Source organism: Pinus tabuliformis, chromosome 8 (assembly GCF_031772625.1).
Source record: "Pinus tabuliformis cultivar Carrire ecotype Pingquan chromosome 8, CPIR1, whole genome shotgun sequence".
NCBI lineage: Eukaryota > Viridiplantae > Streptophyta > Pinopsida > Pinales > Pinaceae > Pinus > Pinus tabuliformis.
The window spans coordinates 1,741,054,633-1,741,126,721 of record NC_142294.1 but is presented as its reverse complement, the minus strand read 5'-3'; the positions used below and the strand labels follow the sequence as shown (position 1 = coordinate 1,741,126,721).

Below are 72,089 nucleotides of genomic sequence, written 5' to 3'. Positions count from 1 at the left end.
CTGTCATAAGAGTACCCGTTTGAGGATGGAGAAATATGTTCCTATAAGATACGGAAATCCTTGATTTCCCTCCATAACCTTGAACCCTCAGACAGTTGTTGTCGTTCCTTCCTCAAGGTGTCTGATTCACCATTTAATTATTTATAGACATTCAAAGCACTTTGAAATAAAAACAGACAGAAAGTTTGAATTCATATTTTGCTACTTTTGTTCATCCAATTAATTACTAATAACATATGAAATTTAGTAACACTTGGTAAACAGATTCTTCTCCCACAAGAAACTAGTATAGTATGAATTTAAAGGCCAATCAAAACTGTAATATGACTCTCGTTTTAGCCTATAAACGGAAACAATTAGAAAACACACACAAGACATGTAGATCGCTGTCGAGAACCCCTACTAATGCTATTCCATTATCATTGAATAAAAAACTAATAGAAAATTTGATATGCTAAATTTTTTGTAGCATAAATAAAAGTAAAACTCTCTAATATTGATGCAGATTCGTACCCTAACCTTTCCTATTATACATATTAGTGTGTGTCTAGGTTTACAAAAATATATCTTTCTTAGATCTTGGGATCTCGATGCAAGAGATTGTGATGCAAGCACGATTTGCACTCTATTTACCTTATACAAAGATGAATTTACAAAGACTGTTAAAAATATAACAGAACTTCCTCATATAAATTTATCACCTTATACCTAAAATCAAGAGTAAGGATAAACTCATGCTATTCTAATTATAGCTGATTCATGCATCCACACTCACTACTGGAATAATAAAATTAGTAATATGCCCACAATGCATTTTTATGTTGCATCATAGTCTATTGACAATATATGATCATTATGGTGTATGAAATTTACCGTTGTATGGATAATCATGTTGTAACAAAAGGTGCCCATAATTTCCATTTGTGCTTCAACCCAGTAGAAGATGATCAAAGGAAGACTATTTAAGAGTCCCTTTCATCAAGAAAAGTGCTCTCCACTAATCCAAGTCATCTTTAACTTCCCTTTGGCCAAAGGTTTAGTCAAAATACCAAGTACTTGCTGATATGCTGGAATGTGTTGTAGAACCACAACTCCTTTATGAACTCTTTCCTCTAATAAAATACTATTTGATCTCAGTGTGTCTAGATTGATCATGAAAAACTAGATTTTTAGAGAGTTTTATACAATTTTGAATGTTACAAAAGTATCCAAAGTTTTATTTGTCAACTATGTTAGTAACTTTCCAAAACCTGTTGGCTTCAGAACTAGAAGAACTTGCAACCATATATTCTTCTTATTCTCAACTGGGTGTTGCATAATTTTGTACTTTGTTAATTGCTGAACCATGAAACCATAGATGAACTTAAACCGAAAGAGTAGCTTGAAGTGTTATTTGTGTCACGAGCACTATCTACCAGATCATAATTTTGAAAACCTTGCGATGCCACCTCTCCATCCCTAACATATCTAAGTGCAAAATGCATTCCCCCTTTCAAGTATTAGAGAATCTGTTTTGCGGCAACCCGATGAACTTGCCTAGGCTGCACCATGTGCTGAAAGTTTTGAGTGCAAAACAAATGTTTGGCCTTGTGTTAACTAAGTACAAGAGGGAACCTATCAATTCCTTGCACACAGATGTTCATCAAATATGAATTAGAATCAACAAATTACAATAGATTTACAACTACAGGGGAGTACAAGTGGGTTTGTAGTACATCATTTGAAATATCTTCAAAATTTAAATTGCATACTAGGCGAGTAGCCATGGTTTTGCAGTCCATCATTTGAAATATTCTAATAATTTTAATTACATAATTATTCTGTCCAAGGAACACTTCATCTGCACTTTGCTACACCCCTAGAGCCACCAAGTAATGTATCATGCCAAAGCCTTTGATGGCAAATTGTCTTGCCAATTTTTCCGTTGACCATTTTGTGAATCTCTTAGAACTTGCTGTGAGTTTAATATTGTCTACATATAGGACTAAAACAAGAATATTTGAATGATCAACCAAATAATAAAAATTAGAATCTACATCCGTCTTAGTGAAACCCAAATCTGAAAGTTACTCATTGATCTTGAAGTGCCATGAAAATAGTGTCTGTTTCAACCCATAAAAGCCTTCTTCAACTTGCAAATATGGATTTCAAGTCTATTCACATAAAAGCTTCTTGGTTAGTTTATTCATATACCTCCTCAGCCAACCTATTAAGAAATGTTGTCTTTACATAAATTTGATATAAAATCCAATGTAAGGTTGTTGTGAAAGACATAGTAAATCTGATAGATGTATATTTAGTGACAAGAGAAAAAGTCTCCTCAAAACTCCTTTTTAATGGGAGTACTTTCTAGCCACAAACCGAGCTTTCAATTTTTCTATGTTGTTATCTATTGCATACTTATCCCTGTAAAACAACATAGAGTCAAACACTGACTTCCCCACTATTCAAGGCATTATCTCCTACACATCATTCTTTAAGAGGAGATGTATTCCTCCATCATGGCATTTTGAATTACTTGCTTCCTTACTGCCTCTTTGCTACTAGAAAGTTTTGTTTCGATAATGGAAGACATCAGTGCAACATAACTAGGAAACGTTTTAGGAGGGTGGCTTACTTGAAAGGAAATAGTTGGAGCACCAACTTACTCTATTCCCTCTAGTAATATCTAGATTATCCATCTAGGCTTTCTTGTTGAACTTCAAGGTAAAGAGGCACCCCTTACACCTCCAAAAGCTTCCTGAACTAAATCTTTTTTTCAGGATATTTTTTATTTCAACATACCTATATTTGGGATACCAAGCTCTTCTGCCTCCATGGTCATGGTCCATCTTAACTCCAGATCTATCAAGCATCGAGATGGATTGAATATCTTTAGGTTAAAACCTAGTTTAGAGTGAAAAATAGATTTGATCCCTCCAGGTGCTTCATAGATCTGGAGTTAAGATGGATCTCGGTTGGTTACCCGAGACTTCCTTCGGATGAAGTTAAGTGGGACCTTCTAATGTGTTGTTGTATTTGATATTGACTGTACCCAAACTGCTGCATTGGAATATCTCCTAAACAAAAGTTAAAATGGAACAGTAGCCTAACAAAGAACCTGAGAAGTACCTGATCACAACTTTAGTGTGCATTTCTCAAGCATGGATCATAAAATCTGACCCTCGAAGCCTCGTGATAACTCCCTTTCACAGGTAGCAATCCTATTATCTATTCAAGGATTCTTAGAAGGTTTCAACAAACCTCTCTCATACCATTATGAATTTGTCTAACGCATTGTAAACATATTCTTCTTCTAATGGAAACTAACACTGTCTAAATTTAAAGGCTAATCAAAACTGCAATCTAAATCTCACTATAATCTATAAACACAGCTGGAATACATACATTGGAACACATAGATCAATGTTAAAATCTGTTGTTATTGCTATTCCAATACTCCTGAATAAAAATCTGCTAGAAGTCTTACTACAAAGGATTTTGTGTAAGAACCAAAACTAACTCTATTACAGATCCATACTCTCACTCTCCCTTATAAGTGACACCTAGGGTTCATAAAAATAGATATATATCTTAGATATCAAGATCTGCACTCTATCTAACTGATAAAAAATGAATTCAGAAAGACTAAAAAATAAAACAGAATTGCCTCATATAACTTTAGCAGTTTATCTTTAACATGAAGTCTAATGATAAACTTATCATATTCTATTTATGGTTGTTTCATACATGCATGCATGTGCCCTTACTACTGGAATACTAAAATTTGTGATGTTCCCTTACTGTCTATTTATTGTTGCATTCTCACCTACAAATCATTATGTTGTTTGGAATTTAACGTTGCATGGATTTGTGTAATGTTGTTGTAATAGAAGGTGCCCAAATCTACCATGTGTTCTCCAACCTAGTATAATATGATATGGTGTGCACTATCTAACAAAAATGTCACCAAACACTTGTATTTTTTAATTGCAACTGTGGGATGTTAGTTTTAAGAGTATTGTTAGGGCAATAAGCTCGATGTAGATATTTGATCCTCACCTAGATCTATTTTAAATCTGATACAATTAGAGTTATTGATAATTTGAGATAGGGAACACCTTTGGCTCTCATTTTTTGGGGTACTTTGACTATATCCATGAAAGTAATCCCCATGTTCCAGATTTGTCCATGGGAGCATGAATCAACTTTTTATATGCAGTGGTTGATGAAAAAGATTTGAAGTTTGAGAAGATTGATTTTCCTTGGAAGGCACATTGAAAAATATTTCGACATTCCTATCTTTCCAGATTCCCCATGATACTATTAGAGTAAGGCCTTTGAGGTCTTTGAGATCTAAGTTTTGCAACCACTTTTTAAAGCACTCTTCAGCATAACCTCCTTGTCCACAACCCTTTATCCTTGTCAAACCATCCATTTCAAGTCTGAATTTCCCTTCAGTAAGGATAGAATATCAGTAAGTGGCCTATGCTCTTTTCACCTCTTTTACACATAGACACATTTGCTTGGACTTGATACATTCATTCTATAAAGAAATTTCAATGTGGGTCCTCTATTTAAGATTGCCAACTGCATGTAAGTAATGAAATTTTGAAAGGTTCTGATCCATATGTGCTTCCACCATGAGAGTGTGCATTATGGTCTATACATTCTTCTTTATTCCTTATCAATGAGAAAGGAAATGTCCATCTTGGAATCCAATTTTACCTGATTGCTATTGAGGTACATTAGAAACTCCTGATTAAATAAACACTGAGGATAAATGTCGTGCTATTTATTCTACAATACTGGTTTGGTTATTTCAACCTAGGGCAGATGGGTTTTACTTTGTGATTGTTTGTGACTTTCTGGTTAATGAAGTGTGATATGTTGGCACTTCATGAAAATTATGAATGATGATATTTTCGAAGTTGCAGACTTTACACCAAAACTTATGAATATTTGGGATCTGATGTCTGGCTCATTTTCATCTATTATGTGATGATGTCTAAAATTTGTGAGGTTGTGATGCAAATTTAGATTTGGAAATATAGCCATCATATTCTTCATGAATTAATATTATTTTATTTATCTTATCTAGTGTCATCTACTACCTATATTTTTTTAATATCTCTCAAATATTTTTTATTGGAACTTGAAAGACCATCTTTGAAGATTAAGAGGCAATCTATGTCGGAAAATCTGTCAATTTGGCATTATGTAAGTGCTTTCTCTTTATCTTCTACTATTGAAAGACATTTTGTTTACTAATTTTCATCTTCAATAATTGTTTATATGTCACAATTGTTTTCGAATTTATGCCTTACGACGTTTCCTATGCAATATCTGGTGCGATTGCTAGTATATACCAGTGCAAGATATAAATCAAATGGATACTAAATGTCGATAGGAAGGAAAACACTTATTCCTTGACATATTAAAAATGTATTATTATTGTTATTATTAAAATGAATCAATATATAAGTTAAACATACATACATGTAAAAGAACAAAATTATTAAAAATAGAGTTTCGCCCCCACTTTATGATGAAGATATTTAATATTTAAATATGCTTTGTTAAAATACCATAAGGCAATAAAATAGTTGATCAATACCACATGCCAAAAAACCATAACTTATTCCATATGATACTTGTTCATATGATATTATTTTCCTTAATTAATCAATTTAATTAAAAAGGAAAAAACTCATAACTACTTTGGAGATAAATTTTACCTTTTAATTTTTAAATACTACTAAAAATATTCTATAAAAATTGAATTCCTACCACCCAACTAATAATGATCACTAATTAAATTAAAATTATGAAAATCTCATTCCAAAATAAATATAATTTAAAATTCTTCTATAAATACATTTGTATTTATCTATATATTAATAATGATTTATATATTTTCATAAAAAAATAAAATTAAAATTAAAAATTTATATACAAGTCTATATAAACATATCTATATATAAATGAGTTTCCGTGTATTTTTATCTCACTTTGATATGTATATTATATAATTGAAATTATATTGAATACTTCGCCAATATTGGCCATTAACTGTCATTAAAGTTATGCCTAATATTTTGTCTCAATATGGAGGAAGTAAAAAAAAATAAAGACACATGCATTCAACCCATGACAGTCACCTCTCCGTTGGCTAGAGGCTCCACACATAGAGAGACTTATGGATAAGAGATAAGAGTTTCCCATTCATTGGTGTACACTATAAAGTTTTTCTTTACGTTTCCTCAATGTTAGATCTCATCAAGTTTCTTAGTAACTTTATATGGTTATTGAATAATTAAGTTATTAAATTAGGTAAAATTATATGTAGTAATTTGTAATAAGTTTGAAGAAAAAATTAAAAAAAATTAAGACTTTTGTTATTTTTGTTTTTTCATAAAAATATAAGTTTTGGGGTTGAAGTATATTTAGAAAATTGTGTCAAAGGATTTAGCTGATCCAAAAGAAATTTATAATTTACAACATAAAGTTGAAGGAAATACTCCCTACGTTATCCTCTTGAGTGAAGCTAGTCTTTCACCCTTTCAAAATGTGCCTATGTTTAGGTATTTAATGTATAAGAAGAAGCTTTACAACATGGAAGCCAAGAGGTTCCCCAAATTTGTTTCTAACTATAGCCAAAAGCCCGACATTTGGCTCAAAAAAAGTTGGCATAAGGATGTCCAATCTCTCGACGAGGAGATTAGCTTGGAAAATAAAGATAATATTGAAAATACCATTACTTCCAAATTTAAAGATGAGTTGTGAGATGATAAGGAGCTAGAGGCATAATAATGCCCTACACCTTTTGGGGATAAAGAAGGAGATTATCTTGGAAAATAAGGATAATATCTAAAATACTATTACTTCCAAATTTAAGGATGAGTTGTGGGATGATAAGGAGCTAGAGGAGAAAATGAAGCTAAGGTATTATATGGAAGTCATCAACTTCATTCTTGCTAACAAGAATTACCTTTGTGTCTAGACTAGTGTTTAAAAGAAAATGAACATTGCAAGAATTCAAAACTAAATAAAAGTTTAAAGAATCTCAATTAATATCTTACCTTATTGAAGTCTAATAAACCATATTGGTAGTCTTGGACATTAATCATCATACTCATCTTTAGAATATTTTATTTAGTAATTTATTTTATAAATTATTGTATTTTAATTTAAAAATTAATTAATTAATTTTTTTATAAAATTTATATTTGTTTTTAATATTTTAATAATTTTATTCCTTAGTTGAATTGAGGCTTCTCTAATCCATATCAAGCTTATGAGAAAAAATATTTCGGTGTAAATCAAATGATAGTACATTTGTCGACGTGTTTCAAACCAACGAGTGTGGTTCATCGTGAGGACAAGTTAAAAAATCAAATCATGGCTACATCTTAAATAGGGAGATGGAGGAGTCTCTGCATCTTTTAAGAAACGCCAAATCTGACTTCAACTTCAAAACCTGCAAGCGTGCCCGTTTAAATTGATGGACCTTAGTAGTAATGGCTTTTCCATGCAGGGATTCAATAGTTGAATTGAGGATTTTGTGATCCATATCAAGTTTATGAGAAATATATTTCGGCATAAATCACATGATAGTACATTTATTGACGCGTTTCGAACCAATGAGTGTGGTTCATTGTCGGGACAAGTTGAAGAATGAGATCATGGCTACATCTTAAATAGGGAGATGGAGGAGTCTCTACATCTTTTAAGAAACGCCAGAATTGACATCAACTTTGAAACCTGCAAGCGTGCCCATTCAAATTGTTCAAATTGATGGACCTTAGTAGCAATGGATTTTCCATGCAGAAATTCAATAGTTGAATTGAGGCTTCTGTGATCCATATCAAGTTTATGAGAAAAAATATTTCGGCGTAAATTACATGATAGTACATTTGTCAACGCTTTTTGAACCAACGAGTGTGGTTCATTGTTAGGACAAGTTGAAGAATTAGATCATCGCTACATCTTAAATAGGGAGTTGGAGGAGTCTCTGCATCTTTTAAGAAACACCAGATTTGAATTCAACTTCGAAATGTGAAAGCATGCCCATTCAAATTTATGGACCTTAGTAGCAATGGCTTTTCCATACAAGGATTCAATTAAATTGAAATAATATTAAAAAATAATTTTACCCAATTAAATTGAAATTGACAATATAATTATTCTATTTAAAGGAAAATAAACTATTTACCAATTCATTTGAAGTTAAAATCATTTTGTTGAAGTAAAAATATCATATTTTACCAATATGATGTTTGAATCAAAATACATACTCTACCAATATGATTTTCATGAATAATAAATACATTAATATTAATCAATCTTGTTGTCTTCTCCTCTAATTGGATTGATTTCTATGAATAACTATTAATGTTGTTGTCTTTTCATCTAATTGAGTTGAGTTTTATGAATAACTATATATATTAATTGTTGTTAATTAGGATTGTTTTGACTAATTAGGCAGAATGGTTGTTGTAGAGTGGCAAATGTATAATGATGAGAAATGTGTCATATTTACTTGATTCTACTACTTTACTCCATTGCATCCAAAACTCATTTCTAGCCAAAGTCCTTCGACTTGAAAAACGTGTTTTTTCAAAGTCCTTCGACTTGAAAAACGTGTTTTTTTAATAAAACACATTTTTAATTTCAAGGTCCATTGCTTGATGTAAATGTATTATCTATTATCTATTGCATCCTGACCTGTTTGTAGTGTAGCGAAATCACGGTACTAAAACAAAGATTAATATTTATGGAGTTTTGGTTTATGTAAATGTATTATCTATTACCTACTTGACTCTATTGCATCCAGACCCATTTGTAGTGTAGCGAAATCACCGTTCTAAAACGTGGCTTTAATATTTTTGGAGTTTTGGTGTATGGAATTTATTTTCAAATAGTTTTTGGGTATGTAAATTACTCAAGGAATCATTTATATGTCTGTAGTGTATGAGAATAATGTAAGAATATATATACAGTATGAAAGCAAGTATCATCACCAATTCTATTGATTTAAAATTTTATTAATATATAATTTGGTGAAGAAAATTTCTCCACGTAATTCATTCAATAATTCATCAATGATAGGAATGGGAAATTTATCTGTAATAGTGAGATTTTTGAGTTCCCTATAATCCAAACACATACTCCATGATCCATCCTTCTTGTGCACCAATACTACTCGAGGAGAGAAAGAACTTTGACTAGGTTGAATTATACCATCATCTAGCATTTCTACAACCATACATTTAATTTCCCTCTTTTGGGCATAGGGATATCTGTAAGGCCTATTGTTTGGAGGAACACTTACTAGAATAAAGTGAATAGAGTTATCATAATCATGAATTGGCGGGAGGCCTTCGGGATTATCAAACAGATTTGAATGATTGTTCGAGACTTTTTGGAGATGTAGATAAATAGATGAGTTCAATGTTTGAACCTATAGTGAGCATAATTGTACAATTACACCCCGATTTTTTTCTTCAAAAGATTTGTAATACTATTAGAGTTGATTATCTTCCCTGGTTTGACTGTGATACCCATTAATTCAACTTCATTTCTTTCCTAAAAAATTCAAGAAAATTTCTTGAAAATTGGAAGTTTTTGTCCCCAAATATTGTAACCATTGGACTCCTAGTACGACATCAACACCACCCATTCGAATGGAAAGCATTAGACAATTCAATACATATTATGCCATGGTTACCCTAATATTATGGCTCTTTCTAGAGAAATTTATAGTTCCTCTGTTCGCAACCATCACTTAACAGTCTGGCATTGTATAAGGAAATCATTTCAATTACTTGGCTATCTTACAAGAAATAAAATTATGCGTAATACCCAAATTAATAAGGATTATTACCTTTTTCTTCTTGATATATTATTCTATATTTAGGGTTTTAGGAATGTTAATTCCCACCAATTCATTACAAGATATTGTCGGATTCATTTCTTCTTTTTCTGGGGTTAGTTCATGGTGTATATATACTCAATCTTTGGAACTCCTCAAAGTTCTCTGCCATTGAACCCTTTTGTTTGAGATTTATTAATTGGATAATTAAGGTATTTCTCTTTGTATCCTCATAAAGTGCAACCAATTATTCTAAAAAAAAATTCCAAGTGACAATTATTTATGCGAACAAAGCCATCAATACCACACAAATTGATTTTGTTCAAAATATAACGCTGCAATGCATACCTTTAGTGTGTTCAACACATCATATAGATCAAAGAATTGTTCCATATGTGGTATCTATGTTATCAGATCCTTGACTTAAAAATTCTTCATATCGATCTTTGGAATGTGGTTAGTCTTCAATCCAAGGTTAGCGTCTTTAAAATCTTGATTAACATTCCCTTTGTTTTAATCATGGGTTTCATGGAGTACCTTGTCACAACTAGGAAGAATTTGTTGTAGAAACTTTGTAGAATGATCCTTCAAACCTTGCATTTTTGCTTTTAAACAATCCTTTAAACCTTCCATTTCTCTTATTTTTTATTCTAAACCATCCATCTTAACATTCATCATCACTTCCAATTCATTTTTGCTTACTCTTTGAGAGCAAGAAATTATTTGCACTTGGTCCTGTAATTTTGATATATCATGTTGCATTTCTTCCTCTTCTTTATGCCTGATATTAGAGCTTCCTGGTTGCTTACTGGTTATGTCCATTTTTTTTTTTCAAACATATTGGAATGAAATAATGATATCTATGCTTCTCTATGTCATTTTAATCACTTCAAACTTATTTTTCAAACAAAGAGTGCAAATGAAAAAAAATATACACACCATTTTGCTTGATTTTGGGAGCTAGATATTGAAACTATTGTATCTATACAATTTAGGCTCTCCAAGATATGAAATTTCGTCTTGTGGTATCCATGTAAGTCTTCTTTCCAATGTCAAAATTCAGACCAAAATTTGATACTTCAAGATAAAGTTATGTCCAATCTCCCACCATGGCCTCATTATGGATGAGTTAGTAGAGTGACCTTGTAAGGAATGTCGCATGTCATTGTTCGAACCTTCGACCGTAAAAATGATAAACGAAAAACTAATTTCTATTTGATTTAATTCAAAATTTGCGAAATTCAAATCTGATGCCTATAGAAAAAGTTATGAGAATTTTCCCAAGGTCACTTGTTTGGGAGTGAATTCTAGAGTATTTAAAAACCTTAACTTCTTCACACCATATCTCAGAAACTAAAGCAAAACAAGATCTTATTTTTTTACAAGAATTTCACCAAGAGTTCTTCTCCATGTGGTCAAAATTTTAGCTTTTAAACCTTCATAGAAATAAGTTATAGTGAAACTTCTATGATGGCATGTTTGAAATAGTGAAACCCTAGGATCCAAAGCTCTGATACCAAATGTTATGCAACTAGATAAAGAAACTAAAGAAATGATAGATTAACAACTTCAAAATTACACTCTTCAAGAGGGAAACCTCCTTTACATCACGTAAATTAATAATTCTTGGATTATACAAATGAAAATACCTCGTTGGTATATATATGAGTTTAATGGGTCACAATATAATCAGAGCTTACTTAACAATAATAATGTAAGGGCATAACAATAACAATAGTGGGCTTCTATGGGTCACAACAATAAAAATATTGAGACTACATGATTACAACAATAACAATAGAAAGCTACACTAACAATAACAATAAGGGGACTACACTAGTATTATAAGGGCATCACAATAGATATGTTTATTTGCATCTAATAAATAGACGTAACAGGCCAAGAGGTTGGCCTTGGAATAATGGTAGGACAATGTCTCCTTCCACACTTCATTAAAAATGTCCTCAATTATGGCACTTTATAGAAATAATCCTCAATACATCACATCACCTTTGAGAGAGACCATAAAGGCTTCTACACTGGAGCACCACATAGGGCACTAACAATAGGTTCTCAAACTATTGAAGAAAAAATTACTTATAGAACAAAATAGGATCAAACAACTAGTGGGTAAACATTGCAATGAAATGGAATTTTATGTGGGGATTTGGAATTTGTGAGACTACAACCATATAAATATATGTCCCTCAAACAAAAAAAAAGGATAATAAATTAGCACCAAAGTGTTATCCCACTATAAGGCATTGTAACATATTGGAACTATGCATTAAAATTTAAGTTGCCTCCATCTTCATGTGTATGTCTAATATTTCATGTTTCCTACTTAAAGTAACACCGCTAGGATGACCCTTGTGTGTGATGTACATATCACATATAAGTTGGAGAGCCAAGGAATAGTTTTGGGCCAATGTGCTGAAGTACATATCCATTTTAGGCATGTGTGTTTGTTTTTATATGTTTAGAGACCAAAGAGCCTAGTTTTGTAAATATGAAATTAGATGCATATTAATGAAATAAATCATTATTATAGACTAAGTTAGACAAGAGAGTATGGGTGATAAGACTCGTTGAATGTGAAAATGGATACAAAGGTTAAGTGTTAAACGGCTTAATCGTAGTTAGCTAAGCCATTAGTAAAATAAGCCTAAGTCAAATGAGCACATTTTTTTATCCTAACTCCGTATAAAGTGACTTTATAATATGTCATGTGTTAAAAGGCGAACATGCATATAAAAGAAAAGGGTGTAAGTGTCATTGCTAAAATTCATATTACATCATTCTACCTATGGGAAGGATGAAAATCCAAGGAAGGGAAGAAGAGAGATCCTATGACATGTGATACTTTAGGAAAAATCATGGTTGGATTTGGGGGAACATGATAAATTTCCCTAGTATGAGGCTATATAGCTACCTAGAAACCTAGAGGGTACTTGGAGTTCCTGGTAAACCCATGGGGTTTTGAAATATCCATGTCGAGGTGAGATGGATACCCTAGAATGGTAACTGCACAACTAGATGGACAATGATTGCAAATAAGGGGATGCATACTAAGGTTGCATGGCTAACGGGGGATGTGAAACTATTGGTAGCAAGTTTTAGTATTGGTACTTTGGCTTGGTTATATCTACTACTAGTTATGTACTTATATTTACGTAAGTCATTGAACTTGTGGATTTAAAGCCACAACTCGGATGTGTCCTTCTACTAAGAGAATATGAGCAAGGTGGTGTATGATTAGGTGAAATGAATGAGTTATATAGTTATTTGATTCCTCTTTTCAAATATGTAATTTTAATATGTATTTAAATGGTCTCTGTTGTGACCATTTTCTTATATGTGTAATAAAATGGTCACAACAGAGACCATTTAAATACATATTAAAAATACATGTTTGAAAAGAGGCATTATACCAAAAAAATGTAGATTATATATATATATATAGATATATATATATATATATAGATATATATATATATATATATATATATATATATATATATATATATCTATATATATATATATATATATATATATATATATATATATATATATATATATATATATCTATATATATATATATATATAATCTGCTTGTTTTTGGCATTATACCTGTCCTTTGCATAAAATATTTGAATGAAAAATCTCAGTAGAATCAATGTGATATTATAGGATGAAGATAATTTCAATGTACTTTTGGTGAGTTAGAGGGAAACTTAGGGGTTTCCATATACTTTTCCACTCTAGTAAGCACCAAGATAGAAAATTATAGGACAAAGTGATATCAATGCCCAGGTTGCTACATTGGGACTTATATTGGCCGAAGTCAAAGCATACGGGTGAAATGATTGAAAAATTGTAAACTATTTGAACAAATATCCAAAAAGAGAAATGGTTACTAGAACTATACAATTGTAGGATATACCCAAGATAGGAAATATAGGGCCTTAGGTTTGAATTCTAGACTCGTAGGGGCCAAAGAAAGTATAGGGAAATTATTAGTAGTTTTGTGTATTGTTTGATAGAAAATTCTCAAAGAAAAGTGGGAATTTAGATTTTTCAAATCAATTGTTTAAACAAGTTCATAAATGTGATTTTATCTTGTGGGTTAGTCGTAACGAGGGTTCAAAGCCACTTGCTCATTAACACAGTTCATAGGTTTGAATTTTCAAGGTAGTAGAAACCTTTTGGTTTCTTCCTAATCATACCATGGATTGGCCAAAAAATCATATACATGATGTTTGGTCATCCATCCCCTCCATCCAATTATTTGTTGCATAATATGGGGGTGGGGAGGAGGGGAGGAGGTTAGAAATCAGAAGTATATGGCTCGCATATTAGAACCACTCCACCCCCCCCCCCCCCCCCTCCTTCCCCACTATTCTAAAACAATTAGGGAATCCCCATAAAGCATATTTTTCAATGCATATGGTGATTTTAGGAAGCACTATGGGGTCAAACTAATAGGGTGATGTGATAGATGAATTGGATATTAGTAAGCCAGATGATAGAGTAGACACATGGCTACACTAGGTAATGTGATAACTAATAGGATAAGTTATAGGATCATGGTATGGAAATTACATGGCTAGGTGACATGGAAGGTGACATCATCAATGCATTTTCTATTTCTCACCCTAAGCCCAAACATCTTACGCTCTTGGCCATGACATTCTCGGAGAAGGCCCTAACCTTACCTTCCTTAATATGGACCCACCTACTATCGGAGTAAGTACTACTTCAGAATGTCCCTGGCTACTCTACTGGTTAAGTATTCCTGCAGGTGGGGCATGCACATAAATAAAGGATGAATTATGCGTCTTTAACAGAAGAAACTGCTCAATCGACTGTTGCTTAATGAAAATAGACTTCTACTGGATCTAATGCTAGTTCTTCACCACCTGGTCCTAAAGCTGCCTTAGCTTATGCTTTTCCTGATGCCTTAGTGACCTTCACCTTTGCTTATGGGTCTCGATCTCGAAAGACAGAATCTCGTTCACGAACGTAAGAATCTGTATATACTGAACCATTTCAAGGTTGCGTAAGCACGCTCGACTAATAAGGACCTTTAGGTACTCGACCCCAAGGACCTTTAGGTGCTCGACTGTTAAGGACCCTTTAGGGGGCTCGACTGATAAGGATGCGTAAGCAGGCTCGATTGTTAAGGAGAGGACCCTTTAGGGGGTTCGACTATTAAGGAGAGGAGAGGAGAGGGAGAGGATGCGCAATCAGGCTCGACTTTTGAGAGGACCCTTTAGGGGGCTCGACTGATAAGGAGAGGAGAGGAGAGGGGCTGGATCGACTTTTGCTGCTTACGGCTATTGGTATGAATCTTCGGCTCGCTCTGGATCTGGATCTACTACGACTGGTGCTGCTTAAACATAATTCCCTTTTGCTGGACCTGGGGCTGAGAGCGAAGGTAAGCTAGTATAGGAAGTGACGTTGGTTGGGATTCTGCGTGATCAACTGTCTTTCTTTATAGCTACCTCTGTGCTTTATCGGGGCGGTTCCTGGCCCTAGGCATTGGATAGGTAGGTTTTCTCGTGGTTGGATGTGCTACGAGTGGATTGCTTCGGTTGGTTGGATGCACTACTGGACGGGTCCTAGGATTGGACGGGTAGGTGTGAGTTGCTAGGTTCAGATGGGTCCCTAGCATTGGATGTGTGATTTGTGGAAGCGTGTAGATGCTGCTGGGCGAGGTGCTGCCACCCTTACTTCTGCTTTCCTAGCTCTTTCTTTGTCTCGGCTACCTCTTCCCCTCAAACTCTTTAGAGATCGTGCTGCTGGTAATTATTTATATATGTAATTACGCTTTAGCAGACAATGTTGCTATTATATATGTAATTACGTTATCGAAGACCAGTTGATCCCAATTTCCTGGCTGGAAATAGGGCGTTACAACCATTTCATCATTCTCCATGTCCCTATCAGCAAGGATGCTTGTCAACCCATATGAATGAGTGAGTAAGTATGCTACTTCTCCTTCCTTTCTTACCTTCCTTCTATTTATATAAGAGAGTTAGTTTAGTTATATTATAGATTGAATAACGAGTCATTCGATCGCTAAGGTCTTTCAGCTATTCATTATATATGAAATTATCTATGATATTATTGCTTCTACCTCTTTCATTCTTGTGAATTCACGTATGTAATGCATATTATTTCATTCCTCACATGGTTTCGTACCGTTCCATCCGTCCGTTGGACCAAACCATCTCTGAGGATCTGTTTCCGTCCGTTGCTCGTTTCATTTTACTTATTGGGTGGCCCCTATCAAATAAGTAACTAAAAATTCACTAACATACCTCTCCTCTCCTTATTAGTCGAGCCCCCTAAAGGGTCCTTATCAGTCGAGTCACTAACGTACCTGGTGATGCGGTTAGTAGCGGAGAGTAGGGAGTAGGCAATAGCGGAGGCAGTAGCGGCTTTCGGATAAGCATATTGGTCCAATGCAATATCCTTCTACTCTTTCCTCTCATTATCAGTCGAGTCCCCTAAAGGGTCCTTGCACTAGGAAGCGCAAGCCCCTCCGGGACCTGTTGATCCTTCCTGATCGACCGCCAGCTCCATGACTGCCTACCTAAATGTATGTATGTGTATGAAAAATTGAAGTAGTAAAAAGGTCAAAAGGCCCGGTAGGGACTCACTATTCATATGGTGAGGAGTTACCCTATTATTATGATTCTTCAAGTATATATTTCTATAGTGAGAGATAGCGTGTAGTGTAGGTTCCCATGGAGCATCTTTCTTCTTTCACTGCCACTAGTTCTATCACTGACCGGCTATGAGACTTTTCATGGTGTCGACGGAATCATAGCCCTCGAACTCTATACCTAAACCTCTTCCTAGACAGTGACCCTAGGTCTCGACAGAAACATATACCTTTACCCTCGACCCTATACCGCTACCGAACGAACGGGTCCTACCTCACTTACGTATATGCAGCACAAGGTTACTACAGCACCTAACGTAGAGAGGTATATAGCCCTGACAGACATAGACAGAAGGTCTTTTTTTATAGCTGATCATTCGGATACTCTCTACTTGGGCTACTCTACTCGGCTAGGTTACTCTCATCGAATGGGATGTTACGCAATGATCGACAGACACTGCGAATCACACCTACCTGCTTATCGATCTATCTTTCCGCCTGCCTTCCCATCGAACTAGCACCAAAAAACCTTGCACCTTAGGATGGATCAACTCCGACATCTGGTTCACCAAACAATTTACTGACATTAATGAAAATGATCCGCCAAGCCGAGTCCCTTCACTATAAGCCTTGACGCTTGAGGCCTGGACACAGTAGATAAGCCTTGACTCACGATCCCTACTCCTTCCATTCACATCATCCCATCCCTACAATTCTACACCATCCCTAGTGATATATCCGTGCCCAATAGCAATAAGTTCTCGAATCAACCAGTTAGGGTTATTCTGTTCTGCCCACGGGGATCTACCTGTTAGCTATTAAACCAGCTGCTATCCAATAAGATACTTCCCTACTGCTCCTTCTTCTAAATATTCCAAGGTGCAAAGCCGCTTGTCCCTCCGGGGGCAAGGAAGGGAGGAAAAGGAAGAGAGGGAGGGAGGGAGAGATTGATGATACAGGTAGGTAATAGGTTCCATGCACTGTTGGAAACTACGATTGGTACGGGTGAACTGTGATACGGGTGCAAAGGTTGAGGAGGGAGAGATCAGAAAGCCGGGCAGCAAGAGAGAGAGAGACGGGCTAGATAGACGGAAAGGTCTCAAGTAGAGATAGAGGATAGGGCTTTGGTTTGAGCGTGCTGGTAGTTGCAGTCTAATAAAAGCATAGGAAGGAATTCAATTCCCCATCTCCTATAGTTGTTCGTTCAACCGGTTACCCGGCTCCTTCATTTACTGTTACCATCCTTTGTTCACTCCCACCCGATATAGTAGTCATGTGACGTACTGGATGTTTGGCCCATGCTTTCCCACTTCCCTCGGTTAAGGGCAGGTAGTGATGTGATGTTAAGATTGGCCGGGCAAGCTGGACGATTGTCAACTCTTCCAAGGCGTTCCTTTCCTTTCTTATTAAGAAGAGCTGTTGGATTGGTGCTTCCTTAAGCTGCTTGCTTGCTGGTTCATGGGTGGGGGTTTGAAGAGAAAGAATTTCTCCTTTGCATCAACGTCGTCATTCATTGAGCATTGAAAAAAGGTAAGAGCATCGTTCAAGACCTGATGACCCAACTTGTCAAGGCAATAGGAAAGAAAGAGCACTGGCTTTCAGAAGGGAAGGATGCTCACAAGCGGTTATACGTAATAAAGACCAACGGAACGGGTGCGAAGAAACTAAAGTGAAGGTTGAACAAAAGTGTGAATCCACTTGTCCCTCTAGGGGCAAGGAACTTAGGTGAATGTCGAAAACCATATAAATCGCCCTTGTAGCGCATTCTATTACCACTTCCAGTCCACCCTTGACGAGGGGCCCTGTCCTTTGACTCATCCATCATACAATCTCATACTGACTCATCCATCATACAATCTCATACACTCTGTGACTCACGCTCTTACTCTTCCTCAATAAAGAAAAGAGTGATAGAAACCCTCCTCCCATACTACCATAGATTTTCCCATTAACCTGTTCTATTCTTGCGCCTTCCCACTGCAATAGTAAACGGGTAGGTGGGACCAAGTTCAAGATCAAAGTGATAGAGAGGTCAAGTGCTTGCTATCAGGACTAACCTTCTTCTATTTAGTTAGTTAATCTCTGGTCAAATTACCTCGACTTTCCCTATATAGGGGGGCAGTTATCCTCTATTCAAGTCATTCATCCAGTTCTTTATAAGGAAGAGTTGGATTTAAGAAGAACGTAACAAATAAAGTCATAAGAATTAGGTTGAAGAAGCAAATATAACCAATCTTTCAAAACGTGCTCAATGGCTCTTATAAAGCATTCTATCGCCATTTCTAATCCACCCTCGACGTTAGTGGAAGCGTTGGCCCTGTGCCTGTGACTCACACTTTGACTTTTCAATAAGAAAAGAAAAGAGTTACGATAACCATTCTCCCTTGCTACCATTAAGTACCACATTAAGTACCAATTGAGCCTGACCCAATAAAGGTTGGTTGCTGAGCCTGCTGATCCAATGAAAGTTGTTGGTTAATTTCGTAAAAGTCAGCGGGAAAGCCGTCAAGCCCTCAAAGCAATCCATGTCCTGATGGTAATTTGCGTGCATTTTATAGCCACCTTAACCCTTCAAGGTGTTGAAGCTGTGTAGGTAGCGCGCGATACTATAAATACTAATATATATTGAATGAAATCTCAAGCTGAAGAGGAATAGTCTAGTACTCATTCAGAGCTAGTAGAGGGAGGTAATAAAGGTAGGTTAGGCAGGTAGGTAGATAGAGAGATAGATAGAGCTGGGGTATAGCTGTGTATAGCTAGATAGAAGGATAGAGCTAGATGGGGATAGAGTGAATATTAGCGGTATGAGTCTGATGGATGGTATGGGTGGTAGGGCTGGGCTAGAGGGTCTGTATGTTTAGATGGGATGGCTGGACACCAGAGGAATGGATGGACACACCAGAGAGCAGGAGCTGAACACGAGGTTAGATATTGAACACGGCTTAAAGATATACACTTACTGAGATCACTACACACAATCAACACACGTTGAGCTAGAGCTACACAGACACAGCAAGAGATATTATATATACGTGATTTCGATAATGAGCTTTGATTCTTTCAGCCTTTCTTATTCTAGCATATTTCTTCTATTTTCTTTGGTCTATAGTACAGGCGCCTCGGTTCTTCCACTATGCATAATATAAGATATAATAGGCATAAGGCATGAGATGAAATTTAGGGAGGAATATATCCAAATATGAAAGGTACTGACCGGCCTGGTATTAGAAGGCTTGGTCTCTAGCAAGGTAGGTTGGATGCATGCCTATATGACTGAGCCTGGCATGTTATTCTAAGTCAGGTTTACGCTTAGGTATGGCCTGGCTGCGCATAGTAATAGAGTTTCTATGCTTGGTTGGAAGTACGAGTGACCATTGAAAAGTCAAGGGTAAGGTGGTTTAATAGCACATGCCATCCAATTCCAATCCCATCTGCTGCTTCTAAGATAAGTTCTACCTACATGGGTGACTCACTAAAAGATTCCAGGTCTAGGGCTGGCTCCAGGTCTAGTTGGTGCAGGTAAAGAGAAACAAGGGGAGTGTTTCATGTCCCTGCCAACTTGAGTCTTTCTGGCATCTAATTCCATCATGCTCCTAGGTGAAGGCGGTATTAAGAGAGGGGTAAGGTTGAGCATCCCCATTCACTGCATCCATTCATGGCATGCCACCCCATCCCATAAGGAGCTTCAAAGCTCTAGCAACATGGGTGACTAACAAAATGCCTGCCATGCATTCAAGGTCTAGGGCTAAAGATCTACTAGTTGTGGTAGGTGAAAGAGTAAAGGCAAGGGTATGTTCCGTACAACAATGGCTTCCTGGCTGAAAGAATCCAAATGTTGGGTCTCGAGGCCTGCAAAGCCTAAGTAAAGATACAGGGCTACCGTACCAGGTCTAGTTGTTGGTGCAGGTAAAGAGAAAGGGAGTGTGTAATAGCAGTCCCAATTGAGTAATATTTCTAAAGGCAAGTATGATAAACAAAGGATATCCTGGCTGGCTTTGTCAGGGCATCCCTCAATATCCCTCCTCCTAGCATTGATAAGTCTGGTCCCATAATCCCATCCCAACGAGGCTCTAAGATGTCCCGAATGCCATCCATCTACCCAAGCCATACCCGGCAGGCAGTTTCAAGGATCAAAGCTCAAGGTCAAAACCCTATGGACTGGACTACTAAACTATCCCTCTATTGCACCATCCATACATCCATCCATCTATTCATCCAACCACCCTACTGCCATGACCATGCATACTAATCGGGGGGAGCAAAGGAAGTAGGCAACTAAGAGTATTTGGCGGCAATCCATAAAAAGGTAACTAAGTTGAAGTTCGTGGATGAATACTTCTTTCTTATCCTGGGTCGGTTGGGTCATGTGGAAAGAAGGTAAATCAGGTTTCATATTCTATATGTAATAACACAAATGACAAAATCCCATCCATTAACTAATTGCATTGGTTATTCCGGGCTCCGAAGGCACCTAGTTGGGGGCTACAAGGTCGGTTCCGGTAAATACTAAAAAGTGTATGAGATGCAATGTTCTCTCTATTAAGCGCGTCATTGGCATGGGTCGAGTCATATGTGGTATCGAAATGGCATTTCTCTTAAGGCAAGTGGCTGACTGAGAGCATGTTGGGTGATTTAATCCATTCAATTCATAATCCAGTGCTGCTAAAAAGAGAAAGTCTTGGGTTAGGGATCGATCCTCCATAACTCTATCGTCCTAGGGTTCTGGTCTAAAGCTAAATTAAGGTTGGCCAGTTTCATTCCGACCCAATAGAGGCAGTAACGATGAAGCTCTTCCATAGAATGTGACTAGGGGTAGCAGTTTCAGGGGTAAGGGGAAATATATCCTATTGTGGTACCTCCGATTCCGATTCCTAATTAAGTAAGTGGTTGTTGGGCAGCACTCCGTCGACTAGAGTAATACGTATGTAATAAGTAGTATACACATCTCAATAGAGATAGATATGTAATTACACTTACCTTTCATGTTTGTTGTAACTCTGTATGAAACATCTACAGGTTAGTTAATAGGGATCTGCTCATATCAAACTAGCTATCATATTCAATAGGATAACCCTATCATGTAAGCTATACTACTAGGCTGTTGACAAACCTAATCAATATGGAGATCACTCATTCCTGGGATTCAAACCCATTACCTTTGTTAAGCCTATAGAGTAAGCTCATATCTTATCACAGTAAGCAGCTGTATGGTATAAGATGATACAATGGAATTAGGACTAGTTAGATATGTAACAAACCGTATCCAGTCTGATTGGTACCTGTCTTATTAACACATACGTAACTGATGACTGTTTCAGCTTAATAGATTACCTCACCTTTATTGAATGGTAATAGCTCATCCTTAAGCTTAGAATAGGGGTGTAGAAGGTCCCGGAGGGGCTTGCACTTCCTAGTGCAAGGAATTGAACAGAGCTGACTGTATTAGTACTACTTATGTGTATATAGCTTATGAATCCACAGCTAGTAACATATGGGAATAAGGTAAGCATCTTTACCGTGTGTTATACTCATGTCATATTAGTAACCCTTACATAGCATTGGAATAGTAAGCATCATATGACCAATACTTATGGAATGAAAAGTAAGCTTTGGATCATATACGCTTTGACTTTATCACTATGCTTTTCATATTATATAAATACGCATAAGTTGGTTAGCTCGTGAGTAATAGCGTACAATGTGAATAGAAGAGTATCAATGATTATGTGATTACCTATTGTGTTATACTTGGTGTAATAATAGCAATGTGCAAATACAAACCAGTATTGCTTCTACATTGTGTGATAAGGGTAACAGTACTAATAGAGTAGGTGCAATGAGTACTAAGCAAGAAGCAGTGATAAGAGTATAAGGTTGACTAAGCTTCCTGTAATCATCATGGTTACTCATGTGTTATACTTGTTCAGGTGTATTGGTTATGTATAAATCCCATTACTATGACCATATATGATATCAATATAAGATCAGTGATAAGAAAGGTATCATGTTTAGACTGGTCATTAGCATAAAGTCTCATATAGGTAACAAAGCCTCATGAAGCCAAATCAGTGTATGATTACTAGCTTACTGACTGGTGATAGTTGGAACATGGTTGGTACTATTCCCATTAGATATTAGAGTAATATGTGAGAATTCATATTGACCCGTATTCCTTATACCACTACTGGGTAACCAGCTGTGATCATTACCATATTTATGCTTGTTTCAACTGCTTTCACAGGTAGCTTGATTGGTTGTATTGCCATAATATACATACTGCTTATAACACTATTAGTATAGCTCAACTATCCGTGTTTAACCACCTCTGTATCGTAGTGAAAATATCGTTACTGCTTATTCATATGTTAATATTCATTGCACTACCTTATACTCCTACTCGGTCATTGGTGTATATATAGTCATAACTCCATTGATAGGTGAACATACTAGGGATAAACACTAATGATCTCATTGCTATTACTTACATTACTATAATCATCAGCCTTTTCCGAGTACCAGACCATGGTTGCTGGACGACCAATGGATGTGTTCGGATGTGTCTCTTACCGCCGGTGGGCGTGCCCCTAACCAATGTGTGCTTCTTTGGTTTTGGTGATGTGTTTCGTATACTAAGGCTCTTATCTCGCTCAGGGCTGCTTGGAAGAAGAGTAAAAAACAGGCGGTTGACCTCATTATGCTACAGTAGAAGGCCAAGACGGATCGTCTCTATCGAGATCGAGATCTTTTTCCAGGGCCGCTACCTCGCCTGGTTCCAGGTGCATAAGTATCACCCGCAGTATCACCAACAGCCAGAGCATAGCTAGTTCTTATTCGATCAAATCCAATTCCATAGCCCGTTCCGGAGCCACAATTGATAATGCAATTGACCCTGTACCAGTTTCTTTTATTGAAGTTCCAATTCCAGTCCCAAAGCAAGCACTACCAGGAGCAGCAATAGAGGCATAGGCGGGGGTTTCACCTTATCCCGTGGTGGGAGCAGCAGGAACGAAGGCGGGGGCAAAGCCAACACCTTGCAAAGCATACCTCGCAATTTGATGGCCCATTTCAGATCTTCCCATTCTAAATACATTATTAGAGTAGGATTTGGTTGAATCAATTCATTACCACTAGGAACTAGCTTTGACAATCAATTGACTTCAATTCATTCGGACAAGGGTGCATGGTAGGCCACCATACATACCTAACCCTAGCCAGCCAGCTAACGAATCAAATGGTTACACCCGAGTGAGAGCGAGGCAGTCCAACCCCCGAATCTGGACCTGGTATAGAGAGACTAAACAATAGCCCAGTTAGGATAGGACTGATGAAACAGCCTCATCTACGCCTAAAAGATACTGCTGGTTTTCGAAATGGAATTCTAACTAGTACATATGGATCTGCTCAATCTACATCCGCTTCTGGAACTATATATGCAGCTGTTAGTGGTGCTTTCTTGGGAACTGGGGCTGGCTCATCCCTTCCAGGGCAAGAGCTTGTTAGAGAGCCAGCATCCATGCTAGTTTTAGATCGAGCAGCAATGATAGATCGAGATTGACCGTAAAAGGCAGGAGTTTCATTAGTAGCGGAGGCTTATGCAGTACCAGGGGCGAGAGGAGCAGAGCCTATTGGTTGGAGAGCCATAGCCCGCCTGTTTTCCCGTTTCATATCCTATAGTGGCATATCCAAATACAGATGCAGAGGTAACAGAAGCAAAGGTAGCATACGAGCCAGGAGCTTCACTGCCATCCATTAGATCCAATCAATAGATTTGCCAGGGTGAGGCGAACAAAACCTGTACTCCCCCGTGTATTAGTAGTTCGCGGCCGTATAGCTTTCTATTTCCGGGATATAAATGAAGAGGGCTTTGAGTCTATAGCAGCATAAGAGTCAGCAGCATCACAGCCCGTTCAAGTTCCAGTCGAAGAAGCCGGCGTAGCGTGATAAAGCCTGTCAAAGCCCGCCTGCCCCCAGCGCTAGCATCATCTGGCTCAGTCCCAAATCCGTCGGCTCAGTTGTTTTTCCAGTCTCTATCATAGTAGTAGTCGATCCACCACGAGCAACAGAGGCAGCTTAAGCTATTGATCTTGTTGATCCGTTCTTGGCAACGAACGGGGGATCCATTTACAGTCCCATATACAAATCCATTTGACCTTGAACCAGTTGACTCAGTAGATTCTGTCGTTTCAGCAGTAGTTTAAGCAGTGTCAGATGCAGATCCACCAGATCGAGTTTAAGCAGCTAGCATTCCTGTTTTGACATCCAATGATGTTCCTATCAATGTAGTTATGATATCAGCTATTGTTCAAGTTAGTGCATCTATGCGTGTTTTTATAGAAGCAACGTTCCGACATCTGTCTTTGTCCCTATATATATATGTAATTACGTAATTGCCCGTTGTTCCAGCATTCGTACGCGTTCCTACTTTATAGTGTGCATTACCTTATGTTCCTATAAGCTTAGTTTCGGCATCCCATGAAGTCCTTAGAAGTAAAGTTCCAGCTGCAAGTGTTCCTAAACAGTTGACCGGGTTTCATTAGTATAACCTAAACCAATAGCAAAGGCAAGAGCAGTGGTTCCAGCACCAAGAGTTTAAGCAGCAGCACCAACAGCGGAGAAAGCAACAAAGCAAGCATAGACAGTTCCAGTTGATTCAGCAGTTGTAGTTGTTCTGGTTTCATATCTAGTTGGAGAACTAGTAGTTTGAATTCCTCCTTGCACTAGGAAGCGCAAGCCCCTCCGGGACCTTGTGTTCCTACATTTCCAAGTGTTCCTAGAAGTATAGTTCCAAAATTGCCTTTTGTTCCAAGAGCAGGCGCTCCGGTATCTTCCTTTGTTCCTACTATATATGTATTTGGTGCTGTTCATAGAAGTGGTGTTCCAAGATATTCTATTGTACCTCAAAAGGATGCTCCAACATCAACTATAGTTCCGATATATGTAATTTCAGCATTGCCTGTTGTTCCAAGAAATGATGATCCAATATACCCTGTAGCTCCTAGGGGCGATGCGGAGGCAAAGACAGCAGATGCAGTTGACTGAGTTGAACCAATTTCATCAACTCCAGCTGAATATCCACCGGTTCCATATCTAGTTGCTTAGCCACCAGTTGATCGAGTTGATCTTGTTCCAGGAAAATAAGCAGCCCTACCAGCAGCATCTAAGGTGGCAAAGGCAGAGTCAGCAGGAGGGGAGGCGGGGGAGAGCAGAGGGCAGAGGGCTTAGGGCGTGCCTATAGATAGGGCTTCTATGCAGTGGCTTCGATCGAACAGGCTTGGGGTTTTGATCATTCTCAAATGGCATGGAATCTTATAGATCTTCTGTGTTAACCCTTCCCTGATCGGTATTTGTTTCTACTTCTGACCTAATAATTGGTTCAGGATCACACGATATCGCTTCATCCATAAATTAGTTCAATCAAGGCAAGCACAGCCCTAATGCCTAGCCTCTTTCTAGGGTTTGGTTTCAACCCGATCCATTCCATCGAAGGAGTCAAAGAATATTTTCATATCTAGAGCATTTGAAAGATTGGGCGTAAGAGTGCTAAGTGAGACTTCGGCAATGTGTAAAGTAACTATTGAGATAGAAGCCTATCAAATGCCCTATTTCATTCAGGCGGTCTCAGCTCCAGTCCTATCTCAGCCTCCTCAAAGACATATTCATATCCTAGAATCAGCCTGCCTAAGCGGGATCATAATCGGATTGGTACCTGCTTAGCCTCTAGGTTTTCCTCCATTCCAACAGTTTCAAAGCTTAGGTCATGTTGAAGCATAGGTGTCCTTCATATTGTATTTCTTCCAGCACTCTCAAGAAATAAGCCAATCTCATGCCCTATCTCAGGCGGTCTCAGGGAAGTACTCAGCCTCCTCAAAGACATATCTGTAGTATCAGCCTGCCTCTTCATCGCGGTGTAGCGGGTTCGGAAGGCAAGAGAGGGGCAGTGCCTTCAGAATGGCTCCTTTCAGATTCATTATCCGGGTAGTGGTATCGGGTGGCTAGCTATAGTGGTGGTTCGGGCGGCTGGCTCTTGTGGTGTTGGGTTCGGAAGTAAAGGTTCGGTAGTTGGTGGCAAAATAACATTTCCAAGTAGAAAAAACACATGATGACTATGTGTATTATTGATAGGTAGCATTTTCGCAACATGAATGAAACACCTTCAAGAGAGATTTCCACTGACATATTAGTATCAAAGGATGAAGTTATTATGAGGGAGTTATGAATGAAACAATACAAGGGTAAAATTAGGTATCAATTTACTTCTAGGATATGAAAATTTGTAAAAATATATTATATTAAGACAAAAGAGTAGTAAATAGAAAGTTGTTACACATAATAACATGCTGATGGAGTCATAGTTGAAATTTGGTTCTATAAAATTCTAGGAAATTAGCAAAAATGTCTTGTAGAAAAATACAGAAATTTGAGTAAAATTGGCCAAAAATTTGGTAAAACAAGTACTTAATAGAAATATATCAAGTATTAGAATACATTCGTTAACCCATACTTTGGATTTGGAATAAAATAGTTCTCAAGAAATATAAATAATTTTTCTTGTGGCCCACAGGAGCAGAGTTAACATGAGGACCAAAAGTACGACAGATGCCCAACGGATTGAGAGTCATGAAGAAGATGTCAAAGGTATTATGTTAGCATGGGTAATGCTAAGATAGAATAAAATGGGTATGGAAGAGTTTTATTTTTTATGGAAAAGTATACATCCTTACCAGTAGTAAAGACATCAAGAATTCACATAGCAAAGCACATAAGTAAAGAGAGGAAGAAGAGAAACAAGTAGTGGAGAACCAACGAAAGCACACATTTTATTATATCTCTTAAAAGCCAATCAAAATTGATAAATTGATGCATTCATGTGTATTAATACCATGTTGAGAGAGTTACAATAGTTTCATTGTTGACTATACTTAGCTTAATCCATCTTAGTCATCAAATTAACAAGCTTGTCGATTGACTCACATTGTGCTTATTATGACTTGATTGGGTTATTCGACTAAGTTAACTAGCCCCTCCAACATCTCCATGACCCTCAAAGCATTATTTGGATTGAAGAATGGGAGATTTCAGTGATACAAAATGTATAAAATTTGTTACACCAAAATTATTATGACTTATAAAATTCTATATTCATTTGTTGGTTGTTTGAGAGCTAAATAATTTAAAAAATTTTGATACAAAATAGATTATGATGTAAGGTATAAAGTAAGACATGAAATAATGAAAAAATTTTAGTTCTTCTTCTACATATACTTCTGGAGTCTCAGTCAAATCTTCATGAAATGGTTCTATTAACCAATCCGCTCTTGATCCATTTCGACTTCATGATATTGTTGTTCTGAGGCTGCAAAACATGTTCAAACATTGGGTTCAAAGAACTGATGGGTAGGAGGTGATAGTTGTGGAGGCAAGGAATATAATAAGAGTAGTGGTGACATATTTCGGAACGAAATTTGATAAATAACTGGTGCTAATATTAGGAGATTTTCATTAATGATTGTCCACTCCTAGATGTCTAGCCTTGCTTGAGAACTTGGTTCTTTAAGATCTACCTGAAACTGAACACTTTCTTCTAATGGATTATCTTCTAATAATATTTGGTTAAAAGGATTTTCCTGTATGAGCTGCTATGACTGATTAATTATTCCTTGTAAAATTCTGAAGCATTATTTGATTTCATCTGTGTTTTTCCCATTCTCTAAGCCACTCATTCTCACTCTGCATCAACTGTGTGTAAATTTCACTTTCCTGCTCTAGGTTATTTTCCAATGCCTACTTTTCTCTTGGTTCTGAAACATTCATCGTGGACAAGTCATGAATAAGAATTTCTTATGTTTTCATGCGACCATGTGTTCATGCTAGATAGGTGGGCCACTTGTTTAGCATGGTAGTTAAGGTAGCTTCTATGTCGAGTGTGTGCTCTAATTTTTTCATGGTTATTAGGAATTCATGATGAGTCTTTTGAATTATTTTTCTTAACTCTTTGCTTCTTGCTGCTGCGGTCTTTAACTATAACTTAGTTACTTCTGCACTTAGTTTCTCATTCTTATTAATCAATTGATGCACCAATTGTTGAAAGGTGATGTGATTATCATTAACTTTGGTTGTGATATCGATGTTAGCTTTTTCTACTTCTCAACGTTGAAAATCCAACCAAATATCCCTTTCTCATTATTGTCTTTTTAAAAGTTTATTGGTGTCTGTTTTCCTCCTTTTTAGTCACAATTTTCTCCTTTTACAGACCATTCTAGAAATTCAAAGATATTCCAATCACTAGCAAAGTTTAGGTCTAAATACTTAGTGTGAATGTTAATAAGTTCCTTTTTGGCTTGGGTGCTTGATATGCTTGTTGAATTGGGGTTAGATGATGATATACAAGTCGAGGTAGGCATAATGACTGGTGGATCAATTGATGGAAGATCAATCATAATCTTTTTTTCTGATATGTTGGCACAACTGGTGTATCCTAGGTCTTCTCATTATGTGTTCTAACTGTGTCATTTGACATAGTACACTCTCATGAATGTTCCTATGAATTATCTTGATCTCATAGACATTGACCTAGTCGAGGCGGCTCATGTATAATACGTGTCAGAGAAGCAAGTGGTGTATCCTTAGATAGATAAATCTCATTAATTTGAGTATGTTTCTATTTACCTGTAACCTTATCCATCTAGCTTTGCTCGTAGGAAGAAATATCATTTCGTTCTTGTGTAGAAGTGTGGTTTTTCTCCTGAGTAAAAGTACCATTTTCACAAAACTATGTCCCACTGAAGCTTGATAAATTTCTTGAATCTTTTGTTGGATATTTTTCATAAAGACTTCCTTAAAATTTCCTACTACTTGTAAGATGTTGGCTTAAACCGTTGATTATGGATTTTTTGTCTTTTTATGCTTTTTGACCACTTTATCTTTTGCTTTAACAGATTCTAAGACTTCTCAGACAACTCCATAAATTTTTTGTTGCTGCTATGGGTTTTATTAATGAATGTTGGATAATACCTCTTCTCACTGAGTTCCTTCATAGGAAGTCGAGGTGGTCTTGGGAGTTTGTGACTCCTTTCTACTAGACTTCTGTGACAATTCTACTAGAGGAACCCACAGGTCAACCTTGAAACATTGTAAGTAAAATGTAAATAATTTATCCTTCTCTAACTTTGCAATAGATAGTAGGGTAATGATATCTTCAGATTGATCTAAGACTTTAGGGGGAATATGAAACATTGTATTCGACTATCAACGCAACTCATCAAAAAATTTCTCGACAAAAGCTGGGTAGGGTAGCTCTTGAAAGTCTACCTCTACGATATTATTATACCAAACTCTTGTAACATCTAAACAAAACTCAATGTGGAGCATAGATGAAAATTCTTAACGTACATGTTGCATAAATATTTGCTTGTTGGAGGACGAGATAATGTGTAACAATGAATTTCTACATAACTCACGGGGGCCCATAGATGAGGTTTTCCTCACCAACCATGTAAGAAAATTTTAAAATTATTCATTGATGACATAACCTTCGTAGTGAAGTATGTCTCTCGAACTGATAGACGAAACTTCATAGCTATCCAAATAACAAATGAAGGAAAGTTAATAAACTTACCTGAATTTGTCACTCTTGAAAATTTCTCTTGATCAGTTGCACAACATATTCTAGAGCGTCTTATCTCACTATTTCCTTCTAGCATGTTTAATTTAACATATAATGCTTAAACAACAAGTGTAAGTCAAAGGGATATAGTCATACTAGTCCATCTCACCAGAGGATCCTAAACCTGACTAATCACTAAACCTCTTGAGTTCTTTCTTAACAACCTGCCAGTGAATTTTTTAACCCACTTGTTACAGTCAGCCATGTCGGGTACCTTCTCTCATTTATATGGAAATATGGTAATCAAATGGATGGTAATCCCAGAAATTGATTGGGGATAGGAAAGCCATAGCTTCACATTATGATATCCAATTATCAAATACTTAACAACTTCCTCTTTATTTCCTTGCATTTTTGCAACCAATGAGGCAACGAGAATGTTGCGAGTTCTTACTTTCTCAAGTAACTCGGAATCTAGAGTCCATTGATTATTTGGCTATGGCCATCGAAGGAATGAATCATAATGATTTTCCCATGACGACTCATCTATCTTCACTTATTTGATATGACGCATTTGGACTTCAAGCTCTATTTTTCCTAAAAGATAAAATCTCACCTTGGTTCTTAGCTCGACTATAATTCCATCATCCTCAAGATGACCTTTCTTTTTCACCATTACAAAATAACCCTGAAATTTAGAAGCTATCAAACAATTTAACAATTCAAAATAAAAAATTACAAGGCTCGGAAGGTCTGGTATATTGTCAAGGTCGCAATTGACAGTTAACAATATTTATGGAAAAATGTTAGGCACACCCAACACCTCATCCATTTTTATGGAATTCAAATTAAATGCGCCATCATTTCCACTTTCTTCCTCTTCCATGAATTGTCTCATCAAATAGTCATTTGATTTCCAATGTCACGTAGCACATGCATGCCACCTTATCGTCATCTCCTTTGTAGAATGTTACATGAATTTGTGATTATTTGAGTTGAAGGTTGACCTACATCTAACAGTTATGGGACTTATGGAGAATGTGGTGTGTCATGAGTATATTGATGCATTTGAGTATTTTGATTTTTAAACATTAACTTTTGACTTTTCTAAGTTTTTATGTAAAACTCACATGAATGAAATTTATTTGTAACTTCTTTTCTGCTACTACCTTCTAACACATGGTCGAAGACTTTCTATTGATTGTCTATCTTGCTAAAGTATTTTTATGGCTATGTTTTGCCCGATTCTTTTTTTCTTGAGGTTGACTTTGAGCTTGTTCTCTTGGTTTGTCTGTTGAGTTAGATTTTTATTATAATAATATTTGAATCTTTCTCTGCATTGTTTCCTTCTTTGGTCTTTAGAATTATATATATCCATACTCTATTTAGCTCTGTTATTCTATTGAAAATTGGGCAACTGTCGGACGAATTTCCCATAGAACCCATTAGCCCTAAATTGCAAGCCCTATGGTCAAAGAAGAATAATTTAAAAAATAAGTGATTATTTGAATTTAAATTATTCAGTCTCCCACCAAATTATTCAAGGTCAAATTCAACGCCTTCTGTTAGTCCACTCAATATTTGTGACCCTTCACACTCAAAATATTACTATATATACCCTATGGTATTGATCTACAATTATTAATTTTCCGCATGGCATTTTCAGTTCTGTAATTTTCAGATAGCATTTTCATAAGTGAGGACGAAGATGGAACTGAGGTTGTTCAAGAATATTTGTTTGTTGATTGAGAACAATTTTATTCTATAATTAAATATTAACTTATTTGATATTATCTTAATATTAAAATGACAATAAATTCTATTGTTTCAACATCTAATTCCTAATGGCTAATTCCTAACAAGTAATTGATAATAGATAATTCCCAACGAGTGTATCTCTACTATTTAATAATTTGGATAGATCAATTTTTTCACCTTTGTCCTGAGGATGAACCAAATTAGATGGTTCAAACCGGTGACTAAATCTTAATTATGTGATTAATCCGAAAGACAATCTCATTAAGATTAAATTATTATTATTATTATTATTAAAAGAGTTAATATATAAGTTATATATATAGAGATATATATATATATATATATATATATATATATATACACACACACATTCATTAGTTTTCTACACCGACTCTAATTGGGAAAATTAAAACAATGACAAAAAATCAACTTTTTTCTATGCGTTTCACTTTGGTAATAGACCCTTGATTTGTTCATGCAAGAAAAAATATGTCGTCTCTCTATCGAATACAAAGGAAGATTATCATGGGGTTACTAATGTAGGGATGGATGAATTTTTGATTTGCCAACTCTTGGGAGAGCTCATGTTTCCTATTAATTGCTTGAATATCATCAATTGTGATAATCACAATGTAATTCGGATGGTATACAATCCTATTTCAGTCAGTAAGATGACACATGTTGAACTTCATACCCACTACTTACTACAATTGGTTTACCATAAAATTATCAATATTTTCTATTACATAATTGATGATCAATTGATTGATATATTTATGGAGCCGCTGGCCAAAGCTAAGATTTTTAAGCTACATGGTATTCTTGGGGTTCAAGAAGCTATAATAATGGGGGGGCCGGGGGGGGTGTCCTCCAAACACAATTTCACCTCGTGAAACTCCATAATTTTGTGCTAATTGGGGGTGGGTGGGTGGAGAAGGAGGCAAGGGGGGTTAGAACCTAAGGTTATGTTGGTTCATAATACATATGGATCCTCTATAAACAATGATCCAAAGCATTGACTGACCATAGTTAGTCGACTGGTTGACTAGAGGAGTATCCGAGTATGCATTCCACTAAATGGTCAACAAGTTGATCATGTAACGAACAATAATACAATCAATTGAGGTTTCAACTAGCAGACAATTAGTTAAGGTTTCAACTATGCTCAAGTATTGTCAGTATTTCTTTAGACACAACACATTATATTAGAGTATTATTTCTCTTATGTTATTTTTTTTAGATTATATTATCTATTCTTTAGATCTCGTCACTCCCAAATAGATTGTAGGGAGTATCTTTCCATTTTCCTACTCAGAAGTCTACCAAGTAATCTAGAATCTTCAAATTCCTTCATCTCATTAAGCTTTATAATGTATCCAAGTGGTATACTAAATTCTTTTAGCTTGCACTTAATACATTTCCCCCAATTTTAGTGGTTCCCCAGTCTTGTCAGTCCTGTACCTTATATTATGTAGCCCTAGGGTTAGTGATGTAGATACTACTCATGATTTAAACTGTGAAATACTTGCAAATGAATCCTTAATCTTCATTAAGTTGTTCATCCAAGTTTCCTCCATGATACCTTGGGTCAAATAAATTAGATATAAAACCTCGAGTGAAATAAGCTAAAATGAATTTGTGGGGTAGATCCCATGTGTTGAAGTTAGCTTCCTTAATGGTTCCATATTCAATGGAAGATATCCCTAGTCACGATGATTTTCAAAAGAATACATACATGAATCTTCTCCATGTGTATATCGAATATTCCACCAAGGTGATATTATTGTAGCTAGATTTCAATTGTTTAGCGTGGCATGATCATTTATCTAACAACCAGGTTGAGTCTAGAGAACCTAATCTAAAAGTTCAAACTTATCTACTTCCATGGTCTCAATTCTTGTCACTGTTAATCTAGATGGGGATCTAACTAAGAATATATGGTTGGATTTCAACAAAACGATGAAAAACCCACATTGATAAATTATGATTTTTATTGATGTTTATATATACAATCTACTTATTTGATTATTTAATTTACATAAAAAGTAATTGACCAAAGTGAATAAGCTATTTTTTTTACTCCACACCTCCCCTCCTATGCCACCTGTAAAGTTGTGAGTCATTAGTTTTGATGTCAGACGATAGAAATAGTTTCAGCCATCATATTGATTGAGAACTATTATTTTTTGGTTACAACATTACCCAATAGCCTTACCCATCCTTTGAAAAACTTGGAAGGTTGGTAATGGATTTCACCATAAGATAGAGTGAAATATATTTAACAGACACAAGATAGGGTCTAAACTTTAAAAAATGCAGCAACAGGTCAAACGATTGAGACTTCTGAGAAGCATGGGTAGTGGAGATGTCAAAGCAGGCTTACAGTTGCCTCTGGGATTTGGATTCTTCACTACAGAGGAAGAGCTGGTGGTGCATTACTTGTGCAAGAAAGCGACCTCACAAACACTCCCTGTTCAAATAATAGCAGATGTGGACCTCTACAAATATGATCCATGCTACCTTCTAGGTAATTTTTCAAATAATAGTAGATGTAGACCTCTACAAATATGATCCATGGTATGTTCCAAGTAATTTTTCATTTTTCCTTTGTAGCTCGATTCCTGGAATGTGTAAATAGAAATAATTGAAGCCTTACTGAATATTTTGTCATGTTATTTTATTGTTTATAGAGAAATCCCTATTTGGAGAGAAGGAGTGGTACTTCTTCACTTCCCCTGATAGAAAGTACCCAAATGGGTCAAGGCCCAATAGGGCGGCTAGTTCTGGATACTGGAAAGCTACAGGTGTTGATAAGCCCATCACTACTAAAGGAGGAAATAAAAGAGTAGGCATCAAGAAGGATCTGATCTTCTATGCTGGGAAGGCTCCCAAAGGCTCAAAGACCAATTTCCTCATGCACAAATACCATCTTTATGATCTTAATAGGCTTGTAAGGAAGAAATGAAACTTAAGAGCGATTTATTTTGGTTAGACATGGTTCTTTTTTTGGAGACATGTGTTTGGATTTTATTCCATACTAAAATTCACTCCACTCATTTCTTCCATGTCTAGTAATATGGCCATGGGAAATAAATATATTGAGTTTGAATTACACTTATTTTTATTTTCACTGTAAATTTCAAGAATATTTTATAGTCTTATAGATAGATATAGAATGGCTTGCACCACATATCCGAGTGAAATATATTTATTAGACATAGGAAAGGGGATAAAAATTAAAAAAGGCAGTAGCAGGTCAAAGGATCGAGACTCCTGAGAAGCATGGGAAGTAGAAATGCAGAAGCAGACTTACATAATGCCTTCGGTATTCAAATTCTCCCTAAAGAGGAGGAGCTGGTCGTGTATGACTTGTTCAAGAAAGGAACCTCACATTAACTCCCTGTTCAAGTAATAGTAGATATGGACCTCCACAAATATGATCCATGGCAACTTCTAGGCAATATTTCATTTTTCCTCCATAAGCTTTGTAGCCAAATTCCTGGAATGTGTAAATAGAAACAATTCAGAGGTTACTTAAGAGCTTGTTCTGTTCTTTTATTGTTTACAGAGAAAGCCTTGTTTGGAGAGAAGGAATGGTACTTCTTCACTCCTTGGGATAGAAAGTACCCAAATGGGTCAAGGCCCAATAGGGCGGCTTGTTATGGATACTGGAAAGCTACTATTATTGATAAGCCCATCACTGCTAAAGGAGGAAAGAAAAGAGTAGGCATCAAGAAGGCTCTAGTATTCTATGTTGGGAAGGCACCCAAAGGCTAAAAGACCATTTGTCGCATGCACAAATACCATCTTGTTGATTTTAATAGGCTTGCAAGGAAGAAAGGAAGCTTAAGAGTAAGTTATTTTGGTTAGAATGGCTTGCACCACAAGATAGAGTGAAATATCTTTATCAAACATAGGGCATTAGATAAACATTAAAAAAGGAAGTAACAGGCCAAAGGATCAAGACTTGTGAGAAGCATGGTAGTAGAAATGAAGAAGCGGACTTACATTTCCCTCCAGGATTCAGATTCTTCCCTACATAGGAAGAGTTGGAAACAAACAGAATGTATAATTTCATTTTCTGCTACTGCCATATATTTTCAATCAGTGCTTTTTTGGTGCATTTATTGGCTTACATATCGATTGATATTGATATATTTTTCCTCATTTTTTTAAATTTTTTATTTCATTTTAGTATAAAGAATACATTTTGTAAATGCTTGAAGCTTAGAGAAATTCAAAACACAAATATACATTTTTTGCTAAGCTTGCAAAAAACATTGATATGGATTGAAGGGTCATGTATCTTCAATAAAATTCAAAAATGTTCTTTCGAGGCACTTAGGTCATCTTCAGAAAACTGATTGTCATAAGACTACCCATTTGAGTATGGAGAAATATGTTCCTATAAGATATGGCAATCCTTGATTTCCCTCCATAAGCTTGAACCCTCAGACAGTTGTAGTCCTTCCTTCCTCAAGGTGTCTGATTCACCATTTAATTGTTTGTAGACATTCAAAGAACTCTAAAATAAAGACGGACAAAAAGTTTGAATTCATATTCTGCTACTTCCATTCATCCAATTAATTACTAACAAGTGATGAAATTTAGTAACACTTGGTAAACAGATTCTTCCCCCACACGAAACTAGCATAATTTGAATTTAAAGGCTAATCAAAACTATAATATGAATCTCGTTTTAGCCTATAAACAGACACAATTAGAAAACATACACAAAAAATGTAGATCATTGTGGAGAACCCCTGTTAATGCTATTCCATTATCATTGAATAAAAAACTAATAGAAAATTTGATATGTTGAATTTTTTGTAGCATAAATAAAAGTAAAACTCTCTAATAATTATACAGATATGTACCCTAACATTTTCTCTTATAGATAGTAGTGTGTGTCTAGGTTTACAAAAATATATCTATTTCTTCGATCTTGGGATCTCCATGCAAGAGATTGTGCTGCAAGAAGGATCTGCACTCTATTTACTGGATACAAAAATGAATTTACAAGACTGTTAAAAATATAACAGAACTACCTCATATAAATTTATCACCTTATATCTAAAATGAAGAGTAAGGATAAAATCATGATATTCTATCTATAGCTGATTCATGCATGCACACTCACTACTGGAATAGTAAAATTAGTAATATGCCCACAATGCATTTTTATGTTGCATCCTAGTATATTGATCATATATGATCATTATGCTGTATGTACCATTGCATGGATTTATATAACGTTGTTGTTACAGAAGGTGCCCATAATTTCCATTTGTGCTTCAAATCAGTAGAAGATGATAAGTGGAAGACTATTTAAGAGTCGCTCTTATCAAGAAAAGTGTTCTCCACCAATCCAAGTCATCTTTAACTTCCCTTTGGCCAAAGGTTTAGTCAAAATACCAAGTACTTACTGATATGTTGGAATGTGTTGTAGAATCATAGCTCCTTTATGAACTCTTTTCTCTAATAAAATACTATCTGATCTCAGTGTGTCTGCATTGATCATGAAAAACTCGATCTTTGCAGAGTTTTATACAATTTTGATTGTTCCAAAAGTATCCAAAGTTTTATTTGTCAACTATGATAGTAATTTTCTTGGCTTCAGAACTAGAAGAATTGGCAACCATATATTCTGCTTATGCTCAGCTCAGTCCTGCATAATTTTGTACTTTTTTAACTACTGAACCAGGAAACCATAGATGAACTTTAACTGAAAGAGCACCTTGAAGTGTTATTTGTGTCACGAGCACTATCTACCCAATCATAATTTTGAAAACCTTGTGATGCCACCTCTCCATCACTAACATATCTTAGTGCAAAATGCATTGCCCCCTTTCAAGTATTAGATATTGTGTTTTGCGGCGACCCGATGAATTTGCCTAGGATGCACCATGTACTAAAAGTGTTGACTACAAAACAAATGTTAGGCCTTGTGTTAACTAAGTACAAGAGGGAACTTATCAATTCCCTATACACATATGTTCATCAAATCTGAATTAGAATCAACAAAGTATAACAGATTTACAACTGCAGGGGAGCAGATGTAGGTTTGTAGTACATCATTTGAAATCTCTTCAAAATTTCAATTACATACTAGGGGAGTAGCCATGGTTTTGCAGTCCATCATTTGAAATATTCTAATAATTTCAATTACATACTTATTCTATCCAAGGAGCACTTCATTTACACTTTGCTACACCCCTAGAGCCACAAAGTAATGCATCATGCCAATGCCTTTCATGGCAAATCGTCTTGCCAATTTTTCCCTTCACCATTTTCTGAATCTTTAGAACATCCTATGAGTTTAAGATTGTCTACATATAGGACTAAAACAAGAATATTTGAATGATCAACCAAATAGTAAAAATTAGAATCTGCATCTGTCTTAGTGAAACCGAAATGTGAAAGCTACTAATTGGTCTTGGAGTGCCATGCAAATGGTGTCTGCTTCAACCCATAAAAGACCTTCTTCAACTTGAAAATATGGGTTTCAAGTCTACTCACCTAAAAGCTTCTTGGTTGGTTTATTCATATACCTCCTCAACCAACCTATTAAGAAATGTTGTCTTTACATAAATTTGATATAAAATACAATGGAAGGTTGTTGTGAAAGACATAGTAAATCTGATAGAGGTATATTTATTAACAAGAGAAAAAGTCTCCTCATAACTCCTTTTTAATGGGAGAACCTTCTAGCCACAAACTGAGCTTTGAATTTTTCTATGTTGCTATCTATTACATGCTTATCCTTGTAAAACAACATAGAGTCAAACACTGACTTCCCCACTATTCTATGCACTATCTGCTACCCATCATTCTTTAAGAGGAGATGTATTCCTCCATCATGGAATTTTGAAGTACTTGCTTCCTTATTGCCTCTTTATTACTAGAAGGTTTTGTTTCAATAATGGAAGACATCAGTGCAAAATAACCAGGGAACTTTTTATGAGGGTGGCTTACTTGAAAGGAAATAGTTGGAGCACCAATTTACTTTGTTCCCTCTAGTAATGTCTAGATTATCCATCTATGCTTTCTTGTTGAACTTCAAGGTAAAGAGGCACCCCTTGCACCTCCAAAATCTTCCTAATCTAAATCTTCTTTTCAATATATTTTTTATTTCAACATATCTATATTTGGGATACCAAACTCTTCTTCCTCCATGGTCACGATCCATCTTAACTCCAGATCTATCAAGTATCAAGAGGGATTGAATATCTTGAGGTGAAAACCTCTTTTAGAGTGAAAAATATATTTGATCCCTCCCAGTGCTTGGTAGATCTGGAGTTAAGATGGATCTCGATTGGTTACCCGAGACTTCCTTAGCATGAAGTTAAGAACGACCTTCCAATGTGTCATTGTATTTGAGATTGATTGTACCCATACAACTGCATTGGAATATCACCTAAAGAAAAGTTAAAACAGATCAGTAGCCTAACAAAGAACCTGACAATTACCTGATCACAATTACAATCTGCTTTTCTCAAGTATGGATCACAAAATCTGACCCCTAGCGCCTCGCGATAACTCCCTTTCATAGGTACCAATCCTACTATCTATTGAAGGATTTTTAGAAGGTTTCAACAAACCTCTCTCATACCATTATGAATTTGTCTAATGCATTGTAAACAAATTCTTCTTCTAATGGAAACTAACATTGTCTAAATTTAAAGGCTAATCAAAACAACAATCTGAATCTCACTATAATCTATAAACACAATTTGAATACATGCATTGAACACATAGATCAATGTCAAAATCCGTTGTTACTGCTATTCCAATACTCCTGAATAAAAATCTTCTAGAAATTTTTCTAGAAAGGATTTTATGTAAGAACTAAAACTAACCCTATTACAGATCCATACTCTCACTCTCTCTTATAAGTGACACCTAGGGTTCATAAAACTAGGTATATTTCTTAGATATCTAGATCTGCACTCTATCTAACTGATAAAAAATGAATTTAGAAAGACTAAAGAATAAAACAAAACTACCTCATATAGCTTTAGCACTTTATCTTTAACATGATGTCTAATGATAAACTTATCCTATTCTATTTATGGTTGTTTCATACATGCATGCATGTTCCCTTACTGTTCGAATACTAAAATTTGTCATGTGCCCTTACTGTCTATTTATTGTTGCATTCTCACCTATAGATCATTATGTTGTGTGGAATTTAACGTTGCATGGATTTGTGTAATGGTGCTGTAATAGAAGGTGCCCAAATCTGCCATGTGTGCTTCAACCTAGTATAATATGATCTGGTGTGTACTATCTAATGACAATGTCGCTAGACACTTGTATTTTTTAATTGCCACTATGGGATGCTAGTTTTAAGAGTATTTTAGGGCAATAAGCTGAGTGTAGATATTTGATCCTCATCTAAATCTATTTTAAATCTGATACAATTAGAGTTATTGATAATTTGAGATAGGGAACACCTTTGGCTCTTGTTTTTTGGGGTACTTTGACTAGATCCATGAAAGTAATCCCCATGTTCCAGATTTGTCCATAGGAGAACGAATAAAATTATTCTGTGTAATGGTTGATGAAAAAGATTTGAAGTTTGAGAAGATTGATTTTCCTCAGAAGGCACATGGAAAAATATTTTGACATTTCTAACTTTCCAGATTCCCCATGATAACACTAGAGGAAGGCCTTTGAGGTCTTTGAGATCTAAGCTTTTCTACCAGTTTTTAAAGCACTCTTCAACATAACCTCCTTGTCCACGGTCCTTTATCCTTGTCAAACCATCCATTTCAAGTCCAGATTTCCCTTTAGTAAGGATAGAATATCAGTAAGTGGCTTGTGTTCCTTTCACCTCTTTTACACATAGACACATTTGGTTGGACTTGATCCATTCATTATCTAAAGAAATTCCAATGTGGGTCCTCTATTCAAGATTGCCAACTACATGTAAATAATGAAATTTTGAAAGGTTCTGATCCATATGTGCTTCCACCATGACAGTGTGCATTCTAGTCTATCCATTCTTCATTATTCCTTATCCATGAGAAAGGAAATGTCCATCTTGGAATCGAATTTTATCTGATTGCTATTGAGGTACATCAGAAACTCCTAGTGCAGATGGGTTTTACATTATGATTGATTGTGACTTTCTCGTCAATGAAGTGTGATATGTTATCACTTCATGAAAATGACGAATGTTGATATTTTCGAAGTTGTAGATTCTAAACCAAAATTTATGAATAACTGGGAGCTGATGTGTGGCTCATTTTCATCTATTATGTGATGATGTCTAAAATTTGTGAGGTTGTGATGCAAATTTAGATTTGGAAATATAGCCATCATATTCTTCATGAATTAATATTATTTTATTTAGCTTATCTGATGCCATCTACTACTTGTATTTTTTCAAAATCTATCAAATATTTGCTATTGGAACTTGAAAGACCATCTTTGAAGATTAAGAGGCAATCTATGTGAGAAAATGTGTCAATTTGGCATTATGTAAGTGCTCTCTCTTTATCTTCTACTTTTGAAATACATTTTGTTTATTAATTTTCATCTTCAATAATTCTTTATATGTCACAATGTTTTTCAAATTTATGCCTTAACAACATTTCCTTTGCAATATCTAGTGCAATTGCTAGTATATACTAGTGCAAGATATAAATCAAATGGATACTAAATGTCTGTAGGAAGGAAAAGACTTATTCCTTGATATATTATAAATGTATTATTATTATTATTAATAAAATGAATCAATATATAAGTTAAACATAGATACATGTAAAAGAACAAAATTATTAAAAATGGAGCTTCGTACCCACTTTATGATGAAGATATTTAATATGTAAGTATGTTTTGTTAAAATACCGTAAGGCAATACAATGGTTCATCAATACCACATGCCAAAAACCCATAACTCATTCCATATGATACTTGTTCATATGATATTATTTTCCTTAATTAATCAATTTAATTAAAAGGGAAAAAAATCATAACTATTTTGGAGATAAACTTTACTTTTTAATTTTTAAATACTAATAAAAATATTCTATAAATATTGAATCCCTACCACCCAACTAATAATTATTACTAATTAAATTAAAATTATGAAAATCCCATTCCAAACTAAACATAATTTAAAATTCTTCTATAAATATATCTATATTTATCTATATATAAATAATGATTTATATATTTTTATCAAAAATAAAAAATAAAATAAAAAATTTATACACAAGCCTATATAAACATATCTATATATAAATGAGTTTTCATGTATTTTTATCTCACTTTGATGTGCATATCATATAATTGAAATTATATTGAATACGTTGCAAATATTGCCCATTAAAAGTTATTAAAGTTATGCCTAATATTTTGTCTCGATATGGAGGAAGTAAAAAAAATAAAAGCACATGCATTCAACCCATGACAAAGTCACCTTTCCCTTGGCTATAGGCTCCACACGGAGAGAGACTTACGGATAAGAGAGAAGAGTTTGCCATTCATTGGTGTACACAGTAAAGTTTTTCTTTACGTTTCCTCAATGTTAGATTTCATCAAGTTTCTTAATAAATTTATATGGTTATTGAATAATTAAGTTATTAAATTAGGTAAAATTATATGTAATAATTTGTAATAGGTTTGAAGGAAAAAAAATTAATATTTTTGTTATTTTTGTTATTTTATAAAGATGTAAGTTTTGGGATTGAAGTATATCTAGAAAATTGTGTTGGAGGATTTAGTTGATGCAAAAGCAACTTATAATTTATAATATAAAGATTAGAGGAAATACTCCCTACCTTATCCTCTTGAGTGAAGCTAGTTTTTTGTCCATTCAAAATATGGCTATGTTTAGGTATATAATGTATAAGAAGAAGCTTTACAACATGGAAGCCAAGAGATTCTCCAAACTTGTTTCTAACTCTAGTCAAAAGCCCCACATTTGGCTCAAAAGATGTTGGCATAAGAATGTCCAATCTCTCTACTAGGAGATTATCTTGCAAAATAAAGATAATATTGGAAATACCATTACTTCCAAATTTAAATATGGGTTGTGGGATGATAAGGAGCTATAGGCATAAGGATGCCCTAGATTTTTCGGGGATAAAGGAGGAGATTATCTTGAAAAATAATAAGAATAATTAAAATATTGTTACTTTCAAATTTAAGGATGAATTGTGGGATGATAAGGAGCTAGAGGGGAAAATGTAGCTAAGGTATTATATGGAAGTCATCAACTTCATTCTTCCTAACAAGAATTATTTTTATGTTTTGACTAGTGTTAAAAAAAGTGAACATTGCAAAAATTCAAAACTAAATAAAATTTTAAAGAATCTCAATTAATCTCCTAGTTTTTTAAAGTCTAATAAATCATATTAGTAATCTTAGACTTTAATCATCATACTCATCATCAAAATATTTTATTTAGTAATTTAATTTTATATATCATTATATTTTTTTTAAAATTTATTAATTAATTTTATTATAAAATTTATAAATATTTATATTTGTTTTTAATATTATAATAATTTTATTCTTTATTTATAATATTAAAAAAAAATTTACCAATTAAATTGAAATTGACCATATAATTATTGTATTTAAAAATAAATATATTATCTAACAATTCATTGGATGTTAAAAGCATTTTGTAAAAGTAAAATCATATTTTACCAATATGATGTTTGAATCAAAATATGTACTCTACCAATATGATTTTCATGAATAACAAATACATTAATATTAATCAATGTTGTTGTCTTCTCATCTAATTGGATTAACTTCTATGAATAACTATTAATGTTATCTTTTCATCTAATTGGATTGAGTTTTATGAATAACTATATATATTAATTGCTGTTAATTAGGATTATTTTGACTAATTAGGCGGAATGGTTATTCTAGAGTGGCAAATGTATAATGATGAGAAACTTTTTTGTAATAGATAAAAAAATATATTTAGTTCCCACTTTTATATGTTAATAAATTATAGTATATATTAGAATAATTGACATTGGTATGAAATTAAAATAGGTTTTTATTGGTTTAAGATTAAAATCACTTGGACAAAATCATCCTCGTGTGAATGCGAATGCGTTCATGTGTCAAAAGACCGAGCATTGCAGTTGGTTTAGATTAGGTTTTTTTAATTATGTTTATTGGAGTTGGTATTTAATAAAAAAAATATGTTTATTGGAATTGGCATATTTTCAAAAATTATGTTTGTCCGGTCTGCAAAAAGTAATAGTTTAAATAAATTTAGATTGGACTTGGGCACAGTCAAGCAGTTATACGCGTTCGAAGGGTCCCAACCTCAACCCCAAAATTCAGTATTGTCCCCTGCATCTCCAACTAGGGCCACCAACTTCAACATCTCATGACAGTACTTTGTTTTAGTAGCTTGACTTGGTGTTGAAAACATTAGTACTTTGTCTTTAGTAGCTTGACTTGGTGTTGAGAACATTTAAAAATTAAAAACAGCACAGAGATGGGAAAGGTGACAAATGTCTACGTAGGCTGGGCAGGCACTAGAAAATATGCAGTGGTAGGGTCTGTCATAAGACATTTAATACTTTGACGTTAAAGTTTTAATAACATTTAAAATAAAAAACAGGATAGAGATGATGCATTGAGCACACGAAAAGAGCAGCATGTCTCTGTCACTGCACGTTCTCCAGAAGTATGATTCTACGTGTTTACCAGATGTGTCGTATTCCATTGCATCCAAATCTCTAGAAGTATGATTCTACGTGTTTACCAGATGTGTCGTATTCCATTGCATCCAAAACGAGTTTGTAGCCAAAGTCCTTCGACTTGAAAAACGTGTTTTTTTTAAATAAATTAATTCACGGCGAATATATATATATTCTTTTTTGTCATCCATTTTATTAAAACACATTTTTAAATTCAAGGCCCATGTAAATGTATTATCTATTATCTACTTGACTCTACTGTATCCAGACCCGTTTGTAGTGTAGCGAAATCATAGTTCTAAAACGTGGCTTTAATATTTATGGAGTTTTGGTGTATGGAATTTATTTTCAAATAGTTTTTGGGTATGTAAATTACTCAAGGTATTATTTATATGTCTGTAGTGTAGTGTAAGAATATATAAACAATCCGAGAGTAAGTATCATCACCAATTTTATTAATTTAAAATTTCGAGTTCCCTATAATTCAAACTTCTTATTTAGCTCTTCTACTATCAGCATTTAGAAATTGTTCTGATCATGCATCCCCATTAAAATTTGAAATATTGACAAAATCTGGTTATCACTGTGAGTTCTCCACAATTACATCAAAACCTAGTTGTAGTATACCTAAGTCAAAATGAATTTAAAATTAAACCATGATACCTAACTCATAATTTTTTAATATTAACCCTATTAATTAAAATTATTTTGAGTAGTCAAATAAAATAGTGGTTTTCTCCCCCACCTAACCTAGATTCTCTGCCAGTGACGAAAATAGTGGTTTTCTTGGAGTTGAGAACATTTAAAAAGAAAAAACAGCACAGAGATGGGAAAGGTGACAAATGTCTACGTAGGCTGGGCATGCACTAGAAAATATGCAGTGGTAGGGTCTGTCATAACACATTTAATACTTTGACGTTAAAGTTTTAACAACATTTAAAATGAAAAACAGGATAGAGATGATGCATTGAGCACACGAAAAGAGCAGCATGTCTCTGTCGCGCTGTGAATAAGAGGTACGATTCTACTTGTTTACCAGACGTGTCGTATTTACTTGATTCTCTTGCTTTACCCGTTTGTAGCCAAAGTCCTTCGACTTGAAAAACGTGTTTGGTTTAAATAAATTAATTCAAGTCGAATATATATATATATATATCTTCCTTTTTGTCATCCATTTTATTAAAACACATTTTTAAATTCAAGGTCCATTGCTTGATGTAAATGTATTATCTATTATCTACTTGACTCTATTGCATCCTGACCCGTTTGTAGTGTAGCGAAATCACGGTACTAAAACATGGCTTTTTTTAAAGGTTAAATCATATAAAAAAAGATTAATATTTATGGAGTTTTGGCTGATGTAAATGTATTATCTGTATCTACTTGACTCTATTGCATCCAGACCCGTTTGTAGTGTAGCGAAATCACCGTTCTAAAACGTGGCTTTAATATTTATGGAATATTTATGGAGTTTTGGTGTATGAAATTTATTTTCAAATAGTTTTGGGTATGTAAATTATTCAAGGCATTATTTATATGTTTGTAGTGTAGGAGAATAATGTAATAATATATAAACAATATGGAAGCAAGTATAATCACCAATTCTATTGATTTAAAATTTTATTAATATATAATTTGGTGAAGAAAATTTCTTCATGTAATTCATCCAATAATTCATCAATGATAGGAATGGGAAATTTATTTGTAATAGTGAGCTTTTTGAGTTCCCTATAATCCAAACACATACTCCATGATCCGTCCTTCTTATGCACCAATACTAGTCAAGGAGAGAAAGAACTTTGACTAGGTTGAATTATACCATCATCTAGCATTTCTACAACCATACGTTTAATTTCACTCTTTTGGGCATAGGGATATTTGTAAGGCCTAATGTTTGGAGGAACACTTCCTGGAATAAATTGAATAGCATTATCATAATCATGAATTGGTGGGAGGCCTTTGGGATTATCAAACACACTTGAATGATTGTCCGAGACTTTTTGGAGATGTAGATAAATAGATGACTTCAATGTTTGAACCTATAGTGAGCATAATTGTATAATTACACCCCGATTTTCTTTCTTCAAAAGATTTGTAATACTTTTAGAGTTGAATACCCGTTAATTCAACTTCCTTTCTTTCCCAAAAAAATTCAGGAAGATTTCTTGAAAATTGGAAGTTATTGTCTCCAAATATTGTAACCATTGGACTCCTAGTACAACATCAACACCACCCATTCGAATGGAAAGCATTGGACTATTCAATACATATTATGCCATGGTTACCTTGATATTATGGCTCTTTCTTTCTAGAGAAATTTATAGTTCCTCTATTTGCAACCATCACTTAACAGTCTCGAGTCGTATATGGAAATCATTTCAATTCCTTGGCTATCTTACAATGAATAAAATTATGTGTAATACCCAAATCAATAAGAATTATTATCTTTTTCTTCTTGATATATTATTCTATCTTTAGGGTTTTAGGAGTGGTAATTCCCACCAGTTCATTACAAGATATCATCGGATTCATTTCTTCTTTTTCTGGGGTTGGTTCATGGTGTATATCCTCTTCTTTTGATGCTCCTTATTCCTTTCCTTCCTCCTCTTGACAATCTATGTAAAATAGTTTCTTCTCAACACATTTATGACAATATTTGTTTGAGATTTATTAATTGGATAATTAAGGTATTTCTCTTTGTATCCTCATAATGTGCTACCAATTATTCTAAAAAAAATTCCAAGTGACAATTGATTTACGAGAACAAAGCCATCAATACCACATATAGTGATTTTGTTCAAAATATAAAGCTGCAATGCATACCTTTAGTGTGTCCAACACATCATATAGATCAAAGAATTGCTCCATATGTGGTATCTATGTTATCAGATCCTTGACTTAAAATTTGCTCATATCGATCTTTGGAATGTGGTTAGTCTTCAATCCGAAGTTAGAATCTTTAAAATCTTGATTAACATTCCATTTGTTTTAATCATGGGTTTCATGGAGTACCTTGTCACAACTAGGAAGAATTTGTTGTAGAAACTTTGTCAAACCATCCTTCAAGCCTTGCATTTTTGCTTTTAAACCATCCTTCAAACCTTCCATTTCTCTTATTTTTTATTCTAAACCATCCATATTAACATTTATCATCACTTCCAACTCATTTTTGCTTACTCTTTGAGAGGGAGAAATTAGTTGCACTTGGTCCTGTAATTTTGATATATCATGTTGCATTTCTTCCTCTTCTTCATGCCTCATATTAGAGCTTTCTCGTTGCTTATTGGTTATGTCCATTTTTCTGTTTTCAGACATATTGGAATGAAATAATGATATCTATGCTTCTCTATGTCATTTTAATCACTTCAAACTTATTTTTCAAACAAAGAGTTGCAAATGAAAAAATTATACACACCATTTTGCTTGTTTTCTGGAGCTAGATATTGAAGCTATTGTATCTATACAATTTAGGCTCTCCAAGATATGAAATTTCGTCTTGTGGTATCCATGTATGTCTTCTTTCCAATGCCAAAATTCAGACCAAAATTTGATACTTCAAGCTAATGTTATGTCCAATCTCCCACCATGGCCTCATTATAGACGAGTCAGTAGAGTGACCTTGTAAGGAATGTCACATGTCATTGTTCGAACCTTCGGCTATAAAAATGATAAACGAAAAACTAAATTCTATTTGATTTAATTCAAGATTTATGAAATTCAAATCTCATGCCCATAGAAAAAGTTATTAGAATTTTCCCAAGGTCACTTGTTTGGGACTGAATTCTAGAGTATTAAAAACCTTAACTTCTTCACACTATATCTCAGAAACTAAAGCAAACCAAGATCTTATTTTTTTACAAGAATTTCATCAAGAGTTCTTCTCCATGTGGTCAAAATTTCAGCTTTTAAACCTTCATAGAAATAATTTATAGTGAAACTTCTATGATGGCATGTTTGAAATAGTGAAACCCTGGGACCCAAAGCTCTGATACCAAATGTTATGCAACCAGATAAACAAACTAAAGAAATGATAGATTAACAACTTCACTCGTCGAGAGGGAAACCTCCTTTACATCACGTAAATTAATAATTCTTGGATTATACAAATGAAAAGACCTCGTTGGTATATATATGATTTTAATGGGTCACAATATAATCATAGCTTACATAACAATAATAATGTAAGGGCATAACAATAACAATAGTGGGCTTCTATGGGGCACAACAATAAAAATATTGAGACTACATGATTACAACAATAGCAATAGAAAGCTACACTAACAATAACAATAAGGGGACTACACTAGTATTATAAGGGCATAACAATAGATATGTTTATTTGCATCTAATAAATAGATGTAACGGGCCAAGTGGTTGGCCTTGGAATAGTGGTAGGACAATGTCTCCTTCCACACTTCATTAAAAATGTCCTCAATTATGGCACTTTATAGAAATAATCCTCAATACATCACATCACCTTTGAAAGGGACCATAAAGGCTTCTACACTGGAGGACCACATAGGGCACTAACAATAGGTTCTCAAACTATTGAAGAAAAAATTGCTTATAGAACAAAATAGGATCAAACAACTAGTGGGTAAACAATGCAATGAAATGGAATTTTATGTGGGGGATTGGGAATTTATGAGACTACAACCATATAAATATATGTCCCTCAAACAAAAAAAAAGGATAATAAATTAGCACCAAAGTATTATCCCACTATAAGGCATTGTAACATATTGGAACTATGGTTTAAAATTTGAGTTGCCTCCATCTTCATGTGTATGTCTAATATTTCATGTTTCCTACTTAAAGTAACACCCCTAGGATGACCCTTGTGTGTGATGTACATATCACATATAAGTTGCAGAGCCAAGGAATAGTTTTGGGCCAATGTTGTTGTGGGGAAAAGTATCCGACTCGGAATGACCCTATCCCGACTCTAAGGGTGATAGTTCCTTAGCAACAACTGAAAGTAAAGCTTTTATAGTTTTCCTTTATGAAAGTACAGAGAAGGAAGAAAAGATTGACCAACCGATGTCTTTCGCTTTTGTCGATCCCGTCTTCTCTCTTTGCCTCTTGCTCCCAGCTCCTTGCTCTCTTGCCGGCCCAGCTACACACAGATCCTGCAAAAAACGAGAGAAGGAAACTACAAGAAACATGTACTCATAACTGATGCATGGATTAGGATGAATCAAATATACAGATGAAAACAATACATCATTGCAATACAAGTATATAGGAGAACATCAAAAGCTTTATTGATAGAAGAAAAAGGTTCTGAGAAGGTTACAACCATAAATGGCTCCAATCCAGCAGCACCTCCCCAGCAGCAAGAAATCTCCTCTTCTCCTCTATAAAAGCAATCACCCAATAGCTCTAACTGTAAACCAACAGCACTTCCTTGCTTTGCACAAAATTCCAGCCTCCCTAGACCTCATAGAAGAGCTCTATATATAGGAGATTTGGAGAAAGGATGAGTCAGCTTGAGACTGACCTAAAGCTGCCTTGTGTCCTCTCCCTCTTCAGTTAAACTTCAGTTCTTGAGTCCACTTGGAGATCAAGTACCTCTTACTCATCATAGGGCGAATTCCTTGAACCAAGTGTCAGTTTGGAAGCTTCCTGGGCAGTTGACACCTTGCAGAATGACTGTGCCACTTGGCCAATCTCGCCCAGCGCAGGTAGCCTTCATTGGTTTTGACTTTCAGCGTAGGTACAAGGAGGAGCAGTTGACATTCAGCGCAGATGCTCAGTGGAGCAGCTGACATGATCCAAAAATAGCCTGTTTTTTAGTGTTTTCAGGTGGAGAACTGATAGGAAGTGCTGTGGTTTGCTGACCTTGTTCCTCTAGGGGTAAGAACAACATGTTTAGGGACTGAGGATCCCTGTAATTATTGACATTTCATGCTCCATGCTGCGAGGCACAAAAATGTCTATAACAAATGTGCTGAAGCACATATCCATTTTAGGCATGTGTGCTTGTTTTTATATGTTTAGAGGCGAAAGAGCCTAGTTTTGTAAATATGAAATTAGATGCATATTAATGAAATACATCATTATTATAGACTAAGTTAGACAAGAGAGTATGGGTGATAAGACTCATTGAATGTGAAAAGGGAGACAAAGGTTAAGTGTTAAAGGGCTTAATTGTAGTTAGCTAAGCCATTAGTAAAATAAGCCTAAGTCAAATGAGCATATTTTTTTATCCTAACTCCGTATAAAGTGACTTTATAATATGTCATGTATCAAAAGGTGAACATGCATATAAAAGAAAAGGGTGTTAGTGTCATTGCTAAAATTCATATTACATCATTCTACCTATGGGAAGGATGAAAATCCAAGGAAGGGAAGAAGAGAGATCCTATGAAATGTGATACCTTAGGAAAAATCATTGTTGGATTTGGGGGAACATGATAAATTTCCCTAGTATGAGGCTATATAGCTACCTAGAAACCTAGAGGGTACTTGGAGTTCCTGCTAAAACCATGGGGTTTTGAAATATCCATGTCAAGGTGAGTTGGATACCCTAGAATGGTAATTGCACAACTAGATGGACAATGATTGCAAATAAGGGGATGCATACTAAGGTTGCATGGTTGCATGGCTAGCGGGGGATGTGAAACTATTGGTAGGAAGTTTTGGTATTGGTATTTTGGCTTGGTTATATCTACTACTAGTTATGTACTCGGATTTAGATAAGTCATTGAGCTTGTGGATTTAAAGCCACAACTCGGGTGTGTCCTTCTACTGAGAGAATATGAGCAAGGTGGTGTATGATTAGGCAAAATGAATGAGTTATATAGTTATTTGATGCCTCTTTTCAAATATGTAATTTTAATATGTATTTAAATGGTTTCTGTTGTGACCATTTTCTTATATTTGTAATAAAATGGTCACAACAGAGACCATTTAAATACATATTAAAATTACATGTTTGAAAAGAGGCATTATACCAAAACAATGTAGATTATATATATATAATCTGCTTGTTTTTGGCATTATACCTGTCCTCTGCATAAAATATTTGAATGAAAAATCTTAGTAGAATCAATGTGATATTACAGGATGAACATAATTGTAATGTATTTTTGGTGAGTTAGAGGGAAACTTAAGGGTTTCCATATACCTTTCCATTCTAGTAGGCACCAAGATAGAAAATTATAGGACAAAGTGATATCATTGCCCAGGTTGCTACATTGGGACATATACTGGCCAAAGTCAGAGCATACGGGTGAAATGATTGAAAAACTATAAACTATTTGAAAAAATATCCAAAAAGAGATATGGTTACTAGAACTATACAATTGTAGGATATACCCAAAATAGGAAATGTAGGGCCTTAGGTTTGAATTCTAGACTTGTAGGGGCCAAAGAAAGTGTCCAATAGGGAAATTATTAGTAGTTTTGTGTATTGTTTGATAGAAAATTCTCAAAGAAAGGTGGGTTCAAAGCCACATGCTCATTAACATAGTTCATAGGTTTGAATTTTCAAGGTAGTAGCAACCTTTTGGTTTCTTCCTAATCATACCATGGATTGACCCAAAAATCATATACATGATGTTTGGTCCTCCATCCCCTCCATCCAATTATTCGTTGGATAATATGGGGGTGGGGAGGAGGGGAGGAGGTTAGAAATCAGAATTATATGGCTCGCATATTAGAACCACACCACCTCCCCCTTCCCCACTATTCTAAAACAATTAGGAATCCCCATAAAACATATTTTTCAATGCATATGGTGATTTTAGGATGCACTATGGTGTCAAACTGATAGGGTGATGCGATAGATGAATTGGATATTAGTAAGCAAGATGATAGAGTAGACACCTTGCTACACTAGGTAATGTGATAACTAATATGATAAGTTATAGGATCATGGTATGGAAATTACATGGCTAGGTGACATGGAAGGTGACATCATCAATGAGATGGAAGATGAAGTCGGGATTAGGTGGGGATTGAGAGGTAGTGGTAGTATTTGCATGTGTTCCAAGTGTGTGAGTAAATACATGCAACTTAGTTAATGTCCTATAAGGAGTGAGGAGTATATAAATGCATATGGATATCCACCAAAAGGAGAGAGGACATGGTGGAATTTGGTATAACTAATGAGAGTTAAAAGATAAATTTACATGTCATTTTGAGCTAATTAGAGTTGTAAGTCAATGGAAAAGTCTATAATTTTTCTAATATTTTGCTAATATTTTGGGTTATTAACCTACATGGCATTTTTTAGGACCTAGTAACATTTCCAAGTAGAAAAAACTCATGATGACTATGTGTATTATTGATAGGTAGAGTTTTCGCAACATGAATGAAACACCTTCGAGAGAGGTTTCTACTGACATATTAGTATCAAAGAATGAAGTTATTATGAGGGAGTTACGACTGAGACAATACAAGGGTAAAATTAGGTATCAATTTACTTCTAGGACATGCAAATTTGTAAAAATATATTATATTAAGACAAAAGAGTAGTAAATAGAAAGTTGTTACACATCATAACATGTTGATGGAGTCATATTTGAAATTTGGTTCTATAAAATTCTAGGAAATTGGAAAAAATGTCTTGTAGAAAAATATGGAAATTTGAGTAAAATTGGCCAAAAATTTGGTAAAACAAGTAGTTAATAGAAATATATCAAGGATTAGAATACAGTCGTTAACCCATATTTTGGATTTTGAATAAAATAGTTCTCAAGAAATATACATAGTTTTCTAGTGGCCCGCAGGAGCAGAGTTAACATGAGGACCAAAACTACGGCAGATGCCCAAAGGATCGAGAGTCATGAAGAAGATGTCAAAGGTATTATGTTAGCATGGGTAATGCTAAGAAAGAATAAAATGGTTATGGAAGAGTTTTGTTTTTTAGGGAAAAGTATACATCCTTACCAGTAGTAAAGACATCAGGAATTCACATAGCAAAGAACATAAGTGAAGAGAGGAAGAAGAGAAACAAGTAGTGGACAACCAACAGAAGCACACCTTCTATTATATATCTTAAAAGCCAATCAAAATCGATAAATTGATGCATTCACGTGTATTTAATACCATGTTGAGAGAGTTACAATAGTTTCATTGTTGACTATACTTAGCTTAATCCATCTTAGTCATCGAATTAACGAGCTTGTTGATTGACTCATATTATGCTTAATATGACTTAATTGGTCATTCGACTAAGTTAATTAGCCTCTCCAACATCTCCATGACCCTCAAAGCATTATTTGGCTTGAAGAATGGGAGATTTGAGTGATACAAAATGTATAACATTTGTTACACCAAAATTATTATGACTTATAAAATTCTATATTCATTTGTTGGTTGTTTGAGAGCTAAATAACTTACAAAATTTTGATACAAAATAGATTATGATGTAAGGTAGAAAGTAAAACATGAAATAATGCAAAACTTTTGGTTCTTCTTCGACATATACTTCTGGAGTCTTAGTCAAAGCTTCATGAAATGGTTCTATTAATCGATCTTCTCTTGATCCACTTCGACTTCATGATATCGTTGCTCTGAAGCTGCAAAACATGTTAAAACATTTGGTTCAAAGAACTGATGGGTAGGAGGCGATGGTTGTGGAGGCAAGGAATAAAATAGGAGTGGTGGTGACATATTTAGGAAGGAAATTTGATAAATAACTGGTGCTAATATTAAGAGATTTTCATTAATGATTATCCACTCCTAGACGGGTAGCCTTGCTTGAGAACTCGGTTCTTTAAGATCTACCCGAAACTGAAAACTTTCTTCTAATGGATTATCTTCTGATAATATTTGGTTAAAAGGATTTTCGTGTATGAGCTGCTACAACTGATTAAGTATTCCTTGTAAAACTTTGAACAATTATATGATTCCATATATGTTTTTTTCCATTCTCTAAGCCACTTGTTCTCACTTTGCATCAACTATGTGTAAATTTCACGTTCCTGCTCTAGGTTATTTTCCAATGCCTACTTTTCTCTTGGTTCTGAAACATTCATTGTGGACAGGTCATGAATGAGAATTTCTTATGTTTTCATGTGACCATGCGTTCATGCTAGATAGGTGGGCCATTTGTTTAGCATGGTAGTTAAGGTAGCTCCTATGTCGAGTGTGTGCTCTAATCCTTTCATGGTTATTAGGAATTCATGATGAGTCTTTTGAATTATTTTTGTCAACTCTTTGCTTCTTGTTGCTGCGGTCGTTAACTATAACTCAGTTACTTCTGTAGTTAGTTGCTCATTGCTATTAATCAAATGATGCACCAATTGTTGAAAGGTAATGTGATTATCATTAACTTTGGTTGTGATATCGATGTTAGCTTTTTCTACTTCTCAATGTTGAAAATCCAACCAAATATCCCTTTCTCGTTATTGTCTTTTTTTAAAGTTTATTGGTGTCCGTTTTCCTCCGTTTCTGTCAGAATTTTTCTCCTTTTACAAACGATTCTAGAAATTCAAAGATATTCCAATCACTAGCAAAGTTTAGGTCTAAATACTTACTATGAATGTTAATAAGTTCCTTTTTCACTTGGTTGCCTGATATGCTTGTTGAATTGGGGTCAGATGATGATATACAAGTTGAGGTAGGCATAATGACTGGTGGATCAATTGATGGAATATCAAGCATAATCTTTTTTGTTGATATGTTGGCACAACTAGTGTATCCTGGGTCTTCTCATTATGTGTTCTAACTGTGTCATCTGACATAGTGCACTCTCATGGATTTTCCTATGAATTATCTTGATCTCATAGACTTTGACCTGGTTGAGGCTGCTCATGTATAATACGTGTCAGAGAAGTAGGTGTTGTATCCTTAGATAGATAAATCTCATTAATTTGAGTATGTTTCTATTTACTTGTGACCTTATCCATCTGGCTTTGCTCGTAGGAAGAAATATCATTTTGTTCTTGTGTATAAGGGTTGTTTTTCTCCTGAGTAGAAGTACCATTTTGCACAAAACTATGTCCCACTGAAGCTTTTTTCATAAAGACTTCCTTATAATTTCCAACTACTTGTAAGATGTTGGCTTAAACCGTTGATTATGGATTTTTTGTCTTTTTATGATTTTTGACCACTTTATCTTTTGCTTTAACAGATTCTAAGACTTCTCAGACAACTTCGTAAATTTTTTGTTGTTACTATGGGTTTTTTAATGAATGTTGGATAATACCTCTTCTCACTGAATTCCTTCATAGGAAGTCAAGGTGGTCTTGGGAGTTTGTGACTCCTTTCTACTAGACTTCTGTGACAATTCTGCTAGAGGAACTCACAGGTCAACCTTGAAAGATTGTAAGTAAAATGCAGCTAATTTCTCCTTATCCAACTCTGCATTAGAGAGTAGGGTAACGATATATTCAGATTGATCTAAGACTTTAGGGGGAATATGAAACATTGTATTCGACTGTCAATGCAACTCATCAAAAAATTTCTCGACAAAAGCTGGGTAGGGTAGCTCTTGAAGGTCTGCCTCTACAGTATTATTATACAAAAATCTTATAACATCTAAACAAAACTCAATGTGGAGCATATATGACAATTCTTAACGTACATGTTGCATAAATATTTGCTTGTTGGAGGATGAGATAATGTGTAACAATGAATTTCTAAATAACTCACGGGGGCCCATAGATGAGGTTTTCCCAACGAACCATGTAAGAAAATTTGAAAATTATTCATCGACAACATAACCTTCCTAGTAAAGTATGTCTCTCCGACTAATAGACTAAACTTCATAGCTATCCAAATAACAAATGAAGGAAAGTTAATATACTTACCTGAATTTGTCACTCTTCAAAATTTTCCTTGATCAGCTGTGCAACATATTCTAGAGCTTCTTATCTCACCATTTCCTTCTAGCATGTTTAATTTAACATATAATGCTTAAACAACAAGTGTAATTCAAAGGGATATAGTCAGACTAGTCCATCTCACCATAGGATCCTGAACCTGACTAATCACTAAACCTCTTGATTTCTTTCTTGACAACCTGCCAGTTAATTTTGTAACCCACTTGTTACAGTCGGCCATGTCGGGTACCTTCTGTTATTTATATGGAAATATGGTAATCAAATGGATGGTTATCCCATAAATTGATTGGGGATAGGAAAGCCATAGCTTGCCACTATGATATCGAATTATCAAATAGTTAACAACTTCCTCTTTATTTCCCTGCATGTTTGCAACCAATGGGGCAACGAGAATGTTTCCAGTTCCTACTTTCTCAAGTAACTCGCAATCTAGAGTCCATTGATTATTTGGCTATGGCCATCGAAGGACTGAATCATAATGATTTTCCCATGCTGACTCATCTATTCTCACTTATTTGATATGACGCATTTGGACTTCAAGCTTTGTTTTTCCTAAAAGATAAAATCTCGCCTTGGTTCTTAGCTCGACTGTAATTCCATCATTATCAAGATGGCCTTTCATCTTCGCCATTACAAAATAACCCTGAAATTTAGATGTTATCAAACAATTTAACAATTCAAAATAAAAAATTACAAGGCTCAAAAGGTCTGGTATATTGTCAAGGTCACAATTGACAGTTAACAATATTTATGGAAAAATCTTAGGCACACCCAACACCTCATCCATTTTTATGGAATTCAAATTAAATGCGCCATCATTTCCACTTTCTTCCTCTTCCATGAATTGTCTCGTCGAATTGTCGTTTGATTTCCAATGTCACGTAGCACATGCATGCCACCTGATCATCATCTCCGTTGTAGAATGTTACATGAATTTGTGATTATATTCGAGTTGAAGGTTGACCTACATCTAACAGTTATGGGACTTATGGAGAACGTGGTGTGTCATGAGTATATTGATGCATTTGAGTATTTTGATTTTTAAACATTAATTTTTTACTTTTCTATGTTTTGAGGTAAAACTCACATGAATGAAATTTATTTGTAACTTCTTTTCTGCTACTACCTTCTGACACATGGCCGAAGCCTTTCTATTGATTATCTATCTTGCTAAAGTATTTTTATGGCTATGTTTTCCCTGAATGATTCTTTTTTTCTTCAGGTTGACTTTGAGCTTGTTCTCTTGGTCTGACTGTTGAGTTAGATTTTTATTATAATAATATTTGAATCTTTCTCTGCAATGTTTCCTTATTTGGTCTTTACAATTATATCTATCCATACTCTATTTAGCTCTGTTATTTTGTTGAAAATTTGGCAACTGTGGGACGAATTTCCCATATAACCCATTATTCCTAAATTGCAAGCCCTATGGTCAAAGAAGAATAATTTGAAAAATAAGTGATTATTTGAATTTAAATTATTAAGTCTCCCACCAAATTATTCAAGGTCAAATTCAAGGCCTCATGTTAGTCCACTCAATATTTGTGACCCTTCACACTCAAAATATTACTGTGTATACCCTATGGTATCGGTCTACAATTAGCAATTTTCCGCATGGCATTTTTAGTTCTGTAATTTTCAGATGGCATTTTCAAAAGTGAGGATGAAGATGCAACTGAGGTTGTTGAATAATATTTGTGTGTTGATTGACAACAATTTTGTTCTATAATTAAATATTAACTTATTTAATATTATTTTAATATTAAAACGACAATAAATTTTATTGTTTCAACATCTAATTCCTAATGGCTAATTCCTAATAAGTAATTGATAATAGATAATTCCCAACGACTAATTCTAGAAACGAGTGTATCTCTACTACTTAATCATTTGGATAGATCAATTTTTTCACCTTTGTCCTAAGGATGAACCAAATTAGATGGTTTAAACCGGTGACTAAATCTTAATTATGTGATTAATCCGAAAGACAACCTCATTAAGATTAATTTTTGTTATTATTATTATTATTAAAAGAGTTAATATACAAGTTAAATATATATAAATTCATTATTTTTCTACACCGACTCTGATTGGGAAAATGAAAGTGCTAACAGAAAATCAAATTTTTTCTATGCGTTTCACTTTGGTGCTAGACCCTTGATTTGGTCATGCAAGAAAAAATATGTCATCTCTCTATCGACTACAAAAGAAGATTATCATGGGGTTACTAATGTAGGGATGGATGAATTTTTGATTCGCCAACTCTTGGGATAGCTCAGGTTTCCTATTAATTGCTTGAATATCATCAATTGTCATAATCACAATGTAATTCAGATGGTATACAATCCTATTTCAGATAGTAAGATGACACATTTTCAACTTCATACCCACTACTTACTACAATTGGTTTAACATAAAATTATCAATATTGTCTATTACATAATTGATGATCAACTGATTGATAGATTTATGGAGCCGCTGGCCAATGCTAAGATTTTTAAGCTACATGGTATTCTTGGGGTTCAAGAAGCTGTAATAATGGAGGGGGTGTCCTCCAAACACAATTTCACCTCCTGAAACTCCATAATTTTGTGCTAATTGGGGGGGGTGGGGGGTGGGGGGTGTGGGGAAGGAGGCATGGGGGGTTAGAACCTAAGGTTATGTTGGTTCATAATACCTATGGATCCTCTAGAGACAATGATCCAAAGCATTGACTGACCATAGTTAGTTGACTGGTTGACTAGAGGAGTATCCGAGTATGCATTCCACTAAATGGTCAACAAGTTTATCATGTAACAAACAATAATACAATCAATCGAGGGTTCAACTGGGAGACAATTAGTTAAGGTTTCAACTATGCTCAAGTATTGTAAGTATTTATTTAGACACAACACATTATATTAGAGTATTATTTCCCTTATGTTATTTTTTTTAGATTATATTATCTATTCTTCAGATCTCATCACTCCCAAATAGATTGTAGGGAGTCTCTTTCCATTGGTCTACTCAGAAGTCTACCAAGTAATCTAGAATCTTCAAATTCCATCATGTCATTAAGCTTTATAATGTATCCAAGTGGTATACTAAATTCTTTTAGCTTGCGCTTAATAAATTCCCCCAATTTTAGTGGTTCCCTAGTCTTGTCAGTCCTATACCTTATATTATGCAGTGCTAGGGTTAGTGATGGAGATACTACTCATGATTTAACCTGTGAAATACTTGCATATGAATCCTTAATCTTCATTAAGTTGTTCATCAAAGTTTCCTCCATGATACCTAGGGTCAAATAAATTAGATATAAAACCTCGAGTGAAATAAGCTAAAATGAATTTGTGGGGTAGATCCCATGTGTTGAAGTTAGCTTCCTTAATGGTTCCATAATCAATAGAAGATCTCCCTAGTCATGATGATTTTCAAAAGAATACATACATGAATCTTCTCCATGTGTATATTGAAGATTCCACAAAGGTGATATTATTGTAGCTAGATTTCAATTGTTTAGTGTGGCATGACCAATTATCTAACAACCAGGTTGAGTCTAGAGAACTTGATCTAAAATTTCAATCTTATCTACTTCCATGGTCTCAATTCTTGTCACTGTTAATCTAGAGGGGGATCTACCTAAGAATATATGGTTGGATTTCAAAAAAACAATGAAAAACCCACATTTGTGATTTTTATTGACGTTTATATATACAATTTACTTATTTGACTATTTAATTTACATAAAAAGTAATTGACCAAAGTGAATAAGCTATTTTGTTTAACTCCACACCTCCCCTCCTATGCCACCTGTAAAGTTGTGAGTCATTGGTTTTGATGTCCGACGATTGAAATAGTTTCAGCCATAATATTGATTGAAAACTATTATTTTTTGGTTACAACATTACCCAATGGCCTTACCCATCCTTTGAAAAATTCACAATCTTGGTAATGGATTTCACCATAAGACTAAGTGAAATATATTTAATAGACACAAGATAGGGTATAAACTTTAAAAAAGGCAGTAACAAGTTAAACGATTGAGACTCCTATGAAGCATGGGCAGTAGAAATGCAAAAGCAGGCTTACAGTTGCCTCTGGGATTTGGATTCTTCACTACAGAGGAAGAGCTGGTGGTGCATTACCTGTGCAAGAAAGTGACCTCACAAATAGTCCCTGTAGTAGATGTGGACCTCTACAAATATGATCCATGCTAGCTTCTAGGTAATTTTTCAAATAATAGCATATGTAGACCTCTACAAATATGATCCATGGTATCTTCTAGGCATTTTTTCATTTTTCCTTTATAGCTCGATTCCTGGAATGTGTAAATAGAAATAATTGAAGCCTTACTAAATATTTTGTCATGTTATTTTATTGTTTACAGAGAAATCCCTATTTGGAGAGAATGAGTGGTACTTCTCCACTCCCCCAATAGAAAGTACCCAAATGGGTCAAGGCCCAATAGGGTGACTGGTTCTGGATACTGGAAAGCTACAGGTGTTGATAAGCCTATCACTACTAAAGGAGGAAATAAAAGAGCAGGCATTAAGAAGGATCTGGTCTTCTATGCTGGGAAGGCTCCAGAAGGCTCAAAGACCAATTTCCTCATGCACAAATACCATCTTTCTGATCTTAATAGGCTTGCAAGGAAGAAAGGAAACTTAAGAGTGATTTATTATGGTTAGACATGGTTCTTTTTTTGGAGACATGCGTTTGGATTTTATTCCATACTAATATTCACTCTCCTCATTTCTTCCATGTCTAGTAATTTGGCCATGGGAAATAAATATATTGAGTTTGAATTACACTTATTTTTATTTTCACTGTGAATTTCAAGAATATTTTATAATCTTATAGATAGATATAAAATGGCTTGCACCACAAAACCGAGTGAAATATATTTATTAGACATAGGAAAGGGGATAAACATTAAAAAAGGTAGTAGCAAGTCAAAGGATCGAGACTCGTGAGAAGCATGGGAATTAGAAATGTAGAATAAGACTTACATAATGCCTTGGGGATTCAAATTCTCCCTACAGAGGAGGAGCTGGTGGTGTATGACTTGTTCAAGAAAGGAACCTCGCATTAACTCCATGTTCAAGTAATAGCAGATATGGAGCTCTACAAATATGATCCATGGCAACTTCTAGGTAATATTTCATTTTTCCTCCGTAAGCTTTGTAGCCAAATTCCTGGAATGTGTAAATAGAAACAATTCAGGGTTAAATAAGAGCTTGTTCTGTTCTTTCATTGTTTATAAAGAAAGCCTTGTTTGGAGAGAAGGAATGGTACTTCTTCACTCCTCGGGATAGAAAGTACCCAAATGGGTCAAGGCCCAATATGGCGGCTTGTTATGGATACTGGAAAGCTACTATTGTTGATAAGCCCATCACTGCTCAAGGAGGAAAGAAAAGAGTAGGCATCAAGAAGGCTTTGGTTTTCTATGTTGGGAAGGCACCCAAAGGCTCAAAGACTAATTGTCTCATGCACGAATACCATCTTGTTGATTTTAATAGGCTCGCAAGGAAGAAAGGAAGCTTAAGAGTAAGTTATTTTGGTTAGAATGGATTCCACCACAAGACAAAGCGAAATATCTTTATAAAACACAGGGCAGCAGATAAACATTAAAAAAGGCAGTAGCATGCCAAAGGATCGAGACTCGTGAGAAGCATGGCAGTAGAAATGAAGAAGTGGACTTACATTTCCCTCCATGATTCAGATTCTTCCCTACATAGAAAGAGTTGGAAACAAACAGAATGTTTGATTTCATCTTCTGCTACTGCCATATATTTTTAATCAGTGCTTTTTTGGTGCATTTATTGGCTTACATATTGATTGATATTTATATATTTTTCCTCATTTTTTTTAATTTTTTATTTCATTTTAGTATAAAGAATACATTTTGTAATTGCTTGAAGCTTAGAGGAATATCAAAACACAAATATACATTTTTTTCTAAGCTTGCAAAAAACATTGATATGGATTGAAGGGTCATCTATCTTCAATAAAATTCAAAAATCGTCTTTCGAGGCACTCACGTCATCTTCAGAAAACTAATTATCATAAGAGTACCCATTTGAGTATGGAGAAATATGTTCCTATAAGATATGGCAATCCTTGATTTCCCTCCATAAGCTTGAACCCTCAGACAGTTGTAGTCCTTCCTTCCTCAAGGTGTCTGATTCACCATTTAATTCTTTGTAGACATTCAAAGCACTCTAAAATAAAATCAGACAGAAAGTTTGAATTCATATTCTACTACTTCCATTCATCCAATTAATTACTAACAAGTGATGAAATTTAGTAACACTTGGTAAACAGATTCTTCTCCCACATGAAACTAGCATAATCTGAATTTAAAGGCTAATCAAAACTATAATATGAATCTCATTTTAGCCTATAAACAGACACAATTAGAAAACATACACAAAACATGTAGATCATTGTCGAGAACCCATGTTAATGCTATTCCATTATCATTGAATAAAAAACTAATAGAAAATTTGATATGTTGAACCTTTTGTAGCATAAATGAAAGTAAAACTCTCTAATATTGATACATATCTGTACCCTAACCTTTGCTCTTATAGATAGTAGTGTGTGTCTAGGTTTGCAAAAATATATCTATTTCTTCGATCTTGGGATCTCCATGCAAGAGATTGTGCTACAAGAAGGATCTACACTCTATTTACCGGATACAAAAATGAAATTACAAAGACTGTTAAAAATATAACAGAACTACCTCATATAAATTTATCACCTTATATCTAAAATGAAGAGTAAGGATAAAATCATGATATTCTATCTATAGTTGATTCATGCATGCACACTCATTAGAGGAATAATAAAATTAGTAATATGCCCAGAATGCATTTTTATGTTGCATCCTAGTATATTGATCATATATGATCATTATGCTGTATGAAATTTACCGTTGCATGGATTTATATAACGTTGTTGTTACAGAAGGTGCCCATAATTTCCATTTGTGCTTCAAATCAGTAGAATATGATCAGAGGAAGACTATTTAAGAGTCCCTCTTATCAAGAAAAGTGTTCTCCACCAATCGAAGTCATCTTTAACTTCCCTTTGGCCGAAGGTTTATTCAAAATACCAAGTACTTGCTGATATGTTGGAATGTGTTGTAGAATCATAGCTCCTTTATGAACTCTTTTCTCTGATAAAATACTATCTAATCTCAGTGTGTCATCATTGATCATGAAAAACTAGATCTTTGCAGATTTTATACAATTTTGATTGTTACAAAAGTATCCAATGTTTTATTTGTCAGCTATGATAGTAACTTTCCAAAACCAGTTGGTTTCACAACTAGAAGAACTGGCAACCATATATTCTGCTTATGTTGAACTTAGTGCTGCATAATTTTGTACTTTGTTAACTACTGAACTAGGAAACTGTAGATGAACTTAAACTGAAAGAGCACCTTGAAGTGTTATTTGTGTCACGAGCACTATCTGCCCAATCATAATTTTGAAAACCTTGTGACACCACCTCTCCATCACTAACATATCTAAGTGCAAAATGCATTGCCCCCTTCCAAGTATTAGAGCTTGTGTTTTGCGGCAACCCGATGAATTTGCCTAGGCTGCACCATGTACTGAGAATGTTGACTGCAAAACAAATGTTAGTGATCCGGATTTAAACAGGAACGCAATAGATTACATAGATAACCATAAATACAGAGATGCGATAACCATAAAAACAGAGATGCAGCGGAAATAATACTTCATTTTCATTAATGGAGAATACTGCAATATGCTTACAAATAGAAATAACCCAGCTAGGGCGATGGTAGCTTATCTCTGAGAAGAGATGTGTTGGCTACATGCCTCTGAACTGTTCCAAACTGTGTTTACAACGAGGCTCGAAGGCCTATTTATTAATGAGAAACAATGGAAAACCCTTAACATTCCAAAACCTAACCCTAGAAGATGAAACGCCAAACTATGGGCCCCGTTTGGGTAAATTGGTACATCAACTTCCCGGGGTCGTAACTTTGGCATACGATCTCCATTTGACGCGCGTGATAGCCCATTGGAAAGATCTCTCCGAGGATTACGAGGGAAAAGACGATTTTTTATCTAAAAAATCGCAGGAACTAGATTTCCCAAAAAACGTCATTTCGGGCCTCAAAACGGCTCCGTAAGTTCAGGACCCGAAAAACTGCTAAAAATAGTAAACTGCACTATAATTAAGGAAACTGAAAATGTCCAGAGGAACAATGGTGGGGGTCTAGGTGGACTTGGCAGGTGGCCACCAATATCCACCTGGATCATTCCTCCCCCCTTAGGAAGCAATGGTCCCCATTGCGTTGAGTTCCTCCCTGAGATGAGGAAGCTTCTGCTGAGCTGGGTCTCTAGTGAGCTGTTCTGCAATCTCTGATGTGTCCAGAAATGGTGGGGAGCATGGTCGGCGACGATCCACATTAAACACTTGGTGCAAGCGAAGGAATGGAGGAATGTTGTGCTTCAAAGCATTGTTTCCCGTAGCCTTGTTACTGTTGTAAGGACCATATCGAAGTGGTCTGAGTTTCTGATGGGTTTTGGTAAGGCGCTCCCTCTGCAAATGTAACCAAACTTTGTCGCCCACCTGAAACTTGTGCGGTACCCCTCTGGGTAAGGAGAAGTTGTTCCTGTGTTCTATCATGACTGTATCCCTCTGTCGCTGCTGCTGCGTGGAGGAACCCTTCGCGAGGGTCATGTATGTAGCAACGATCTTCCCCTTACTTTGGGAGCGAACCAGACAGAAAATAAATTTCCTAGTCTGTGAGATGAGCTTGCTGCCTTTCTTAGCAGTGATCAAAGAGGTGGTGGTAGGTGGAGCTACCTCTGGTATCCTGTATAATTAATTATCCAAAGAAATAATGACAGTGCGAGGCCTTGACTCATACACAGCATGTCGCCTCCACAAGTATGGCTGGCCTAATAGTACATCACAAACATCCAGAGGTGTAACATCACACAATACCTTGTCTGTGAAGGGCTTGATGCTGTAGGGAAGGCGGCACTGGTGGCGAACTTTGAGATCTCGTCCTTCGTGAAGCCACCCGATATTATACAGTTGTGGGTGTGGCGTAGTTGGTAGGCCCAACCTCTTCACGACCTCTGCTGAAATGAGGTTCTTTTGGCTACCACTGCCGACAATGAATTGCAGCGGCGAACCCTTCACCCACATCTGTGAGTGGAAAAGACGTTCCCCCTCCTCTGGCTCTTCGGGCTCATTCTTCTAGATCTTGGCAGTGGCAACAGTGGCACTAGGATCCGCATCAATGATTTGCTTCCCTTTGCCATCCCCCTTGTCGGGTTCCGGCTCAGAGTCGGAACATGCATCTGATTCGGAAGCCTTCAACTCGGCCACCAGCGACTGCTTGGTCTGACACTCACTTGTGTTATGAGTGGGACTCTTGTGGAACTCACACCACTTTCCTGTGTCCTTCTTCGGCTTCGTGGTGTTGTTCTTGTCTTGCAGCTTCGAGGGGTTGTCTTGGGTCACCCCGCCTTGGCTTTGTCCTTTGGGCTTCGGATTTGCAGATCCAAAGTCTCGCTTCTTCTGTTTGAACTTTTGCTCGATTTTGACAGCGTATCGGTATGCTGTGCCGAGTGAGGAGATGTCCAAGAACTCCATCTCTTCCTGGATGTATCTGCGTACGCAACCGCGGTATTTGAGTACCAGATGCAGCTCAGAATCTTTGATACCCAACTATGTGCGAAGGGTATGAAAAATATTTGTGAACTCTGGTACATCTTGGTCTCGTCCCTGCCGCAGTGTGGTCCATTTGATGTATTTGTCCTCATAGCTTTTGACAGGGTAGTACTGCTCCTTGATGGCATCCCGGAAGTCATTCCAAGTGGGGGCGGCTAAAAACAGTGAGCCTGTACTTTCAGCCTTCTGCTCGCAGTATGTTTCCCACCAGTCCTTGACGTGGGGGGCTGCTTTGACAAGAGCGAAAACAATCTTTTCCCGACTTCAAAATTCATGAACAGAAAAATACCCATCTAGCAGATTTAACCATTTATCTATGACATCTTCGTCTATTTGACCCTCGAATATGGGGATTTCAAAATTAACTTGTACCTTAAACGATGTGGCGTTTCCAGAGTAGCTGTTAGAAGCCGATGCGTCGCCTCTGGGTAGCCGCTGAAGGATCTGCGCAAAGCTATCCATCATCGCGTTCCTTTGCCACTCGAGGGCTTCTTCGAGCAAGATTCTGATAAGATCTCCTGCCCCCTCGTCTTTCTTCTCATCCGCCATGGGAGGTCGTCGAGATTTGCGAGGCTGGTCTTGCAAAGGTTTGACCAATTCAAGCCCTAACTCCTTATATCCCGACCTCGTTGGGGACATGCAAAGAAAAACAGAGAAAAAGCAGACCGCTCTGATACCACTGATCCGGATTTAAACATGAACGCAATAGATTACATAGATAACCATAAATACAGAGATGTGATAACCATAAAAACAGAGATGCAGCGGAAATAATACTTCATTTTCATTAATGGAGAATACTGAAATATGCTTACAAATAGAAATAACCCAGCTAGGGCGATGGTAGCTTATCTCTGAGAAGAGATGTGTCGGCTGCATGCCTCTGAACTGTTTCGAACTGTGTTTACAATGAGGCTCGAAGGCCTATTTATTATCGAGAAACAATGGAAAACCCTTAACATTCCAAAACCTAACCCTAGAAGATGAAACGCCAAACTATGGGCCCCGTTTGGGTAAATTGGTACATCAACTTCCCGGGGTCGTAACTTTGGCATACGATCTCCATTTGACACGCATGATAGCCCGTTGGAAAGATCTCTCCGAGGACTACGAGGGAAAGGACGATTTTTTATCTAAAAAATCACGGAAGATAGATTTCCCAAAAAACGTCGTTTAGGGCCTCAAAACGGCTCCGGAAGTTCAGGACCCGAAAAACTGCTAAAAATAGTAAACTGTGCTATAATTAAGGAAACTGAAAATGTCCAGAGGAACAATGGTGGGGGTCCAGGTGGACTTGGCAGGTGGCTACCAATATCCACCTGGATCAGTTAGGCCTTGTGTTAACTAAGTGCATGTTATAGCTCCAAATCTCACTCTTATGGTTTGTGATGCTGCACTCATGGCCTAGGACAACCCCTCCTTCCAGACCTGGTCCTAAAATTTAAAAAACAGTGTTTTATTCCCTATACGGGACATTGCCCTGAGTTAAACGCGTGTACACGCGGGTTTGTTATACCCAACCTGCGTGTATGTATTAAAACACTTTAAAAAATAATAAATTCCTCATTTTCAGGCGGAGATCGCGGGTTTTACTTGCTTGATCACCTGTTAGTGCCCGTGGCCTAACTGTTCCCAACCAACTCCTAACTAAAAAACTACTTTGGAGATGGTATAAAAAGACATCAAAGGGAAGGCCAAAAGGAGAGAGAAAAGAAGAGCAAGATTATTATGCTGAGATTTTTCCCTCAGACCAGGTCTGAAGTCCTTGGTGCATTCTGCACTTCCCCCATTCTGCATAGGAAACCCTTGTTTCCATGTGTATTGGTGATCATATATCCTTTATGTCATCATTGATTAAGACTTGGAAGGAGCTCTTGTTGGAGGCTTGAGGCTGGAACGAATCCAGGAGGAAGCTTTGCTTGGAGCCTGCTGAAGGTGTTTCAGGTGATATCTTTCTGTTATATGTATTTTACTTGCCTTTATATAAAGAAACACGTCTTGGTTCCCGAAACAATCTTTCTTTATGCTTATGAGATTCATGTTTTGAATTCTTATGCAAGTAGTTACTTAAAGATTTTTATAACTAACTTTATAGCATGAAGATGGTTTTCATATAAGTATTTGTCTATGTACTGTTGTGTTCTTTGATTTGTTTGTCTTGCAGGTCAAAGAGGAAGAAGGGAACTCCAAGAAGGGTTTGGACCCTAAAGGCCTTCTCGAACGTAGGACCTTAGGTACGTACCCTTAACATTGTAATTTGCTTAAAGTAAAGATGATGGATGTGTGTGTGCTTCTTTGAATAAGCATTTTTCAGTCTGGTAGAGTCTTAACCCAAAGGACCCTCGGGGTACTTTCCCCTCAACCAGAATTGGTGACTCCGCTGGGGAACAACACTCTTGTTGTTCCTAGTTTGGGTAGCCTTCAAGCCCATCAAGGCTCAGCCTCTCTGTTTGCTGGTTTTGACTGTCTGATCTGTTCCTGAACTCTAACCTTTTCCAGTCTTTTCAGTTTGTGTTTTTTATTTTTCTTGAAAACTTTCAAGATATGCTTTTTTCCTGGATTACAGAGGCGTATATACGCAAGTTGTACTAAGTGAACCTGCGTATACGCGAGTTTCCTCAGTTACAGTCGCGTGTACATGCATTCTGCAGTTCACTGCAGGCACGTATATCATATAATTTTCAAGATTTATAAATTTTCGTTTTGCTGAATGTTTGTCTGGTGTTTTCAGTCAGTCTTAAGCAGTTATTTTCCATTAACAGTTCTCTGTTTGACAGGGGGCATCTTGTTCTGAATTCTTTCTAGTTATAAGGAGTACTAGTCTTATTTTCGTTGATTTCAAGCGTCATTGATTTTGACACACAAGATTTCTGCTTAAGAGTCTTGACTGCTCTGTTTTGACAGAGTAGGAAGGTTGGATACAATCTTTTTGTTCATTTTGTTTGGTGACCCTTTTTGTTTGCTTAACGAAACCCTTTTTGTGACCATTTGCTCCTTCGTTTTGGGAAAGTTGTTTGTTACCATTTTCTTGAAACTTGTCTTTTGATCTTTTGGACTTTCATTGCTGCTTTTGATTGTCAAAGAGTGATTTCGAACACATTTATTTTTGTTGGGTTTTCATCATTTCAAAGGTGTGAATTCGCAAAAGTGTCCGGCTGCCCTTTCTCCAATCATTAGTGTCAGTATTTTTGAGAGCATTCCTTGAAAAAGACTTCTTTGTTGATTGAAAGAAAATCTTTTGAAAGTTTTGAGTTTCGCTTTCTTAAACTTGCTTTCCATTTGATTTCCTTTTTTGCGAAGTGAAAGTGCTTTGTCTTTATCTTCAAGCTTGTTTTTATTGTTTGGACGAAATGATTGGTAACACATCATATTCTATCTAAGCATCTTAGTGGCAAGACAAATTTGATAAGAAAACAACTTTCCTTCTTTGTTTTTAGAGTAGTCTTTGAAATCTTGCATCCACATATAGTTCTTGCATTAGGATAGATTTGCATTTCTTTTTAGGCATACATAGTTTTGTTAGTTTTTGTGAGTGTGGAGTCTGAAAAGAAAAAGAAAATTTGTTTACATTACAAGTACCTCTGAACCTCATAGAAATTGCTCTTCATCGAAAACAAAAAGTGCATGTGCATGTAGCTAAGTTTTATTAATTTCTTTTGCGTCCATAAAACACCACAAGTTTCATCTCCATTACCTTTTGACTTAAAGAACAGCTTAATAAAATCAAGCGCTTAATTAAAATCCACTAGAACTTTTTGTTTTAGTCAGTTACACCAACAAGTTTAGGATTTTAGGGCCTTGGATTAGGCGAGTGGAGAGTTAACTCTCCAAGGCCACATAAAACGTCAAACATAAGAGTCTGATTAACGAGAGTAAATCCAATAGCGTTAGGGAGACCAGGAAAGCTCCGGATCTGGGAGTTAAGCACGAGGGTCTGTGAAGACAGGGAAGAGAGATACCCCCTCTCCTACTTGTCCGAACTTACCTCACGACTGTTCCGCCTGGCTTCTGCGACGAGTTGGTACCCATAGTTGCCTCTCCTAGGGATCTGCACAGGTGGCTGCGGAGGGGAATCCCGTGGCACCTGAGGTTGACGTTGCATCACTCTCTACAGTACTACTGGAGGGCACCCTTGCGAAGCTTGGGGGCTTGCACCGGCGCAGGCTGTTGTTAGGAGGTCAGCGTAACTTCCTCTGTTACCTTCGCTGATAGGACTGGGCCGTCATTATCCCAGACTATCTTCGGAAGGCCCCTGACTCCACTTTCTTGTATTTTGGTGTCCGGTCCTCATCACCCGGAGCGGAAATACTTGGAAGTTGTTTGACTGGCTGTATCTTTAGGGACTTTCTAGTGAGTGCTCTTTGCTCCTTGTATATAGTTGGCTTTAGGTATTTTTGTCTAGTCGCGTTTGGAATTTGTGTTCTGAGTGACTGGCTTACCACTCTACCAATCTTGAAAGGCTTTTGGTCGTTCTTTTAGAAGTTGTGGAGTTGCCTCCTCAAGGGCAAAGGTTTTGATTGATTATCCATATTCCTTGAAGAGTTATTTCTATATTCCTGTAGGGGAAGGGTCTTTGGATCAGTTAGATATGGCCAATATTCTTGTGGAAACCAACCAAGGTACCCTTCCAAAAGGGGATCCTTGTGCTTTTCCTTTCTTTGGAAACGTTGGTACTCCCTTGATGGCCACTTTGAATATTCCTGGGTTGAATGTTGGACTACCCGTTTGGCTGTGGTCCACTCCGAATATTCCAAATGCTCTTGAAGCTTCTCAGTTGAATGCTTTATTTCAGGGCATCACATGGGTGCTAATTGTTCATCTTCTTTCAAAGAGAAATCTGGGATTCCTTCTTCTCCTTCTTCTTGCAACAAGAAATCTAAAAAGAGGAGAAAGAGGAAGTCAAAGAAGAAGAATAATTCTATCCCTTCATCTTCAACCTCTACGAGTCATGTTGGAGATGAGTCTTCAGCCACTGCAAGTCATGCTGGGGGCATGAGTCTAGTCACTGCGAGTCATACTAGCAAAGAGTCACCGACCTCTGCAAGTCATGTTCAGGACTCTCCGCAAACCACTGTTAGTCATGTTAGCGGAATGGAGGTTGATAAGAAACCTGGACGTAGAAGTTTTAAACCTAAGTTCCCTTGTAAGATATGCAAGGGAGACCATCTTACTCATTTATGCCCTGGTATTCCAGAGGTTCAAAGGATATGGTCCGAGTCTGAAAGTACTTCTGCTCCTAGATCTGATATGGTTTCTCATCAATCCCATCAACCATTGGTTGATAATGTGGTAAAGCCAGTGCAATCGCTGGCCGATTACACTCCTCTTTTGGGGGGTGAAGTGCCTAACAAAAGAGTCTGTTTGATCTCTAGTACAGAGTCTTCTAGTATAGGGGGCATTCCGGTTTCTTCGAATGTTCCCCCTCCAAGTTCTAAGAGTGTTTCCTTTGATTGGGATAGTCTTGTTGAGCCTCGTCTTCCTTCCGCTGCACCTTTCCAAATAAAGGTCAGAGTGAATTCCACAAATGTCTATCGATGTATGGTGGATGAAGGATCCTCTACAAGTATTATATCCTCTTTGATTTGGAAAGCTTTGGGTTTCCCAAAGTTGGTGACAGCTCAGAGTCAGTTGTTAGCCTATGATAGAAGGCCTAGTGAATCTATGGGTGTTCTTCCTCAATTGCCTATCACTTTAGGTGGGAAGACTGTCTTAATCGATATGATGGTGGTTGATAGCCCTTTAGACTTTAATATGCTACTTGGGCGTGATTATGTTTATGCTATGAATACTGTGGTGTCTTCACTCTTTCGAGTAATGTGCTTTCCTCATAACGGGAATATTGTCACTATTGATCAGCTTGCATCTGATAATCACCACCCTAATTCGACTTTACTGCAGAATGCCCCTTGGTTTGTTCCAAGTGTTCAAGTAGACTCTACCCTGCCACGGGTCAATTATGTGGCATTGAATCCTCAATGTTCAATTGCTTCTAAGAAGGATCCTTTGACTTATTATTCTC

General features: G+C 35.8%; 1 protein-coding gene and 2 pseudogenes across 1 annotated transcript; all 3 read left to right on the top strand.

The window, feature by feature from the left end:
• Positions 1 to 34,236: 34,236 nt before the first annotated feature.
• Positions 34,237 to 34,849, top strand: LOC149243068 (NAC domain-containing protein 68-like). The gene is made up of 2 exons (XM_089371110.1): positions 34,237 to 34,411; positions 34,575 to 34,849. Exons 1-2 carry the CDS (start codon positions 34,237 to 34,239, stop codon positions 34,847 to 34,849), a joined length of 450 nt encoding a protein of 149 aa, XP_089227236.1.
• Positions 34,850 to 35,166: 317 nt separating this feature from the next.
• Positions 35,167 to 44,560, top strand: LOC149243067 (NAC domain-containing protein 68-like; annotated as a pseudogene).
• A 15,842-nt stretch (positions 44,561 to 60,402) lies between these two features.
• Positions 60,403 to 61,032, top strand: LOC149243066 (NAC domain-containing protein 68-like; annotated as a pseudogene).
• Positions 61,033 to 72,089: the final 11,057 nt, after the last annotated feature.

Excerpts from the sequence above, each read along its gene's own strand:
- LOC149243068 (XM_089371110.1), top strand. The coding sequence starts at position 34,237 with ATGGGTAGTGGAGATGTCAAAGCAGGCTTACAGTTGCCTCTGGGATTT. Across the intron at positions 34,412-34,574 it reads TGATCCATGCTACCTTCTAG|AGAAATCCCTATTTGGAGAG; the intron begins GTAATTTTTCAA and ends TATTGTTTATAG.